The sequence below is a fragment of the Phodopus roborovskii genome, unplaced genomic scaffold (assembly GCF_943737965.1).
Source record: "Phodopus roborovskii unplaced genomic scaffold, PHOROB, whole genome shotgun sequence".
Lineage (NCBI taxonomy): Eukaryota > Metazoa > Chordata > Mammalia > Rodentia > Cricetidae > Phodopus > Phodopus roborovskii.
In genome coordinates this window covers 9,283,423-9,355,511 of record NW_026126511.1, presented here as the reverse complement: position 1 = coordinate 9,355,511, position 72,089 = coordinate 9,283,423, and positions in this window count along the sequence as shown.

The following is a 72,089-nucleotide window of genomic DNA, read 5'->3' as shown; positions in this document are numbered from 1 at the left end:
CCAGGTTGAACAGACATCTATGCCCATGCCTGTGAAACACATCAAATCTACTCGCCCAACCCAGCCAGTTCTTAAGTGTTAAATCACAGTACCAAAACACACATTTCACATTGAGCTCCTAGTGGCCACTCATGTATCCCACAATAATTTAGCAGGCAACATAAAGCCATCTGATTACATTAAGAATCAGAGAAATCAATAGAAAACAAAATCCAAAATACCCAACCAACAAAGACAAAACAAGATATCAGCACATAGAATTACATCCATGTTGTACATGCCAGATGCATAGACATCAGTAATGAAAACACAACCCTTAACATACAGGAAAACATTTCCACAAGAGCCCAGGATCCCTACCACAGCTGACACAAAGAATTGAAACATATTTGAAGCACATGACAGGCCTCAAAATAGTATTTGTGGATATCACAGAGACATATAAAAGGCAAGTGAATAGATACATTAAAGAAACGTGTGGAAAGACAGTGAAAACAATTGAATAAAACATCGAAAGATCTGAAAGTGGAAATAAAATCAATTAAGCATAGCCACTGGGGTAAATTTGAAATACAAAACTTAGGAAACTCGAACAAGAACCTCTTCTGAAAGCCCTGCCAAAAGAATTGAGATGAAAAAGCATAGGTGAGAAAAGATGTTGTGTAGAATTCGAACAGTGTTAGAAGGTGCTGTGCAGGGTATTACCTTTGCACCCTAGATCCAGCCTGATCCCCTGCAATGCCAACATTTTCCGCAAAAGTTGTAGGACAGATGTGGTACAGATATAAACATAGAATTCTCAACAGAGGACTCTCAAATTGCAGAGAAGCACTAAAAGAATTATTCAAAATCCTTAGCCATGGGGAAAATGCAAATAAAGGCAACTCTGAGATTTAAATAAAGAAAAAAAAACATGGGAAGGAAGAATCTCAGGCATTGAAGACATGATAGAAGAAATGGATATCTCTGTGAAAGAAAATGTTAAATCCAAAATATTGTAATAAAATATCTAGGAAAATAAGGACACAAATAAATAAGAAATCTGCAAATAATAGGAATACAAAAAAAGAGAAAACCAAGTCAAAGACAGAAAATATTTTCAACAAAATCGTAGAAGAGTACTTCCCAAGCTAAAGAAGGAATTACCTAACAAGGTACATGACACATACAGAACACTAAGTAGACTGGATCAGAAGAAAAAAACCACTCAGACCATAATAATCAAAACAATATATGTATAGAGCAAAGAAATAATGTTAAACGCTCAAATAGAAAATGACTAAGATACATATAAAGGCAAGACTATAACTTTAGACTTCTCAATGAAGATACTAAAATTCAAAAAGGCTCAGAGACTTGTTTGACAGACTCCCCTAGATAAAAAAAACTCATACTATTATATCAAGAAAATTTTTCAATGGCAATAAATGGAGAAAAAAGACATTTTGTGATAAAACAAACATATGCAGCACACACACACACACACACACCACCCTCTGATGGTGATAGAAGGAAAACTACACTCTAATATGTTAACTATATCAAAAAAAATTGGGGAGAGAATAATCTCATACAATTAAATAAAAAATGAAATGGGTAAACACACACATATACATACCCACACAATTACAATATAGCTCCAATATCAATGGTATCAGTATCACAATAGGAAGACACAGATTAACAGAATGGATGCAAAAACAGGATCCAATGTTTTGCCAAATCCATAAAACACACTATAAGAGCAAGGGTAGAAATTAATTCATGATGGAAGTTATTATATGATGGAAAAAGTTATTGCAGGCAAGTGTACCTAAGAAGCAAGCTATTGTAACCATTTTAATATCTGGCAAAATAAGCTTCAAACAAAAATTATAGAAGAATACACCACAGGACATTTCAATTCTTAACATTTATGTTTCAAACACCCAAGTTTGAAAAAAAAAAAGACTCCAGCTTTTATAATATATTGTGTCTTATACAATGAGAGTGTCAGGTGACAAAAACTAAAGAAATGTGGGTACTAACTTAAGTTATAAACCAAATGGAAAGAAAGAATATTTACAGGACATTTCAATCAAACTCAAAAGAAAATACCTTCTTTTCTGAACCTAGTGGAAATTTCACAATACTGAAACACAAATAAAGTCTTAATAGATATAACAAAATTGAACATACACACTACTTACTACATCTTACAACCATGGATCAAGGCTGTATATAAACAACAATGGAAACAACTGGAAACATTCAAACTTGTGAGAACTGAACATCTCAAAACTCAATGAAAAATAATGGATTAAGACAAGAATTGAAAACTTTCTAGAACTGAATTAAAATAAATACAAAACATATCCAAAGTTATGGAATGCAAAGAAGGTGGATCTAAGAGACAAGTTAATACCATTAAATGTCTGCACTAAAAATCAGAGAGATCTCATACTAGTAGTTTAATAGCACACCTGAAAATTCTTTAAATAAATGAAGAAATCAACCAAAAAAGAGTAGATCAAAAGAAATAATCAAACTCAGGGCTAAAATCAGTAAAATGAAAACAAATTAACAATAACAAGAAAAAAATCATTACAGAAGAATCAATGAACAAGGCTAAATGTAAACTGATAATCAAGATTAAATAAAAGAAATAGAGAAAACATGTAAGTTGCCAAAATTAGAAATCCAAAGAAAGATGACAAAACAACAGTTAATGTATTCCAGGAAATTAAAACATCTAAAATAAATGGATAATTTTCTCAGCACATACCGCTCACCAAAGTTAAAGTGAGATCAGATAAGCAGTATAAAAAGACCTATAACCCCTAGAGAAGTAGAAGCAGTAATTAAAATTCTCCCAACCAAAAATAAACATCCATGACCAGATGGTTTTAGTGCAGAATTGTACTAGATTTTAAAGAAGAGCTAATGACACTATTCCTCAAATTACTTCACATAATAGAAACAGAAGGAACACTGCTCCATTCCATTTAGAAAGGTCATAGTTACACCGATAAGCTGGAACACATGAATACCTAGAGAAGGATCAATATTACATACCAGTTTCCCTTTTGAACCAAGGGAAAATATTATCAATATAATACTTTTAAACTATATCCTAGAACACATATTTTTTTTTCTTTCATAGTTAAGTAGATTTTTATGTCAGAGATGTAGGGATGCCTTACCATATACCAACTGATAAATGTAAATCAGCACATAAACTAAAAGAATAAAAACATATAATCATTTATCTCATTAGATTCATAAAAGTCTTTTTGACAAAAATCTAATGCCTTCATGATAAAAGTCCTGAAGAGATTAAGGGTGCATGATATATACCTTACCATTACAAAGGCAGTTTACAGCAAACCTATAGGAAACATCAACTTAATTGGAGAAAAAAATCAATTCCAGTAAAATTAGCCACAAGACAAGATTGTTCAGTCTTTCCATACCTATTATAGTATTGGAAATCTTGGGTAGAGCAAAAAGTTAACTGAAGGAGACCAAGTGGATATGTATTAGAGGGGAAGAAGTCAAATTGTATCTATTTGCAGATGACACAGTAGTATGCATAAGTAACTCAAAAAATTCAACAAAGAAACTCTTACAGATGACCCACACTTTATTGAGGAAGATGTTTCCTCAATCTCTCTTCATTCCATGCTTATACTTCTCATACACTCCCCACTTCTACCTTGACATGAATAATAGTGTCATCCTTATCTCGTGTTAGGGAATGGATGTTGCTCTTTCTTCTCACTGAGGAAGCTTCTCTTTGCAGTTGGCAGAGGAGACAATAATAGAATAATACAACCACTCAAAACATAGAATAGACATCTAGGCTGAATCCAACTGATGCATATACAATATATTATTGCATGTAAGGACCAATGCTTACTGATAAGGGACAGATAAATTGAAAGATGCAGAGGATAAGAGAACTTGTTGTGGGATTGTGTTTCTTAAAATTCAGTAGTTTCTTTATTAAGATTACATGCATTTGAATTAGAGATTTCAATGAGAACAATTATGTCATATTTAAGAGATTATTACATTGTCAATATATCCACTTATTTCAGTGAAATTACATTATTTTTTAAAAATTGAACCCAGTTTGTTGTTACTTTGACAAAGTTACTTATGAATCATATATTATAAAAGGATGGTCTGCCATTTGCAGGAAAATATTCCACTACATATAAATTCATATTCAATTCTTTCTAACTGTAGTGTCTGAGTTACTTTTTTTTAAAAAGAAACATACCTGAATAATTAAATACTAAAATATATTTCAAATGCATGATGAATTGACTCAAAATGAAATGAGCGTGAAAGCCAAAATCTTAAAATTTAGCTCAATATAAAATAAGCCCCAAGATTAACAAATCCTTGAAGGTCACTGTCCAATTTCATCAAATCATGACTTTTTTGTCATAGTGTCTCAAGCATCTTGAGCACAGACACAAAATGGGACCCATGCACAGGAACATAACTGATAGGAGATCCTGAAAGACTGGGACCCCAGAGGGATTTTCTCCTTATAAATTTGAATTTACCTCCTTGAAATCTGTTGATATCCACTCCTGAGGCTATCACTGGTGTGCTATACATGTGACTCACAGAGACAGTATCAGTTCTTTACAATAACCATGTATGGATGGGTTATTTTAAATTTCTATGAGTGAGAACAAAATAGTTTTGGAAGAAAGTATTTCAAACCTAGGCTTCAAATACAAAAGGATGAAAATGTGTGAAGCAATAGCTATATGAATAGTCCACACAGAAGGAAATGTAGCTACTAATAAAAATAATCTCATTTTTGTAGTCATAAATATGCATCAACATAAATCATATGACATCCTTTAGTGGACACTTAAACTTGTAATAATAAAAAGAAATGGACATGTGCAGCTATTTTTAAAAATCATATTTTCTATCTCATCAAAGTTCAGAATAAAACACTTGTGAAAAATCACTAAATTCTTAGGTCTTATATTATGGAACAAAATCTTTACAGTTATGTCAATATTAACAATATCATAAATAATGACAGCAGGATAATTACTCATATCAACCATGAATCATGAAGAAAATAATAGTGAAATTTAGAAAATACTTAAAAATAAATCATTGTAAAAATATATACTGCAATTTTCAAAATTAACTACACAGTGATATTCACTGTTAGCTTTACAATCAGAGGAAGGAAGGACAGCTATCAGACATATATCTGAAATATTTTATTTAGAGGTAAGAAACTTAAGCCTCGGCTTTCTCTTTTTATTCTCAATTCATTATTGGTTAAACACATATTAGATAATAGTGACAGAATTATCTAATCAAGTTACAACTTTAGGTCAGAGAACCATAGAAAAATGTACCTTAATAAACCAGTTGTTCCAGATGGGACAAAGAAACAGCATTCACATGATGTTGTCAATAAAATGCCCCATGTCTCCTTATTGTACACATTCAATTACTATAAGATTATTTATTTTCAACACAATTGGTACAAACCATCTTCTCAATTACGAATATCATACCACATATAATCAATTAATAAGGAAATGTTACTGAGTCTCAGTTCCTAAATAAATGATAGTGATTCCAGAACTTATTCACTAAAGTTATTCTAAAACCACTGGCTAGAGAAACGAAGAGAAAGAAGGTATTTTAACAAATCACTTGGCCTGGAAGGGACAAAGAAGTGTCATTGACCTTGTTCTGGCAATAACTAGTTCATTTGCCTGGTCATACTCTATTACTACAAGATATATTATTTTCTCAACACAAATGAGGATAAAGCAATCTTCCCAGGTTTTGTAATTTTATTTGTGCATCTGATGTTGTAGAAATGATTTGAAGGTCTAAGTATAAATGGAGCCGCCATAGATATACAATACATATGTACAGAATAACATGAGGTGCTCACTCAGAGATTGCCCTAGGCTGATAATGGGCATGCATTCTCTTTCACATAGACACAAAACTACAGACTATGTGGGCATTAAGTGTCCATTGGGAAAGATTACCAAGTCTTTGATTCCTGGATTATTTATTGGTTATCTCATATCCAGTTTAGTCATTAAAAAGAAACGAATCAGAGTGTTTACACTACTGAATACTAAAGTTCAGAGTAGATTGTGATTTTTAATTTTAACCATATGATAATGGTTCTGAAAAAGAAAGACAGATTTAACAAAATAGAGCTTAAACATATCTAAGTGTCAGAAGACGCTGGGTTTTATAACAAAAACTGGCATCAAAGTAAGCGGTAAAATATCATCTTCAGTGGATGGTGTTACACACCGCATGTTTTAAAAGAAACAAGTAATAGTAAAACTTATCCTGACAGAAACACCATGGTAATATTAAAAAAATTAATTTTCTCAAGAATGAACCGAATACTAAAAGTACAATGTCAAATGTTATCATTTAATTTCGTTTTACTTTTTACCTTAATTATCTGTTTGTTGGGTGGGTAGTATGTGAATAATAGTGCAGCTACATATTATGTCCAGCAGATGGTAGCAGTGTCCCTGGAACTGGAGTTGAAGGTGCTTGTAAATCATGTGATTTGGATGCTGGGTATGTAACTCAGACCCTCTGAAATATGTGCTCTTGTTTGTTGAGCCATTTCTCCAGGCTCGAAGATGCTACATCATTCGGGAAGCCACTAAGATGACTGTTTTATGACTTCAGGGTAAGGAAAGATTTCTTTTGAATGATGTACAGGCATGACCATGAAAAAAAAAAAAATAAAGAAAGAAAGAAAGAAAGAAAGAAAGAAAACAAGATAAACTAGGGCGTTAGTTTAGTGGTACAACTCTTAAATAGAAAGGTTAAAAATAAATAAGAATAATGTTTTTATAAATAAATTTTAGATTTAAAATTATGAACACTTGTTAATGAAAAATAACTGAGATAGTAAATAACATACATATACACAGGAATGTTAAATATTTGTGACATATGAACAGTATTAAGAAAAAAAATAGTCTCTGGCAATTGGAAATGGAATTGTGTACATGAGCAGTGGTGATAGAACTTGTGTCTTATATAGATAACCCTATAGAAGAAAATGTAAGGGAAATAATCTATATTCAAATAATCTGAAATCAATGTATTCAGGCAGGCAGATGCCCTTTAAAACCGGACAAAACTCATTACCTGAAGGAACGTCTTGAATACCTTTGTATCAGGAGAAAGTAAAGGCTTTTAATTAGAATGGATTTGTGTGTGTGTGTGTGTGTGTCCATGTGTTAGCATCTCCTAATGTTCATTCATGTCTGCCCTTTCACATAAATGTATCTCAATAAAGATGACAGTGGTTGGATTTAGGGAATTAAAAGATGGTTATATGTGAGGCTTGGTAGAAACCCTTTTCTCGATTCTCCCAATACAGTCACAATTTAATCCTTTTGGAATGATCATGCTATGTCATGAAAATCTATGGTTTATGTACACTCCTGTGTCGTTGAGTGATAAAGACATAGCTATACTCGAAGTAGCACATGCTTAAAGGAGATTTGTCATTGTCCTAAAACAGTAGAATGCACTTACATAAATGAAGATATAAATTATGTTTCAGGGTGACTATTACAATCAAGTTAATACTCACTCAATTTAATGCCTGGGAGAATATTTCAGTCCCATTGACTAGCAAATGTTCAAGTACATAGCACACTATCAATAACCATATACTACATGTTATTTGTTTTATTTGCAAACTTTATCATTGCTGTCTGTATGAAATATTAAGAAAAATTCTACTTTACTAATAGTTTTTAATACTTTGAGAGGAGTGTCAGGAGAGGGGGAAGCGATTAAAATGCATTGCTTGCAGTTCTGAAAGTAGAAATGATAATTTTAAAAACTGCTGAAGATGTCATAAATCTCTTAAAACCATATCACAATGGTACAGTGATCAAAAGAGTATTAAGGTGCCATGGTAGGACAATGAGCTTCAGATATTACACATAAAAGCACTGACAACAATACTAAGGTGAAGCAAATAAGGTTTCTTGAAATGAAGTATCGGTGAATACTGCATTCTTTATTTTGACTTTTAAAAATCACAACAGGACTACACATGGTTCTGTAGATAAAAGGTAATAATGATCAAAGCCTGGGGAACTGAGTTCAATCTCAGAAACCATGATGGAAGGCAAGAAGTGCCTCTGCAGTGTGTGTATGTACAGCACAACAACTGTGTGCTTGCTGTTACATATACAACACCCGCATAACAATAATACACAAAAATATTTTAAAGTTAAAGAGACAAAAGATAAACAGAAAGGTATATAATCAATCAGGCTAATGAAAACAAACTTTAAATAATAAATAGTATTACGGCTTGCTTTCCACTGGATTTACTGATTAAAATTGTGTTACTAAGTGGGATAAAAAGAAAATTCATTATAATTAAAATTCTGTAAAAATGAGTTCATAGGATAAAATATATAAATTTATTTTTGAGTTAATTCAGAAAATCCTGGGTAGTAAAACTTTTATCTCATAGTTTAGTACTTTTGCTACAATTTGCTTCATTTTATGTGGATATTTTACCCATTGTATGACTTTGAAATAATTTACCAAGAAAGAGTTTTTGAAAACTACATCCTTTAAAATCTTATTTGGAGTGTGAGGTTCATTATGTTTAATTCAGTACATAGCTCTTTCTGTCTGACTCTCTCTCTCTGTCTCTCTGTGTGTGTGTGTGTGTGTGTGATATGTACATATATGTGTCCCTATGTGTGTGATATGCTGATGACCCTGTATAAACTAGCATGTGCATGGGGAACCCAAATGTCAAGGTCAGTTCATTTCTTGAGTGACACCACACTTATTTTTTGTGGTACAGTATTTTTCCCTGAGATAACTGGGAGCATTTGAGCAAACTGATTAACCAGGGAGCTGGAAGTATCTACATATTTCTGCAAGTCTAGATCTGGAGCTACAAATGTGTGCCATCAAAAAGGATTTTACAAAAATGCTGAACATGGAAGTCAGGATCTCATGCTAATGCAGCATCCCATTCATTGACAGAGCCATGTCCACATCCTGAAACAGTGGGTTCTTAAGCTTTCTTTTTAATCAATTAATAAGGCTTGAAAAAGCCTAATAGGTGATATATCTCAGTGTTAGAGTGCTACCTGGTTTGCACAAAGCCCAAGGCAAAATTTTAAACAGTATGAAAAAGGAACAAAAATAGAAAGAAAGGAAGACAATAAAGACGTTTTAAAAGGTGCATTTCTAGTAATGCAAGCAGGAATTTACTAAGCAAAAATAAATGTCTTAAATTAAATAACTTAGCAATTGATAACATTTAAGAAATTATTAAGACAAAAGTTGAAGACAAAATTCAGCACAGAGTATTAATCCTGAGGATGCAAACACATCCAAGTAAGCATGCATATTCATTACATATGCACACAAGAGAAAACGGTAAAGCATACTGTGCAGAGTAAACATTATTTATCCTTGGTGTAAAGCAAAACAGTTTTCCAAACTATTTCCACTTAAAAAAAAAATCAAATATCTGCATCTCCAAACCAACTGAGACAAAGCACATGCAGCGGTTGATTCAGGCAATTCCATTTGCTATAATATCCTCTAAACAGCATTATGTATCGTCTAATACCTAAGCTATCTACTTGAATAACAAAAACAGAGATAGACAATTTAAGAATGCTTAACAAGATCCAAAATCAATAGTCATAATGTTATTATGGAAAATGTGCGGGCAAGATTGTGAGGTACTTGTTTAAGATTATAAACAGAATACTGTTGTATAAAACATGTCTTGGCAGTAAGTGAAATGAGTGTTTGAACATTCCTTCCTTAGTGATTGCTCTATTGCTGTGTGGAGACGCTGTGGCCACTATATAACAGAAAGCATGTAGTAGGGGGCGTGCTTAAGAATTCAGAAGATCATGATCACAGTGCAAGCTTGACAACAGGACTGGAACAGACAGACAACATGGCCTGCAAGTTTCAGAAAGAGGGAGACTGCACCTGGCATGAGCTTTTAAACCCCGAAGTGCTCCCTAGTGACACATATCCCCAGAAAATATCCCCTAATCCTTTCTATACAGTTGCACTAAATAAGGACCGCACTTTCAAACATTGGAGCCTATGGGGACTGTTCTCATTCAAACCACTTTGCAACTCTGTAGAGGGATATTCACTTTGTCTCCTTCTGTGGCACTGACCACGCCCATTGGGGGGTGGAGCCATGAGCAGAAGTGACCTGTGGAAGGAGGTCTGAGGAGGAGCCAGGGAAAGCTCTCTTGCTGGCGAGTCTCGGAGAGGAGAGGTTCCAGTTGAAGTTGCTGGTGTTCATCTGTCTAAGTTGTAAGTTATTTCTCCATGAATAAACATCTATTCGGCCTATTTGTTTATCCTGATCCTTATTTAACTGTAATACTCCTCAAATAATGGTTACCTTAGATAAAGACTTTTAGCTCTACCTTCTTGGTATTAGCAACACAAATTGTCTTTGCATTTTTCATTTTTTGTTTGTCTAGGCAGGGTTTCTCTGTATTGCTTCGGAAGCTGTCCTGGAATTAGCTCTGTAGACCAGGCTGGCCTCGAAATCACAGAGATTCACCTGCCCCTGCCTCCCAAGTGCTGGGATAAAGACACGAGCCACCAACATCCTGCTCTGCATTTTTCATTCTTATATGCCACACTTAGGTTTGTACTCAAATATTTTTCTGGTTCAAATTTCTAATTCATATTAATCTGTGTTATAAGTAAGGAAATAGTGAACAGAACCATGGATCCACCATGATAAACCACATTTACTATGAAACTTTTTTGAAGGGGTGTAGTTTTTAGATTTCAATTGTTCTAGTGTCCTAGGAAGATTATTATTCCCCTGAGAAAAACATTCCCCTAGTCAGCATCCACACTGACTTCACTCCACACACATGTGTTCTTTAGAATATTTTCCTATCATTTATTTATGGGTATTTGTGTGTGTATGGAGATAGAGGTAGAGAGAGACAGGGACAGAGGAAGACGAAGAGAGGAAATATGTGCACACAAATTTCTAGGTGCCTGAAAAGGCCAGGACAGGATGTCCTTGAGCTGGCAAAAATAAATAAATAAATAAATAAATAAATAAATAAATAAGTGAACTCATGTGCCCACTTGATGCTTGAGCCTCATAAGTGGTACAAAAGCCTTTATTTATGAACTTCTCAGCAAAGAAAATTCCACGCTCACCAGGAGACACAGCCAGAAATAACTTTGTTCTGTGATGTAATAAATATTAGGATTGATTTCAGTGTATTTTTAAGAAGGGGAGAAATATTTTTTACATTGGTTCTGTACTGTCCTGAGAAATACTTGATTTGGAGATTATGTCAGCCTTTGTAATACACACACACACACACACACACACACACACACACACACACACACAACTTGAGTTTGACCAAAACTCAGAGAAGTTAGTGTGTTGAGGAGACAAACTAAACTCACCACATTGAGACTTGGGCCTGATTCAGCAAACCTGTTTCTTTTCTATTTTTAGTGGTGTGTCACAGTCCTATTTGGTCTTAATAATAATCCTAGCTGTGCATTTTATTATTAAGACAGTTAGAACTCCTGTTGCATAGGGAATATATAGTATTAGAAAAGAAAGTGTTTGGTTTTCAGCAGAAATAAGTATGTGAAGTTAAAATAAAATTAAAAAAAAAAAGATTCTGAAGGCTTAAGGGGTTAAGGGCCTATTGGAGTTCTGTAATTCATCAACAAACCCCAAATCAAGTCACCCAGACCTCCATAGAGACAGAATAAAAGAGACTGATACTGCCATGAGATTTTCTTTTAGTATCTACAAAGTCCTGCAAGTTGCACAGAATAGTTACACTTAGCCATCACAGTGTGTGGGCCTGTGGGCCTCTTATACCTGCCTAAGTAAGCTCACCCTTGTCTGTTAGATATGTTCTCTTCTCCATGCACACTGGAAATATGTGAGTGCTCCTCCTGCCCCCTTATATAATCCTCTCTTGTCAAAGCTGGTGTTAGTGTGGATAGCAGTTCTTTACACAGGTCTTTTCTCATGTGAAGCAGGCCCTTTGGTTGACACAGAGCAGAGCTCAGGTAACCCAAACATGGAGTTGATAATTGACAAAGGTTGACACAAGTTTCTGTTATATGTCTTTTGTTTTCTGAGATTATTTTATCATGTAAGTCCTGAGGCTGAAATATACGAATTCAGCAAAACAGAGGGTGTGTCCTAGTCCATGCTGAAGTTTCATGGTTGAAGTCAATTTTAATGTCCTAGAAGCAATGATTTCCATAATTTTAGTGGTTGGCAACTTACTACATAAAGTATTAATGCTACTCTTTCCTTTTTTTCATTTGTTCAATAATTGTCATAATGGGTGATTCTGTAGTATCTGAAATTGTTTAGAATGTGATATAATAGGGGTTGAACTAGAAGGTCAAGAACTGAAATTTAATATAAAATAGGATTTCTAGTGCAACTTCTAGAAAATTTTCAGGTATACAGCTGGGAGCGAAGAAAGTCTGTGAATGCTTCAGCCTAAGTCATAAATATCTAAAGAAAATATTTGTTTTAAAATTATTTGAAGCATCTCCATAAATTAGTTTCTACCAAACAACGACCAAAAGCAAAGGGTTTATTCATCTCTAAGTTTAAGGTAACAGTTCATCACTGAAGAAGACATTTCAGGAAATCAAGCAGCAAGGGAACCAGGAGGCAGGGATTGATCAGACAACATTGAGAAATGCCACTTACTGCTTTGTTCATCCCAGCTGGACCAGATTGCTTGTCAAGCAGAAACACCTGCTCAGGAGTGGTAGTTCCTCCAGTGGGCTGAGCCTTGCTTTATCAATTAACAATTTTAAAAATGTCCCACAGGCTTGTCTGTAATCAATCTCTTGGGGAAATTTTCTCACTTGATGTTCCTCCAAGGCAACTCAAACATAAAACAATACCCTCCCCCAATGACCCATGAAGGTAACAACTTAAAAGCTTATTAGCAAAGTTGTCTTCTTTGACTCTCAGATGGAGAAGGCATTTCTCACTCTAGAGTGGGGGGTTTCTTTCTCTTACTGTGGCATGTCTTAAAGACTTGCATCATACTCAGCCTCATACAGTACATTGTTAAAATGCTTTATGCTGCAGCATCAGCTCTAATAAACCCTCCTTTGTATGGTTTTATTTGGAGAATGTGTAACTTTTTGCTCCAAGTAGAACAGATTGAGCTAGTTTCTCTAAGAGATAGATCACTAAAGTACGATGACATGAAAAACAGCCACTATTGTATGTTGAGAATGCAGAAGGCAGGAAGTACCATGAGTGAACCATGAGTAATGGTGAAAAGCTGCTAGAGCTAATGGCTAACAGAGTTTCAGACAGCTGCCCATCACTGTTGGCTCCAGCTACAAAAAAACACTTACTCTCAAAGACTAGAGACTGTGATAGTGATACGAAGGGCTCTGCACATTACATTTTCTGATTCATATACCAATTGAGCAATAGAATTTCAGTTGTCGACAATATAGGGAAACACCTTAGTAGAATAAGCCATAAACTACAGAAAGTTAATATTTATAGTACCAGGGGCCAGTTTGTATAAGATCAAGGTTATGGGGTTAATTTTGGGGTTGGACTCAGTTTCTGTTGAAAAGGTGTCTTCAAAAGCCAAAGTAGCCCATTTATCAGGTCACTAGTCATCTTTATGAGAGTGTAGTACTCCAAGCCTAATCTCTCTCAGTTCTATTATGTTACAATTTGGTTTCAATGTGTGAAGTTTGAAATACTAATTTTTCATCAGTAGTCCACATGTTTAGCTCCTTTCCCTGCATTTGCTATGGTTTATGAACAAAGATAGTCAAATGAAAGCGCATGTGTTCCTCTGGGATGAATTTCATGCTCATTTTGTTAAGCATAACACACCCTGTCAACGTTCTTGTTCAGAGGACCCCATTTCCTTGGTTATTTCTTTCAGCCTCAGAGTTAGATTTGAAACTTAGTATCTTAGTCACTCATAAAGTGCCTCTGCTAAAGTGTTAAAATATGCATATCATTGAAAATTATAAATATAAATATTCTGAGTAGAATTTGGTATAGGTGGTATTAAAATCATCTTTTGTAAATCTATGTTTATTTTTCTTAATTTCATATGACATATCTTTCAGTAGGTAAATATATGACCTTTTTAAATTCAATTCCCAAAATCTCATAAATTTCCACTTTCACTTTTCCAAAAAATGCAATTTTATAAATGTTGTGCATACCTAGTGCCTAAGTCCATTCTCTTTGTGCCCTCCACATATTTTTTTAATATTAATTGGCTTTTGTTTTATCTTTATATTTTACAATCTATCTATCTTTGGTGCTTTGCAAAGTCTGTAATTATTAAAAACTCTGAGGCAATATTAAAGTTTTAATTCATAAATCATGGGTACATATGAATGCTGCCAGAAGAAAATAATATTCAATGCAATAGAAAATCAGTAGTAACTTTGCAACTCTGAATGAACTTACCTATGTTGTGTGAACAAAGGATACTTGATGATTGGAGAAAGATGTAGATTCAGAGGGAAGGGCATGGGAGAGGAAGAAAGGGAGACTCCCTTAGATTAATCTTTATAAAACAATACCCATACTTCCTCCATGAGGCCTCTGAAATTTGCCTACTTCTGATTCTTCATGTGGAGAAAGAAAGAGTTGCTTTCAATAGGTCATTTCATAGAAATTAGAGACTTCGTGGCTTGAGTTCTAGTGTCTAATTAGAAAGATTTTTAAAATAGAATTAACAGGATTATTGAGTTCTCTGGAAAATCAGAATTAAGAGAAGATACTACCAGTTCAAGAGAGCATGCAATGAAAAATCCCATTTAAATAAGGAATGGGTTAAACTAGGGCATGACTCATAAAAGTGCTATCAAGTTCTATTTAAGAAGAGTAACTGCATCAAATGAGATGATCACCTTCAGCTTGTTTATATAGTGGACTATGTTTATGAATTTGCATATGTCAAAGAATCTCTACATCTCTGAAATGAAGCCAATTTAGCTATAGTGTATGATCTTTTGAAATATATTATTGGATGTTGTTTGGAAATACTTTATAGAGAAGTTTATATCTCTGTTCATGAAAGAAATTGCTGTGTAATTTTCTTTCTTTACTGAACCTTTGTGTGGCTCAGATATCAGGGTAATTGTGGCACTAAAAAATAGACAGTGTCACATATGACACATAAAAGAATTCATGAGGTCTGCACAAGTGTAAAGCAGAGAGATCCATGTGCTGATATCTTCCTTGCAAAATCAAAGCCTGTCTGATCTGAGAGATCATAGAGTGGAGCTTGCCACTAGCTAACCACAGAAGTCTAGAGCTCTATACAAACAGACAGAAAGTGATGTAGCTGGGCAGAAAAACACATAAGTAGGGACAAACAAGAAATCACTCTCTTCTCTGCTGAGATGCTTAGGAGGTAAGGTGAGCTGTGGTGTGCTCCTTATCTCTGATCTCTCGGTGTTTCCCTCTGTATCGGATTCTGGCGTTTCACTATCTAGACCAATTAAGAACTCCTTTTACAGATCCCATTGCTGAAAGTCCCTGGATTCTTACTGGACATGAACCCCATCTCTAACCCAGAATGTATTTCCAGGAGACAAGCACTGCTGGGAAAAAAAATTAATTTTCTCCAAAGGAGTGTCACTGGCTATTCAAACTACACCTAAGGTAAATTCCACCCACATCAGAAAACAAACTCAATGGCATTTTTAGAGATATTGACACAATATCAATTTGTGTCAGAATGCTTTGTTTGAACATTTTTTTGTACATTAAATGTATTTTGTTTGTCTATTGTGGTTTCCTAATATTGTGGTTTTGTGGACTTTTTTGCATGTGTTTATGTGTGAATGCATCTATGTGCATTGTATTTTTTTGTGCTTTATTTTATTTTCGTTTAAAATTTTCTATGTTTGTTTGCTATGTTTTCTTCTTGCTTGTTTGTTTTTTTCGTTTGCATTTTTGTTTCTAAGGGGACAGAGAAAGAAGGTGTATAGTTGAATGTGTAGGTAGTGTGAAGGATCTGGGAGGAGATGAGAAAGGGAAAACTTTGTAAGGAGTAGAGTTTTTCCTCCTGCTGCCTGGTCTTGTCCCACCACCGCGCCAGCCTCAAATAACACACAGAGACTCTGTATTTGATATTATTCTGTTGATTACTTGTTTCTTATTGGCTATCTCTGTCTTAAGTATTAACCCATTTTTATGTATTTCCACGGAGTCTTACCAAGAGCAGAGGAATGGTGGTTCTGTTCTCTCCAGACTCTCCATCTTGAACTCTCCTTATTACTTCCTCTTTCCTCCTTGTCTCCTAGTCCCTCCTATCTTCCTTTTATATTATCCAGCAATGCTTTATTTATTAACCAGTATGAGAAACATATATACATAATGGCATCTCCCATCAAAACATGATCAGAATATACTGTATGAAAAAATACTTTTAAAAAATACTATAAAAGTGCAAATCAAACACACCAGAATTCCAAGGATTTGAGCGGTGGTCTAATGGAAACCATAGCTTTGGAAAAGAAGAAGATATGATAACCTATGGTATTTGCATCATGAACTTAAAACTGGGAGACTAGTTATGTCCATAGAGCACAGACTCAGCCAATTCAGGGAACAGCAGTATCACACAGCAGTGATTTCACTCCTTCAAACACTGAAAGTTTCTCTTAATTATTTGTCTGATGAGTGTACATTCCAAAGAAACAATCAATAGGTAATAAATAAAAGGGACCCAGAGACAAATATGGCAATGATGGCTATTGTCTTACCTTTTTCTGTAGATGAAGCTTACATTGGTGACAGGTTAGATCAGACGAAATGGGTATTTATCAAGTTTAAAGTTTTGATAGTAATTTAGTAGATATATTTAGAGTGCGATTCTCTTTGAGCCTTAAAATGCAGGTAGAACTTTGAATGATCAGAAGAGTCTATTGACATACCCTCCGCTATGACCAAGTGGGAATATGAAAGTGTCATTATTGAATCAAAGGAGTAAAGATGAAGCGATTCACTTTTCCTTCAGTGACTGAACAAAATGAGCACAGATTATTTAGAAATGTCATTACTTTTCATTTATAAATTGTCCTACCTTGCGCTTATGGTGGTATGTAATTCTACTTTTGAAAAAGAGACCTTCTTAGTTTCATTTGCAATGCTTGTTCTAAAGAAAAATATATAAAACTTCCCCACTCAGTTTTCTTTCCCTTCCCCATTTTACTTTCAGTTTTGTGAACTCTGACAGTAATAATTTTTAAATTATTTTTATTTAACTACATATACACTAAAATCCTCATATCTAGCCAACATGAAAATTCTTCGCAGATTACCTTGAACTTACCTGTCATTCCTCTCAATCTTGCTTGTGCACACACAGTATCCCTGCACATATACTCAGTCTGCAAGAATAAATGGTAGAATCCTTCCCCAGGAAACTATTTACTGAAATGTTCAGGTTCTCTTTAATACACTTAGTTTCTTAATAAATGTTTAAAATTTACTTTTTTGACAATATTCTTAGACAGATTCTTTTCGTTGCTCTATTCCTACGATGATTTCTCTTTGTCATTTCTGAATCACTTCTTACATTGGTATAAGAGAGATACCTGACTTAAGCATAATTCATACATATTTTTACCCAAATAATCTGCTTTGAAAATGCATTTCCAGTTTCATTTTAAGCTCCTGAATCTTTGTATCATTTATTTCTGCTCCAGCTTCTTATGATAGCATTAAGGTTTCACATATCACTCTTCTGATTCCAAGTGGTAGTGGCTTCTATAGAATATTGAAGGGAATGTGTCAATATTCAAGAGGATTTGGAGAACACTTTTTGTGCTAAGATTACTATGTTTTATGGATTGTGTTACAGATCACAGAAAAAGAGATTCCAGAATTATCTATCAACCTTGATCTCCAGTGTTGCAAGTATGTTTTAGAGAAAAGTAACCTGTAGCACACAGGATAGTTAAGTTTAAGATATATATAATCAAGGGGAATATTTTGAAAGTTTATTTCTTTTTAAATTTATAAGTAAAAAAGGCATGCCTATAATGAATAAAGAATTATTCCCTTTGATGACATATATTTATTAAATAGCTTATACATAGTGTTGGGAGATGTCATTCTGTAAATATGTTTTCCTTATTGGTTAATGAACAAAGCACTGTTGGCCAATAGGAAAGCAAGATAGGCGGGACTAGGAGACAAGGATGAGAGAGTAGGGGTAAGGAAGGATCAGTATGTTGAGACTGGAGAGAACAGAGGTCCAGTTCCTCTCTCCGGTAAGATGAGACCACATGGAAATATTTAGATTAACAGAAATGGGTTAATAATTAAGACAAATCTAGCCGATAAGAAACAAGAAACTGGCCAACAGATTTATATCTGTCAGTGTAATATTTGGGGCTGGTGAAGTGGTGGGACACACTGACAGGGAGAACCTACTCATAACATACATAGTCGTATAAAATGTGCTTAATGATCCTGTTGTCTACTTGTGAAAATTAATACAAATGAGTAGAAAATTGTGGTCTCCAAAGTGTAATTTACTTTAAAATGAGTTTTAAATTTCAGTTAATGATATTGAGGTTTTAGAAATGTATAAATATTCTATTATCAAAATTAGGATATTTTTCTTCTAGTATAATGCAATTATAAAATAAAGCAAGACATCATGGCTCCTGTAAGAGATTAAAACACTGGGAAGACTGGGAAGTAAGAGTCAGATGTAGTTAACTCTTTCTAGTAGCTGAGATCACCAAGTCCACAAAATCTAGGCAGACACTCATTTACTGAGACACACCACTCCTTAATTGATTGATTTTTTTTTTTAACAGCCATTGTATAAGTATACCCAGTTAGATATTTAGAGAAGCAGTACTCATACTTTTGGAGGGTACCTACTCTGCCAAACAGAAACTCACCATATTTATTATGTATAATACAGGGAAGAGGTATTGCCTGCTCCTGGTGGGGCTTCTTGTAGGGCTTTATCCTCATGTTATTTGTATCCAACATGAGTAAACTGCATTTGAATCATTTCTGTATGTGTTATCAACATTAATATTGACCTCTTTATAATGGACTACAATCAACAAGGCAAAATATTAAAGAGATCACATGAATAAACATTGATATTTAAGCTAATGCATCTTAAATATGTTCATTTATAGTTGTATAAATATATTCATTTATAATGGTAAGTATTAGGTACATTGGCAAATGTGTGTTGTTTCTAGCACTGACTGCATGAATGCAGTTAAGATACATATGGAGTTGCCATAGTTTGGATCTAGAATGAACCAGGCTTTAGACAATAAAGATTTAGTACACCAAGTGGCACTATTTATCATATGTTAGCAACTCTCAGAGATGGTCATTAATTATTGGTTGTGATGACATGACTTTGAACATGAATATGGGATATATTCATTCTTTTTTATACCCAGCCTTCCAGGAAAGATTAAAAAATAGTTAGGTAGTTTAATTATACCAAATGGAACTACTTTGATGTGTGCCAAAGTCATCATAACCTGTTAAAAAAAGATTATCTTGTGTGTTTTACAGCAGAATGTAAAATTTTAGTCACATAGGAATTCATTACACTATTTGATAAAACAATAGGGTGAGTAATATATTCTGTGTGTACACTAATGCTAAACAGTAGAATGCTCATGACATTCTGCTATCTAGTTTGTGAACACAATTTTGCTCCAGGCCTCATCATTTGAATTTGTTCTCCCAATTTTCTCAACCCATATCTTCCAATAAAACCCTTTGGACTACTAACCAATGACCTCGGTGATTGTCCTACAAAGACAATTATTGGAGGGGGGGACATTGGACATTCTTCAGATTACATCTTTAGAGGCTGTTTATTCCGTAGACTATTCGTGTGCATGAGGATTTTTAAGATTCAGTCGGTTTTTTTCTTCCTGTTTTCCCTGTAGGATGCAACTCATTATCCCAGACTCCACCTGAGAAAGTCAATGTGACAACAATTTCCTTCATATGCTTTTTCATCTCACTGGTAAGTCAGTTCATTTTGGTTACATTGTTTTCTTGTTTCAGTTTCCTGACAGGTTTGCAAAACCTGCAGTTTTGTGTCTTCCTTATTTCCAAGTAGAGTAAGAGTGATGAGTCATGATAATTTCCTTGCTCCTTGCTTGGTTACCGGTCTTCACTCATTTCTTTATTGTATTTTTTTGTGATTGTAACACAAACACAGCATTTCACCTTCCCTTTTCTCCCTCTAAGCTTTCCCAGATACCCTTCTTCCTGGACACTGTGTAATTTGAGGGACATTTTGTTTGTTTGTTTCTTTAATGGGTATATGTTCCTAAATATATAAATACAAACTGTAAAAATACATACACCAAACATGAATTTGCTTTTTGTGATAACACTTACATCTCTCTGTACATTGTATGCTGTCACATTAATACAGAGAGTAAAAGTTCTGTCACCGTGCCCGAGGACCTGAGTTTATTCCCCAGGAGTCATGTGGTAGAAAAAGAAAACTAATTCTCATAGGTTTTTATTGACCTCTGTAGGTTTGAAAAAGACTAAACATCTGAAGTGTAAACCAGCCCCAAAATATTTTTTTATCCTTTTTAAGTGATGCAGTAGTCCTGTGTCTCTTCACAGTAATAGAACACTAACTATGGCATGTTCCATAAATGCACTTTGAGAAACATCTCTTAGCATAAATAGGTATTTATACAAAGTATGATGGATTTGTAGTTTCCTAATACCATTATACTTACAATGGATTAAAAATATGCACCATCGCAAATAACAGAATGATTAATTTTGAATTACATAAGAAATGAAATAATCTGCTTAAGAACCATATTGCTTTATCTCATATATTGTGTATTATATGTGGTTTTATTTTGTTTGTTTGTTGAACAACAAGTTCAATGAGGATTTTGTTTTGTTTTGTTTTTTTAATTATTGGGTTAAACTATTCCCTGTGTGACTTTTTTCGGGGGCAGGTGGTAACTGCTTTGTCTTTGACTAGAATTAATTGTGAATTTTTTGTTTCAGATTTTCAAGAAGTATTATTTAGGCACACTGGTATTTAATTATTTTATGAAAATGTTATTTTCAGTTAAGCTATACCAAAAACTATTTTTAAAACCCTCATGAACAGAAGTGTCATTTGTACTTTTTTGCCCATAACCAAATTTGGGTGTCAGTGGGACACTCTAAGGCTGCTTCAATGGTTCTAGAACTTAAGGGCCATACAATAATGCATCCCTGTGCAAAACAGCACTCAGGACAGTGGCTGCCAAATGTGGTGTAACCTCCACAGGTCTTTCAGAAAGCGTCCCCTTCACTGTATTTAAAAATATCAAGTTTCTTCTAAACACTATTATAATTTTGATGAAGCTATAAACACAGTTTATTTTTGAGTTTGTGATTTGTAGGTTTAATAATATTAGTTATAAGGGAAAACAGCTTTCATTTAAGCTGACTATATCTTAAATAATGTAAATTTGAATTTATATGAATCAACAGTTTACAAATGTTATTGTGTATATCTTTTAATTGACCATACTCCTGGAAATAATTAATAACTCTACTAATATAGAAAATAAATAATATGGTAATTATGACTAATATCTGTTGTACTTAATATGCCGTCAAATATTTATCAGAAATAACCGTGAAACAGAGTTAATGCTTAGTATTTAGCTTTTTAACTTTACATCATGCATTTACCTACATAATTACATACTTAATTCCATAGTTATATTCAAAATTCTCTTTGTTTAAATTAGAAAAAATACTTTATATATCAATCTAGTTCTTTCCCTTACCCATCCTCCCATAAGCCCCACCTACCACCCCCATTCCCATCCTCCATCCACTCCCCAGCAAGAGTGAGGCCTTCCATGCAAGGTCGGTAAAATCATCTGGCACAGGGCCTGAGCCCACCCACCTCCATCTCCCCCACTGTCCACCCTATCCTGTGTATTTAGGCTAAGACTGTATCCTTCGATGGGAAATGGACTCCCAGAATGCATTCATAAATTAGGAATAAATACTGGTTCCACCGCCAGAGGCCCCATAGAACTGTCAGTCCTATGCTAGTTCCCCAGCAGTCTGGCTGGGTCCTAAGATGTATGACAAGAATTTACTATACATTCTATTATAGTCAACAGTCAGGAAGTGCTGCATCACAGAGTTAATAATTGGAGATCTGTGAAACCTGATGGCATACATGATGCTCATATTATTAGAGATATCAATCCTCCATCTGCAAAAGAAAGGTGCTTAATACGATTACATATTTGAGAATGCTCATCAAACAAATGATATGAGTACACTTATTTTCATGCAGCCTCAATGGTTAGAATCCAAAAGCCAGTCAGTATCAAAGTGCCATGTTGTCAAGAGCAGTAATTACATCCATTCAAATTTCAGTTCATGTAGATTCAGACAATGTAGACCATTGTAAGGAGATGTTTGCTCTATACATTTACTGACATGGTAAATGAACAACTGGTTCTGCAGGCAAAGTAGAACTTGAAAGTTTCAGTTTTATCCATTCATCTTGGAATTAGTAAAATAAGCGGATATATAAGTAAAACCTTTTAAATATTAAAGTCTGTGTCTATAATAAAAATGAAACTGTTTTATAAGAGAGAACATCAGCTACCAACTGGGCCTCAGTAAAAAGGAGATCCATTAAGCAGGTCATCCTCAGGTTATTATAATTGGTTCTGTTAGCTTAATTATTAATTTTTTGAAAAATTTGGAAGATGCATTAGGAAAAGAAAGTGGACTCAGAAATTGATTGGCATTTCCTCAAAACATGCAAACTTACAGTAGTAGTTGAAATGCTTTTCATGAAAACTGAATCTCCCTCTCCCAGCATCTATGAGCTCTTAGCGGGATCTCTGCTAGGCATGGATCTTCATGCCTGCATTCTCTCCCATACTGAGATTTGTTCTGCTTTGATATTCCCGGGGTATTTCTACATGGTGTTTCAACTGCTATGACAGTTGGGTGAGGGGTTTAACTTGTTGTATAGAATCCTCAAACAATTAAAAAATAAAACAGTGTGGCCTTATTGCAGTCAGAGTCTGTGTTGACATCTGTGACCTGTGTTACTACCAAGGGCCATAAAGATGCCTGTGGTCACCAGAGGGTAGGTTGATGTCTGAGGACCATAGTAATCTGAGTGACCTGTGCTCCAATCTGATGTCATTGTTTCAGCAGCAGCTGAGGAAGGGCCATGTCTCTATCCATTGCCCTACTGCAGCTTCGGTCTGTGATGATGTCCATTGCCTGTGCTAACTCTGAATCCTGTGAAGATGCTTGGTGTCTGGGCTGTCTGACCTGAGGTCACATTGGTGTACCATAGCTATGCTGTAACTGGGTTCATTTATAACTGAGCAGCCTGTGCTGCCACCCAGGGCCATTTTGATGACCAGCCTGTGCTGTGGCCAAGGGCCACCTCTAGTTCTGTGGACCTACTGCAGCTGGGGCCTGTATTGATGTCTGTGACCCAATTTACCACCAGAGGCCATAGGAGAACTGTCCCTGTTGCCTGATGAACACCAGAGAGCTTCTCCCAACCCTTGCGGTCAGCCTCAGATGTAGAGCTGTTTCCCCCCTCCCAAGAGAATTTGTTCAGTGTCAGTGGGTGTGAGAACTGGAATGGATTTAGGAGAGCCAGGCAAGACCCTCAAAAAACCTGAGAGTACGATCGCCCTCCCCACGAGCTGCCAGAACAGGAGATGGCCATGCACACAGAAGAGCTGGACTCACCCCTTACCATGTACCTTGACCCTTGCCCAGGACTAACTCAGGTGCACAGGTAAGGCTTCAGGTTGGCCCACCCCAACACCCACACAACCTGTGCCTGATGTAGCATGTGTAACTTTAGGGCCTGGGAAACCATAGTTATACGATTTCTATGACTCAGAGAGACAGCAGGGCATCTCAACGGAGTCCTGGTGAAGGTCCAGTATGAGGTTTGAACCGAACTAACCGCTATTGCAATGAACATTTGCAAGAAAAGGTATTTGGGCAAACAGGCATATTGCATAATGTGTCACAGCTCCCAAGGATGCTATGGTAAATGAATATGTGGTGGAGACCTAAAAGACGGGGGAGAAAGGCAGTGGTTTTGTTGTTGTTGCTGCTGTTGTTTTGGTTTATTATTTTTTTTATTTTTTCTTGTTTTGTTTTATTTTTATTCTTTTTTTAAAAAAAAGATTATTTTTAATTTCTTTTCTCGGGTAGGCTACAAGGGAGGAGGGCGTCATGGAAGTGCTGGGAATTAAGTAGAATTGGGGTACATGATGTGAAATTCCCAAAAAAATTCAATAAAAGTTATGCTAGTGAAATTAAAATAAAGCAAGACATGTGGCAACAAAATGTACAAGTTCGGAGAGATGAAGAATCAAAAGCCTAGATGTTCAGGAACACGGAGCTGATCTGAAAGACACAGTGAAAACACAATGGTATTTTGAGCTGGCATTTTAGTTAACAAGAGCCTAACCCAAGACACTGGTGGCTAAGTTTTCAACAAAATAGTTTCCGTAATCTATGGCATGGCCCATGATGTGGCACAGATACACCTAATGGACACAATAATGGCTGGGGAATCTGTTTCCATATTATCCCAAATTACTACTCTCTGGGTTGCTTGCTTTTTAAAGAAAGTCATATAGGACAAGCCTCATACTTTACTATATCTCATAATGATTTTAATAGCTATTATGAAGAACTCTCACTGGACAGAGGTCTATGTAAATACAGTAGAGAATAAGCAAATATCAGAGAACTTAGAGAAGGGTTATAAGTATTTGCTGTTTCATGAACCTGGATTTGGATAATAGCACAACTGCCTATAACTTTTGCTGAAGGGGATCGAGAGAACTCCTGACTTTTTCAGGAGCCAAGTATGTTGTTCATTCCCATATATACAGGTATATACGTATATGTACACAAATAAATAAGTAAATAAATAAACAGAATAAAGATTTTAAATGAAATAAACAATAAATTTTAGGCAATTGAAAATAAAAATCAACAAAACTGAAACTGAAGCAGGACAGCTTAGTACATATATGACATTAGTGGAGTGTTCCTAGGATTAACTGAAACAACTGTTGGGTGCTTTAATACATATTTGTATGCAGAAGAGTTAATCTTAATGCAATTACCATGAGAAAAACACAATGCAACTGTTTTCAAAATCTGTTAGATTTTTTACTTGCCATCTAAAAACAGAACAAAATAAAGTAAAACAAAGCAAAGGAAAAACAGGTAAGAATAAATGATAGTATTTTGAATGCATTGGCTGCAGTTTACTTGGATGGAAGTAAATGGAGTGAAAGTTACCTCCAGGTGCTCCTGGGTAAACCGAAGATTGTAGATTTCTAATTAAGTAAAGTGTTGTAAGTGCAGTAAAACAGAGTTCTGTTTAAATACATCACTTTTAAACTTATAACTTCTTGGGCTTAATTAGTATTTTGAGATTCAGAGCTTTTATGATTAGGTTATATATGTAAATAGTTATTAGGCTTAAGATTTATTTGGAGGGAACTTAAGTTTATCTACTTTATTACACGAAGTCACCAAACTCCTTAAGATCTTGTAAATAAATCATGAATCTGAAGGAGTCTTGAAGTATTATGTTGTGTATAATAAATATGTTATTAGAAATACTCATCTATCATTAGGAGATTTCTAAGATAAAGATTTCAAATACTTAGATTTTAAAATGTCAACATTTATAGTCTATGCATGCCCTCACTATTTTGTAAATATTTGTTGAGAAACATTCATAAGAAAGCAAATGCTTGCTTGGTAAAACATTAAGTGGTAATTATATGCATAAAATATATTCATTAAAATAAGGACATATATGATGAATAGTTTGGTATCAAAATAACAGAGAAAACATACAACATTAAAAAATTTATAATCCTTAGCAGATTCACTGTTGAAATAGAAACAATATTGTAAAGGGACAAATAAATATCAATATAACCATGAAAGTGAGATATAAAATCTATAGCTAATTCAATCAAAGTATAAGTATATTTGTTAAGTAAACAAACAATTGTATAAAGGAAAGTTTAAAGACAAATGAAAATCCAAACACAAGCATGGCTATCAGGTGTCATTAAAATGATAAAATGGAGAAATTAGTAAAAAAGCATTTTCAGGCAAAGTCTTCCTATGTAGTGCTTGGAAACCCAGAATTACTTCTATAGAATACACAGGCCTGGAGTTAACAGAGATTCTTCTGTCCCTGCTTCTCTACTGCTGAAGTTAAAGTAGTGCACTGTCGTATCTAGTAAAAAAATATGTATTCTGATGTTTACTTCAAATGAAAGATCAGTTGGAACATCTATAATAATTTTAGATGCATATAGACATAAATATTCTTAATTCATAGTTGCAATTATAATTCTACTTGTGATTTCTTTTCAATATTGAACAATGAAAGATTATTACCACTTCATGCCAAAAATAGTTTTACAATATTCATTAAAGTTTATAATTGCATGTCGACAATTAACAATAAAGATAATTCTGATGAATTAACTAATATCTATTATGTTATATTTTCAGAAGCTTGTTCAGTTGCAACTCAATGTCCCATATATAAAAATATCATCTGGGAACACAATGTAGATGACCCTTGGGCTATCTAATGATTTCCTGATGATTTTGTTTCTCTGATTGTCATGTAATTTTCAGTATAGAAAGGATTTCTTTTTGAAACATTTGTATTTGTTTGTCATGCAGGAACTTATATTCTGCTCTCTGAGAATTCATTACATTGCATTATAGCCTTTGAAATATTCATTACACTTTTCATTTATATTCTGTTCATTAAAAAGTTTCAGTGTGCTATTGTTTACAGTAATCCTTTGAATTTAAATAAATAAGTACACATTTGGTCTGAATTGTTTTTTCCACTAAAATTAATATATTGATTGAAAGTATAATTTATTGTAAAAGTATTACATTTCCTATATGCAATTAGTTGGTGAATACATTTTATAATAACAATGAGGATGTATATAGAAACTGTAATTCCTATATACTAATCTACAAAGCCTTCATAACCCATCCAAATTTTTAATTGTAAATAATAAATATATAATTTAATACTTCCTGAGAATATTTGGCACTTGTTATCAGACAGGTATAAATATAGATCCACTAGTGCACCATGAAGTTTTCAATTTCTTTTGGTTGAAATCACAGTGGTTAAGCTGTTTGAAATGATCACGGTTTTTACCAATTTTCTGCACATTAAACAACAAATAGTAGGTCACAGAATGACTAAATTAAGGAAAATTGCAAGATTATTCTCTCTTCTGGAAAGATGTTTTACTGAGGCAAATTGAAGTGGGAGGTAGAAAAATCATGTCAAGTGTGATCAATATGGATAATAAATTGTTGTAATGATGTTACCTCACCTAACATTTGCTGTATGACTGGTATTTTCCATTTTGCACTGGATTATCTAAACAACTATTTAGAGACTTATATTTAGTTTATATCCTTTAAAAATCTGCAAGTATATCTTCAATGTAATTATGTACCATAGATCAATTATTTTTGAAATAACTCCTGCCTGAATAGAAATTGTAATTAAGCAAAGGATAAAAATACAAATATTGAACTTTCTATTTGTTTCATGAACATGTGCTTAAGAAAATAACCCTGATGATTTCAATTGATTTTTTCTATTAATCTAAAATATTCCTTTAAATTCCTATTAAGTGGGAGAATCATTTTAGAGTGCCATGGAAATTAATTTGCAAACTGAAGCACTCAATTTTCATTCATTTTTTGACACTGATCACATTGCCTATTATTCTCTTTTGTGCCCTGTCTTATCTCATTAGACATTTCTTCCTTCCTAGTCTCCAGTGTACATTCATTACTGTGTTTATGCATGTGTTTGTGTTTTTGGACTTCACATGTGTCTGTGTGTGTGTGCCACAATGCTAGATTAGAATTGCCAGCAAAGCAGGCAACCATTTAATCTACTGTCCTTTTTAAGAGATAGAAAGAAAATGAGGTAAATAACACTTTGACTCATCCAAACTCCTTCTCCCTGAAAGAATTGCAGAAAACTGGGGATGAGAAATTGTACTTAGCATGAACTGGAAGGTAAAAATTTATTATGGTGTTTTTGGGAACCATTTTTGTTTCTAGATGACTTTGTTTTTCTTTGTGGGTTTGTGTTGGGGAAAGGGTAGCATTTCACTGCACAGCATCTTTACTAATATGGAATCAGTATTTCTTCCATAAACAAGGCATGTTCACAGGTTTCATTATTCAGGAACAGATCAAAGAGTAAAAACTAAAAGAAGCAGAGAATACTGCTCATTATGTAAGAACTTAGATCTTACATATTTTCTTTCATGTATTAATATTTTAATGACATAACAAAAAAGTATAACACTTATATATGAAACATAGTAATTCAAGTCCCATTATGTATATCTGTCTTGTACAGCAGCATATATATTTATTTCAAAAGATACATAAAATTGGTGGTATTACACAATGGAATTAATTAATATACTATAAGGAAAAACAATTAAGATTGACAAGACAAGCATAGTTTACTTAACTTTTTATTCATAGACAATTGTTTTTTATTTATTTATTTGATATAACCAAGTCAAGTTAAATGAAAACATAGACAATATTTGGGAATTTGGGCATCGTTGTTTCCAAACTACTTTGTGCTGGTATGGGACACTGTCATGGGGATTCTAAGAAGATGCAGAAATCATCGCTATAGTCTGTAAGGCTGCTTTGTTCAGCTGTTTTGAATGTTGGATCACCAGGAACTCTGTTTCAGGTAGTCTGGATTGCTCAAACCACATTAGTATGGAAGGAATCCACAGCTTTTCATTATCTGTGGAAACAAAAATAGAAATCCTCTTCCCCAGTAACTTGTCCTTGAACTTAAATTTTGGAGTCAAAGCATTTTTTTAATTTAATTTATTATTTTACATGTCGATCCCAGTTCCCTCTCCCTCCCAACCTTCCTCACTTCCTCCCTCCCTCCCTCCATTTCTCCCTCTCTCCCTCTCTTTTACCCTCTCTGCCCTCTCACATGACCCTAACCACCCTCCCCTTCCATCTCCCCCACCCCAATTCCATATGTAGGGGAATGCCATCCAGTTTGGGTATTAAAGGATTACTATAATTTACAAAGCTTAGAGATAACATAGATGTAATTAGCAAAGGAAATGAAGATTCATAAAGGAAATGAAAATTTCATGATATGAGAAAATACTTCTAAATAATTTAGCATGAGCTGCTTGAAAATTGGTGTAACCTATAAATCCTTTGGAATGTTATGTGGTGCAAATATGCATCCATTTGTACAGATGAAGAATAATTTTATTGTTAGGAACTGTAATTGGGAATTTAGTGATGTTGAGTATAAGTTTGGTATTATGATAATCTTCCCTTTAATGATACCAGTAGATAGATACAAAGTTTCTACTAATAAGAATAAATAATATCTCCACAGAAGAAGAGATTGAAATAACATAACCCATTATGTGAAAACTGATTAACTTATTCTGAATTTTGATGATACTCTGATGAATAATATGATTGAATGCAAGGAAATAATGAGTATTCAAAGGTGAGAGGCAGAGAGGTAAAGATTCAATGTGCCCACTAGATAAATAGCTATACGTGATATTTCTTTTATAGGTATATTTATACCATGTAAGTAAAAGACTTGATTTTGTTCCTATCTTTGTTTGAAGTTAAACATCATTTTAAAACACTCATGTATGAGTGTGCAAAATCTACAAATGGTTCACCAAACTGAACTGTGTTTCATAACTTTGGTTACTGTGAGTTAGCTCTCTTAGAATCATCTCCTTTGTATACCTTTGATTTGTATTAGAAGTTTATGTGTTTTAAACAGACAAAGCCTGTAAGTCCACTATTTTCTATCATAACATCAAGGATACAGCTTACTCTTTTGGGCTTTTTGTCAAATTCTTACATTCTCACAATTTCTTAAAGTTACAAAATTTGATTTCATGATTTCTATCTAATTTTTTTCTAAGAGAGTTACTATAGACAGAGCACACATAAAGGAAATATTTACAAAAGGAATACTATTATTCAATCAAACAAATCAAATTACAGCAAAAATCCATTTCACTATACTGAAATAGAAATCCATGTTATATTTCCAAACTATTCAGTCATTTGTAAAATGAAAATTAATAGAGTACAAATGTAACAACAAAATAATTATTTTATAATCATATGTGATAATTTTTTTAAATTTGTGGCCCTAATAATGGTAAAATATAAATAAGCTAATCTTATATATGTGTTATATCAAGAGGAAGGATTTACATATAAGACAAAAGCTGTAGTATAAAATATTAATACTGTAAGAAACTTATATTCTGTTATATATTGCTCAAAATATTTTGAAGATACAGTATCTCTTAAGGATTAAACTTTTAATATAAAATTATAACTCTTTCAATAATGCACCTGAAAATTGCATGGCAATAATATTGAATCAAAGAAACAAACAAAAAGCAAATCTGTATAAAATACAATTATTATACAATCCTAAACTATGTAATATTAAATCTATGCAGAATACTAAATTACATTGTCAATGGTGTATTTTAATGTTTTCATGTGACTCACTTAATCTTTGACATGCATAACTTACTTATGAGTAGTCATATTGTCTCTATTATGCAATAGCATGGAATGTTTACATGTGGGGAAAAAAAAATCTCAAAGCAATTTAAGTAAACTTTCATTACCTGAGACCTCTTCAGTAACCTAATGACTCTGTGTTTATCCTTATTTCAAATAAGAATGTGCTTATTTCATTTGTTATACAGACGATCGTGTGAAGTAAGCATTAGTCAAACATAAAAACTAGTCAAATACTTTTTGATTAAATATACTCCTGATATATTGAAATGAAATAAGCACACTATTTTAAGCTCCCATTGTTTATTACTTACTCAGTAGTAGTTATTTAAGTTGTTTATTTATTTAACTTCTTTCACTTTTATCCTTATATTGCTTTCTCATTGTCTTTTCATACAAAGCACTTGGTTTTATGTCTACCTTTGAAATAGGTCAATGCAACTTCATTACTTACCTAACATTTTCTCTATAAATGTAAAGCCATCTTGTCATTTCCAGGCAACGAATGTGTCAGATTACTTCAAGAAGATGAGCATCTCTTACTTTTTTTCTTTTGAAATGAGTGAAAATGTTACTTGGGAATAAAAACATGGTCTCAGCAAAAATATTAATGCAAACAATTTAACTTCAATATCCTGGAAGAGAAATAATTTCCAAGACTCTTTTAAGATGACACAAGCTGTACCAATATGAACTTATAAGTCGTGACTCATTTCCACTGGACTTGTCCTATGAAATCAGATCTATAACCTCCAGTGTTAAACATAAAAGCTCACCATGTTTAATTCTCAGTTATTGATGTGGTGGGAACTACACGAGAGTATATTCCAGCAACAGAGCCCAAAATTTCCGTTTGAAAACCAATTCCTTACCTGAGCGTGCCTGTGCATGTGCCTACAATTTTAATAGTCCGGAACCTAAAGTAAGAGTATGATGCAATTTCAAGGCTAATGTGGGCTTCATATTGAGTTCTAGGACAGCATTGGTTAAACAACCAGACCCTATTGCCCCCACAGGGGAAAAAATCAAAGAAAAGAAATAGCCATTCAACAAAATTCATTTTTCTCCTGTGCTGACACTGTATAAAAGAATTTAAAATGAAATAACTTCACATGGCTTAAAGCTTGTCTGTATTTTATAGGTAAATCTAATATGTTTATATTGGTAGACATGGGTCAAAATACTGCATATTTCAATAGCTACATTAATAAGATGAATTTTATTCCATGCATATATGTCTGCTGACTAGTAAATAACTTCTGTTGTATTTATTGAAATATATGGCACATTAATTATATGATATCTTCTTAATTCAACATACAACGTGCCACTGCCTACGTGATCGCTGAGGAGTTCACTATTAATGCTACCAGGATCCCCAGCTTAGCAGGGGTGTCTTTGCAGTTCCCAGTGTTCCTACTGTGTACAATGTCTCATGCTGGTCTATAGCACGGTGTTCATATTTCCTTCGGGCTTTATTTGTAGAATGAGTCAAACGGGGGCAATAGTGCTTTGCAATGATTAATGGCTCTCTCTCCTATAGAACAGACTGTATTTCTAAAACTTATTCTGTGCTCACAGTTTAGTGAACAATCACCATTTCTTTGCTTAGAGCAACTAGCTGCATTCTCTTTTAAGAAACCATTTCTATCAAGCATAGAACTCCCTTGCCCACTGTTTAAATAAAAATGAAATGTGAAATTCATGCGATTTTCAAGAAATCAAATTGTATAAAAATATTCAAAAAGCCATAAGAAAATTATACTTAATTACTCATCTGTAACTCTTCTTTTGACTCACATATAAAATTGTCAAAACATTATCAAATCATTATTAAGTTTAAAATCCTTACCCTAAAATTAGTATGGTTAAAAAATAATGCGGGAAGTTACCTTAAGTTAGTTCACTCTGAATCAGCAATTGAAAAGTGGCAATATGATCCTGTGCATTCACATAAAAAGTATAAATGTAGCAGTTAACCCATCATGCATAGCAGATACAGGACAGACACCTATTACTAACTCCCTTATATAAATACATTCGAAAGTACAAATGAAGTTGGGCATTCATTTAATCATTTGCTAAAAATTAGAATCAAATCAGAAGTCTAGAAATCCACTAGAGACACCAGGACACTTTTTCAAACTAATGAATTATAGCAATGAGCCACAAGAGCGATTTGTATGCATGTTCTATGTAACAAAAGGCATGCAATAGATTAGTTACATATGAACTACTTCATTGCAAAATTGCGAATACTATCGCTAAAACATGATTTCTTTTGTTTTTCTTTTTATTCAGTCTTCACTCACACAATATTTCTGACCTGAGCCTCCCCTCCTTCTACTCCCCACACCATCTCCCCTCACCGTCAGACACCCTGCTCATCCATTTTCCTTCAGTAAAGAGCAGGACTCTCTGATATATTTTTAGCATATCAGCATAACACAGTCACATTGAAAAATATTTAAAAATTAACCAAAATTAGGTGACAGTTTCTAATAGCTTCATTATGCAACTTTCACACAAGAATTTGAATTTCAGAGAACCTTAAATGCCAATTTTCCAGACTTCAGAGGTAAGTTCAGATCAGCAAAATGTGCAAGAAAAATTTATCATTCTGTAAATGTCATCATCGACTTCCTTTTACTCATTTGGAGGAAATAGAATTATGGCAAATGTGGAGGAATGAGTTAAGAACAAAGCTGTTTTAGAGGTGAGTATGAAATGAATGTACATATAAAGTCAATAGGATATTTTGTGTTAGGTGAGCTTGTATGTGATATTTCTTTCATCTAGGTTTATTCTTCTGATAGATACACTTCTTGACAAGATAAACAAAATTAAAGCAGAAATGAAAGTATGACAAACACTCTTAGTGTATAAAATAATAACAAAATGGTTTCTTTTCTCTCAAATTAGAAACTCCTCTATTTTTGATGAATACTCTTAATGAATTTAAAATACATTGTTAAAAGGTTGCACATGTACATATATATTAAGATACATGTAACAGTATATGGATAATTTATCCATTCTTATCTGTAAGCAATTGGTTTGTTATATGCATGTTGTACCTTCATTAATTCCATTGCTTCCCTTTAAAATGCATACAGGTTAAATATTTTCATAAACTCTCCAAGTGGGGGAATTTAGTTTCTTTAGCTTTTTATACTTGGATAAGGAAAACCAATAAATATTTTATTTTCATGAGTTGCCCCTCTGCCTAATAAGAGATGTAATATCATATATTTTCCTTTCATTTTGTATGTTTAATGATAGGTAATGTCATACACCATAACGATGGAAGTCATAAAATCAATTTTATGATTTCTCAGAAGCATTAGTTACAATAATGGTACAACAGAATAGGGAGGTTCATAGGAAAAATAATCTTTGAAAATGACTTCTCTTTTGTCAAAAATCAGGTGTTCATAGGTGGGTGGGTTAATATCAGGATTTTCAATTCGATTCCATTGGTCTACCTGCCTATTTTTATGCTAATACCAGGCTGTTTTCAGAACTATAGCTCTGTAGTAGAGCTTAAAGTCAGGAATGGTGATGCCTCCTGAAGTTCTTTTATTGTATAGGGTTGTTTTGGCTATCCTGGGTCTTTTGTTTTTCCATAGAAACTTGATTATTATCCTTTCAAGGTCGATGAAGAATTGTTGTGGGATTTTAATGGGGATTGCATTGAATCTGTAGATTGATTTTGGCAAGATTGCCATTTTTACTATGTTTATCCTACCTATCCAAGAGCATGGGAGATCTTTCTATTTTCTGGTATCTTCTTTAATTTCTTTCCTTAGAGCCACAAAGTTCTTATTATATAGGTCTGTTACTTGTTTGGTAAGCGTTACACCAAGATACTTTATGTTGCTTGTGGCTATTGTAAAGGGTGATGTTTCTCTGATTTCTTTCTCTGTCTCTTTGTCATCTGAAAAAAGTAGGGCTACTGATTTTTTTGAGTTTATCTTGTATCCTGCTAGTTTGCTGAAGGTGTTTATCAGCTGTAGGAGTTCCCTGGTAGAGTTTATTGGATCGCTTATGTAAACTATCATATCATCTGCAAAAAGAGACAGTTTGACTTCTTCCTTTCCAATTTGGATCCCCTTGATCTCCTTTTGTTGTCTTATAGCATTAGCTAGAACTTCTAGTACAATATTGAAGAGATATGGAGAGAGAGGGCAGCCTTGTCTTGTTCCTGATTTTAGAGGAATTGGCTTAAGTTTCTCTCCATTCAGTTTGATGTTGACAGTTGGTTTGCTGTATATTGCTCTTATTATGTTTTGGTATGTTCCTGTTATCCCTGACCTCTCCAAGACCTTTATCATGAAAGGGTGTTGAATTTTGTCAAAGGCTTTTTCCGCATCTAGGGAGATAATCAATGATAATCTTTTTCTGTTTGTTTATATGGTGGATCATGTTGATAGATTTTCGTATTAAACCATCCCTGCATTCCAGGTATGAAGCCTACTTGGTCATGGTGGATGATTTCTCTGATGTATTCTTGAATTCGGTTTGCCAGTATTTTATTGAGTATTTTTGCATCAATGTTCATCAGGGATATTGGTCTGTAGTTTTCTTTCTTAGTTGTGTCTTTGTGAGGTTTGGGTACCAAAGTTATTGTGGCCTCATAAAAAGAGTTTGGCAATGAACCTTCTGTTTCTATCTTGTTGAACAGTTTGAGGATTAGTGGTATTAGTTCTTCCTTGAATGTCTGGTAGAATTCTGCGCTGAATCCATCTGGCCCTGAACTATTTTAGTTCTAGTTAACAGGTTCCTCTCCAAATACCATGTTCTCTTCCCACCCTCTTTCTTTCCATCCTCCCTCACTCTCTTCCTCCTTTCTTAATAAATACCAGAGTATACTTAGTATATCCCTGTATTAGCAAGTGTAGAAGCATATACAATAAAATGGACAACGTACCAGTTATTGTAACCCCAACTGATAGTGATTAATTTTCCCCAATGCTGTGAATTGCTAATATGTCATAATCTATCATTAAGGCTGCTGTGGACCATCTGCTCCAAATGTTGCAACTTTGACTTGATTTACCCTGTGAATATATTTCACATATGTGTGTGTAATGACCCTACCAGGCCCAGAAGAGAGCAATACTTAGATTTTCTCTACATCCTTTTATGCATATTTTTATTCTCTCTTCTCCCCTGAAATGTTCTTTGAGGTCTATGATAAAGATGTCTTATTTAGGACTGAGTATTTTCAATCAATTACCCATTCTCCAGGTAAATTCTTAGAATTTTCTTTGATCAAGTTTGTGAAGGGCAGAGTCCAGGGGACTTTGCTGAATTGGCTTGGGACCAAGACAAAGCTAGAGAAAGCCACAGAGACAGCTGACCTGAGCAAGGGAGAGCTCATGGATTCTGCAGACTGATACCTGGGAAACCAGCATTGTACAAACTCAGACCCCCTGTACATGGGTAACATTTAGAAGGCCTGGGCAGTCTAAGAGAACTCTGACAGTGGAACCAGGAGGTATCCCCTGGTACACAAAAGGACTTAGGGAGGATATTGCCCACAGAGGGATACACCCTTAGTCTAGAGGCAGGAAGAAGGGTCTAGTCCCTCCTCCAAATGACTTGACAGATTTTGATGATTCCTCCTGGAAGGCCTCATCCTCCCTGTTAAGTGGGTGGGGAATGTATATATATATATATATATATATATATATATATATATATATATATATATATAATATTTATGTAAAAGTAAATATTCAAAGGGTAAAGAAACATAAAATATACCAAGGCCTCAGGGAAAGCATGACTAAAACTAAAAATTTTATGATTACAAATTGCGGTAGTCAAATGATTATCATCTAGAGTAAGGATAAGAATTTGGAACTATGAAGGGAAAAACTAATTCCTATGTGTTGTTGGTTAGACAGCAAGTTAGTTATGTACTTTTAGAAATGTCTTAATCTTTCACTTAAATTATAATAAAATTATCCTAAAACCCAACTATACTGCTCCTGGGAATGAATCAAAGGAATTCTATATCATACTATGGATGTTAATGAACATTAATGACCATTGTTGATCTATTCAAAATAGATGCAAAATTGAAGCAGCCTAGATTAAGTACCAGATAATCTATGGATAATGAAAATATGGTTCAAATATGTATTTCAATTCTATCTAGTTATATAAAATTGACTATAAAGATCAGGTGAAATGTTAATTAGGAAAAATATTATTTTGAATAAGTTCACATAGGCAAACACTGTTCTCATACATATAGATCTTCTGTAAATTGGTAGATTGAAAATATATTTCCCTTTATATATAGTTTATTATCTATTAATTGTTTGTAATTAATTACATTTAGTTACATGTATGGTTGCTTTCCCTCCATGCATGTGTGTATATTATATGTGTGTATGCTACACATGGAGGTAAGAAGAATATCTTAGAACCATTATAGTTGGAGTTATCTATGGTTGTGACCTCAGATGTGGATGGTTGGAATTGAACCTGGATCATCTATGAGAAGAGCAAGTGCCGTTCACCACTCTCCACATTATTATAGTTAATAACCATGATAATTAAATGTTTTAAACCATCATGTAAACCAGTTACATAAGTATGCTAAAAGATACTTGGACAACCATGGTTAGTGTTGCACCATTAGGTATTGTTTGGAAACAAGTCTATATTGATGCTCACCAGCAAATAGTTACATATATTTAATAAGATTTTATACAGCCATTGAGAAATTATGGAATTTCAACTAAAATTAATGAAACTGAAAATCATTGGTTTTAGGCAAATAAGCCAAACTTGTATAGAAAATATTTCATATCTTCTGTTATGTGTGAAATGATGTTATAAATTCATATATTATTTAGATTATATAAAAATACACATTAATGTATAGCTGGAAAACATGTGTTCATGTGGGTCATGATGGTAAACTTCAGAAGATACCTTAAGGGAAGAGTGAAATGTAAAAGGCAATTGCATGAGTGACAAGTAAACAGAGCAAAAGAATATTTGTGCGCACAAGTGTCTGTGGCTGTGGGGAGTCTATGAAGAGCTAATATTAGAACAGAACAAATGATAAAAATAAGTAAAAATGTCACTATGAAAAACCTATTATTGTGTATACTGACTTAAAAATCAATTAAAAGTCAATATAACTATTTTGAAAGTTTTCTCCCCCGAGTCTTGTTAAAGACTTGTTAAATATAAAATTGTTCCTTTTTAAGAATTATTTGTTAAAAAATTAGTTCCTTTGGTAATCTAAGTTTCCGTTGTTAAGCTCTAATTGTTGCATATTCATTACCTGGGACACCAAGTAAGAGCTGACTAGAATGAATAGAATTAATTTGAGTAACCCAAGAATAGTTTAGGGAATATTCCTGGTTCCTCTGTGCTGCCATCCTCCATAGCAGTCTAATATCAGTTAAATGTGAACTCTAATGGAACTGCACCAAGAGGATTGGAGGAAGAAACGCTTACAAAATGTTTAAACCACATCAGACAGGAGTCTTTGTGGAGAGAAATAAGAGTTATGAAGAAAGATTCCAGAATTAAAAGTGTTTAGGAAATGGTTTGAAATAGAAAGAATCAGTCTAGAAAATTCATGAAATTAAATTTTATAATATTGTGGCAATTGTTAATTTTAAGAAACGTGTAAAACTGAAGTGCAAAAGAGTTAAAAATATGCTCATTGTCATAGCTTCTTCGTAATTAGTAATAATCAGTTAAAAAGGAATATTCAATATTATTTAATTTCATTTGCAATGTTCCTGCAATGGTAATAGAATTCACTAATGTAATATATATTGTATTAAATTTTACTGTATAATTTGAAAAAGCTTATTGGACTGAAATGTAAGAATTGTTTAATAAATATGGCAGCTTGGGTAGTTCAACTGGTAAAATGGCTTTGAAAACTTGATAACATAAGTTTGATGCAACCGAATTGATGCAACAGATTACCTTCTGTTGGAACCCCATGTGAGAAAAAAATTAGATGTGGAAGCCTACTTCATAATTCCAGCACTTTTACAATGAGGTGATAGATAAAATCCGGGGAACTGGCTTGAGGTTAATATACTAGGGATGTACAGTACTTTGGAATTAAAACATCAGACCCTAGAACAATGAGGTTGAAGGAAAAACAGATTCTTGAAAGCTACCCTCTGACTCACGTGGTGCTGTATGATATGTGCAATTACACACATGTTATGCACACACTCAAAGACACAGGAATATAATAAATATTTGAACATATTATTCAAGTTTCTTCAAGGGTCTTCTCTCATTAACCTTCTTTTAATCAAAGTTCTTCCAGGAAAAGGCACAAATTTAAGGTTAATGTTGGGATTAATTTTTGAGGACTTATCATTATATGAATTCTTAATGTCATCATTATTTGAATTCTTGACATGTTAAGACATTGGAAACTGTGTAGGACAAAGGTTATGATTAGAATAAATGGTTACTCCATTAACAGCATGTAATGCATTGAAAGATCTCCCTTTTGAGATATCCTATTCTTTTTAATGGTATTAAACTTATACAAGATATGAAATGATTCTGTCTGTAGAAATTCCTACCCTTAATTCTGAGCCCTAGATCAAAATTCATTGTTTCCCTTGCAATTCTGTTCTGTCTACCACAGAACATGAAACATGTGTAGCCTTTAATTTTTGAATCAAAACAAATTTTCATACTATCTTCATTTAGTACTTCCATCCACTGTAGCCTGAAAGGCCATATATGCATAAAGAAGCATGTTTATAAATATGTATCAACTCAATAAAAATTTCCCCAACCCTGCTGTCCTTTCATCATGACTTCATTAGCATAACACCTGATTAATGAGAATTTTCTCTGCATTCCTAGGTTGTTTTATATTGCTTTGACATTTACTTTTTTATTACACAGGACATGACACTCTATGCATTACTCAAATATATTTAAAGATAAATTTTTCTAAACATTGTTGTTATGTATTGGAAGTATTTTTAGTAGCTACTTTTCTCATTATAAATATTGATATTTTCCTTTAGAATTTTTCCAATTCTATTTCTGTGAATATTTTCTTAAATAAAATATTGTGTTTTCTCTCATTAATATCCTGTTTAAAATATATAAACACACATACACAGATAAAAATTCATATAACCCAATTATGTGAAAAATATAATAGTATTAAGCCCTAAGTTTCTTGCTCATTTCCCTTGATTATGTAAGTGTGGGATATACTTTTTACTTACAAAGTAATCTTTGCCCAAAAATCACAGCTAAAGATATTGAAACCTGTTATTTTACAATAACCTTTTAAAACTCAATCTAGAATAGAAGGCTTTATACCTGATTCATTTGTCTTTTAAACGGACAGAACAAAGTGATTCTCAACTGAATATCACTTTATAAATAGTAAGTGTAGCATCCTGTCTGTCTACTTAACATCTACCTACCTCTAAACAATTTCTCAACTATCATATATGTAAAAATAAGTTGTCTTGTCCCAGAAGGTCCCATTGCCCTTGAGTCCATTATATACACATGGACACTCTATTAGTTATAAAACTGTTGGTTGATGGCTTGGGTTTTTTATTGGCTATCTCTGTCTTAATTATTAACCCATTTCTATTAGTCTATGTATTTCTGTGTACTCTTGGCTTACCAGAGAACACCTGGTATGTCCTCTCTTCCCAGGCTCTACATGATGATGCCATCTACCTGTATTTCCCAGAATTCTCCTCATTTCCTAGCCCTGCCTATATTCCCTTCCTGGTCAATCAGCAAATCAGTGTTTAATTCATCAACCAAAAATTCTCAGAGTCTACCTGTGCGTGTCTGCTTCTGTTTCCATCAGCTACCAGAGGAGGAGGAGGGCTCTATGATGACATATAGTTAGTTATCAATCTCTTTATCAGAAAAAGAAATTTAATGTAGCTTTCCACTGTTGCTCAGATTGTTAGTTGGGGTCATCTTTTAGGTCTCTGGACATTTCCCTAGAGTCAGTTTTCTTTTCAAACCTACAATGGCTCCCTCTATTATGGTATCTTATTTTTTTTCTCTCTTTTCTATCTGTCCCTTGACTCAATCTTACTGGTCCCACATGATCTCTCTTCCACTTCTCTTTTTCCTAACTCCCTCTCCACTCTCTGCCCCCTCCACTCGCAATATGCTCAGGGGATCTTTTTCCTTTCTCCTTATGTGAGGGACCTTGTATGAAATTCTTATGTTCTTCCTTGTATCCTAATTTCTCTGTTGGTGTAAATTATAGGCTTGTGTGATCATTTTCTCTATGTCTAAAATCCATATGTAAATGAGTACATACCATTTTTTTTTTTTTTTTTTTTTTTTGTGACTGGGTTAACTTACTCAGGTTTCTTCCATCCATTTGCTTGCGAATTTCAAATTTTGGATAATTTTAAATGTAAATAGATCCAGATGATCTGCATGGGACTGACTCAGAACCCCTAAACATGGGTCTCAGCTAGAAGGACTGAGCAGTCTAAGGGACCTCAGAAAGTTGAACCAGGATGTATTCCTGGTACACAAAAGGACCTTGTGGACACATCCCCCATGGAGGGATACTCCCTAAACCTAGAGACAGGAGAGAAGTCCTAGTCCCTATTTCAAATGACTTGACAGATTTTCATGATCCCACCTAGATGGCATTGCCCTATATGTGGAATGGGGGTGGGGGATGGGACGGGAGGGTGGTCAGGGTGCATGTGACGGGGAGAAAGTGTAAGAGGGAGGGAGGGATGGAGAGGGAACTGGGATCGACATGTAAAATAAAAAATAATAATAGTAATAAAAGGAAAATATTAAAAAAGTTTAAATAGTATTGCCATTTTTCTTTTCATTTGAGTCAGAAAATATAGTCAAAATGCAAAGATGTTTTTTTATTAGAGATCTTAATAAATGGAGACTAGTGGAGAAGTACTTTAGAGTGAATAATGGACAACTACTTCAAAAATAGTGTAATTATCATATTTAATGGAATGACAGTGTATTATTTTAAAAATCAAGGGCACTAGAAGTTGAGAACTAAGCTCTGTTTATTCTTTATTGAATGGGAATTCTAGATAATGTATTAGACAGTAAAAGGATGAAAGGGAAAAATGAATGTATCCTTTTCTGGTGACAATGTAATTGTACTATGACATGGGGCAATTAATTTTTGTCTTAATTAATAAATGAATACGTTTTTATTTTCATTACAGTGAGTACTTTATATTGGTAATTTTCAAAAAGGCCTCATCTCTCAGGCTAACTGTATGCTTTACTTTGTATCTTGCTTTATTTTTAAACTACAACTGATAAGCAAATGTTATACCTCATTAACTAAGCTCTTGTATTTAATTTACTTTTATGTTGATAATTTGAGTATTAATGTTATGTGAATTTTGCAAAATACATGAAGACTTCCCTTTTTAATATAAGAATAAGAGCACAAGTATACTATTCTAAAAACCACTAGTTTATCACCTATTAATTCCCTTTCCAACATCTACCTACTCTGTGACAATGACTGATCACTTTTTTTATTACCCCTTAGTTTTTGTTATTTGCAGAAAGTTTTGTAATAAGAACCAAATATGATGTTCTCTGATGAGATTTTTTGGCATGCAACATTTATTTGTTTTTTTTTTATGGCTTCAAAATTTATTCTAAAGTTTAATAACATGCAATTTTTTGCATTGATATGACTGCCTCATATCTTGACCTTTTCAAGTATGTTTTTGTTGCTTTTTGTAGTTACACTATTATAAGTAATACTTACACACTTTTGAATGCATGAATTTATGTTTTGAAATACATTTACAACTCATTTGAGAAAAGAATAGTGACATGAATGGTAGTTTATATAGCACAATATATTTCTGAAAGACAGGACCATTTTGCATTCCTTCATCTAATGAATGGCATCCTGCTACTCCTCAGTGTTATTTAGTGTTATTGTGTTCAGAATATTCATTAAGAGAATATGTCATTTAATAATTTGGGTATGAATAACTGCTTTTACTCTAATAAAACTTTGGAGAAAATCTTACATAAGTGTGATGGGTGATGGTATTAGTTTTGTCTATTATAGTCTAGTCTGTTCACAAACGAGGAAAAAAAAAAAAAAAAAAACAAGGGAAAAGATTGGCAGGTACAATGGCTGAGTTAAACCTAAATAACTGAAGCTGTTAATTTTACAAACGAGCATAATCTTTTTCTCAAAACTCTGAACCAATGTTTTATATGTGAATATCCCAGTAGTTCTACAATCTTAATGTATGGAAGAGTAGAAAATAAACAATGAATTTTCAACAAAGTAGACATTAAAGTGAAAAGATGCTATCCACATTATCGATGCCCTCATATTTGCAGTGTAAGTGTACAAATGAACATGGAGGAAAAGAAAGATCACGCCAACTGGAACCAACTCTTGAAATGAAGAGATTTATCTAAAAGTTTGTGGCTGTGTAAGAATAACATCTTCAAAAAAATGACGGAGTCAATACTAAAATGATCATGGAAATTCATTGAGAAAACATACTACAGAATGCAATCAAAGGAAGGATTTTTAGTGGATGCAGTTTTCTGTAGCCAGAGATCTCAGAAATTTTAACAATCAATGTTAACTTAGATAGAAAGAAAAGTTGGGACATTGAAACTGCACTTGCCTGATCTTTGGACTATTGCCAGCCCTCTGTTGGAGGTGAATCTGGGAACAGTTCAGGCTGAATACCCCCCACATCTTTCCCTGTGTACTCCTTGGGTTAGGTCAGCATCTTGTTCCCCTCTATATAACCTTACCCTGGATAGTACAGACCAGGTACTCTGCTCCATACAGACCCTGCCTTCCCCTCACCCTTTGTCCAGCTGGGCTCACTGCTTGAGGTGAGGGTCCAACAAACTTTCACCTCTGTGGAACTTCCTGAGTCGGTTATGAGCACACTGAACCCATCTGTCCATTAGGACCAAGTGGAGGCCACAATCACCTGATCTTTGGACCCTATCACCTGCCCTTTGCCAGAGGACAGACCTCCAAGAGAGGTAGATCATCCACCATCACAGACATCAAACTTCTGACCCAACTACACCCACTGGAAGAGCACAGTAGAAAGAGAAAGACTCTAACTGAACCCACTGGAGGAAGAATGGGAAGACAGAAATATAAGAAAACAAAGACCTGTATAATACCACCAGAATCTAGGGACTCTACACCAGTTAGATCTAAACATACCAAAGCAGATGAAGCAGAAGAGAATGACTTAAAAAAAAAAAAAAGAAAAAAAGAAAAAAAAAAACTTCAAAAAATAACCAGAGGCCATCACAGATAATATGAGAAAATCTCTTAAAGAAATGGAAGAAAAAACAAACAAAAAGTGGGAAGAAAGAGAAGAAAAGCCCAAGCAAAAATGAAAGAAATGAACAAATCTTTTAAAGAAAGTAAGAAAAGCCAAGAAAAAAATCAATCATACAGATTAAGAAAACAATTCCAACAGTTCAAGACCAGAAAACTGAAATAGAGACAATAAAGAAAACACAAACTATGGGAATGATGGAAACAGAAAAACTGGATAAAACAACAGGAACTACAGATGCAAGCATAACCAACAGAATACAATTATCTAAGAGATAATCTCAGGCACTGAAGATAAACTAGAGGAAATGATTCATCTATCAAAGAAAATCTTAAATCTAACAAATCCTTAACATAAAAGAAGAAGGAAATGTGGGACACAGTGAAAAGGCCAAACCTAAATAGGCATAGAAGAAGGCAAAGAAGCCCAGCTCAAAGGTACAGAAAACATAATCAACAACAAAATCATTGAAGAAAACTTTCCCAATCTGAAGAAGGACATGCCAATGATAGATACCAAACACCAAATAGACTGGACCAATAAAAGAAAAAAGTACCCTTGCCACATAATAATCAAAACACCTAACATACACAATAAAGAAAGAATATTAAGGGCAGTGAAGGAAAAAGGCCACATAACATATAAAGGCAAACCTATAAAATTACACCTGAATTCTCCATGGAAACTCTGAAGGCCAGAAGGTCCTGGATAAATGTTCTACAAATATCAAAAGTCTATGGATGCCAGCCCAGGCTACTATACCTAGCAACTCTCAATTACTATAGATGGAGAAAACAAGCTATTTAATGACATAGTCATTTTTTCATAATACGTATCCACCAATCCAGCCATACAGAAATTTCTGGAAGGTAAACTCCAACCCAAGGAAGTTAACTATACTCACAAAGACATAGGCAATAGATAATCCCACTTTACCAGAACCCAAAAGAAAAAGTGGGGCAAATATTCTCACAATAACACAGACAACAACAAATCTAAAACAAACAAGAATTAACAATGAGTGGTCCTTATTTTCCCTCAACATTTATGGAATTAATTTACCTATATAAAGACACAGGCTAACAGAATGCATAGAAAGACAAAATCCATCTTTCTACTGCATACAAGAAACACATGTAAACTTAAAAGACAGATATGACCTCAGGATAAGGGTTGGGAAAAGATCTTCCAATCAAATGGACCCAAGAAGCAAGCAAGTGTAGCTATCTTAATATCTAACAAGTTAGACTACCAACAAAAATCATTCAAATTTTGCATTAATCACAGGAAAAATCCACCAGTACATCAAATCTGAACATCTATGCCCCAAATACAAAGGCACCCACACTCATAAAAGAAATGCTACTAAAACTCAAAGCTCATAGTGGGAGACTTCAACATCCCACTCTCACTGATACCTAGGACCAATAATCAGAAATTCAACAAAGAAACAAAAGAACTAATAGAAGTTATATCCCAATTGGTTTTAACAGGCATCAATAGATCATTCTATCCCAACACAAAAGTATATGCCTTCTTTTCATTGCCACATGGAACATTCTCTATAATCAACCAAATACTAGGCAACATAAAAAACTTCAACAGATATAAAAAAAAAATTGGAATAGTACCCTGTATCTTATCAGACCACCATGCTTTAAAGTTGGAATTCAAAAACAAAACAAATTGCAGAAACCCTACAAACTCTTGGAAACTGAAAAATGTACAGTTGCACCACTCCTGGGTCAAGGAAGAAATACAGAAAGAAAATAAAGATTTCCTAAAATTGAATGAGAATGATATCAGAACATACCAGAACTTATGGGATACTTTGAAAGCAGTGGTACAAGGAAAGTTCATTGCACTAAGTGCCCAAAGGGAGAAAATGGAGGATAGACACATTAGAGAATTAACAGCACAGCAGAAAGCCCTAGAACAAAAAGAAGCATACTCACCCTAGAGGAGTAGACCCCAGGAAATAATCAGTTTGAAGGCTGAAATCAATAAAGTAGAAACAAGGAAAGCAATACAAAAAAAAAATCACTATAACAAAGAGTTGGTTTTTTGAGAAAATCAACAAGATAGACAAACCTTTATCCAAACTAACGAAAAATCACAGAGCATGCAAATCAACAAAATCAGAAATGAAAAGGGGACATAACAACAGACATTGAGGAAATCCAGACAATTTTCAAGTCATACTTTGAAAACCTGTATTCCACAAAATTAAAAAATTCAAGAACAGATAAGGAAACTAAATCGACTTATAAACTCTAATTAAATAGAAGAAGTCATCAAAATTTTCCCAACTAAAAAAAAAAAAAAAAATACCAGGACCAGATGTATTCAGTGCAAAATTCTAAAATTCTACCAAAAATTCAAAGAAGAGCTAATACCAATAATCCTCTGATGGGAGATGTCATTCTGTATATGTTTCTCATACTGGTTAATAATAAAGCACTGTTGGCCAATAGGAAAGGAAGATAGGAGGGACTAGGAGACAAGGAGGAAATAGGAAGTAGTAAGGAGAGTCAAGATGGAGAGTCTGAAGAAAGCAGTATGCCGCCGGCTCCCCGGTAAGAGAAATACATAGATCAGCAGAAATGGGTTAATAATTAAGATAAAGCTAGCCGATAAGAAACTAGTAACTGGCCAACAGGATAATATCAAATACAGAGTCTCTGTGTGTTATTTGGGGCTGGCGGCGCAGCGGCAGGACAAAACCAAGCGGCAGGCAGAAAAACCGTACACGTTACAAATGGCGCCCACGTGGCTAGTAAGAACTTCCACTTAAAATTTAACAAAAGGTTAAAAAAGGGTTGTAGAAACAAAAGAACAGAAATAAGCAAGGTTTCTTGGTAACAGCATTTTTCTCGGTTGGACTCTGACTTGCTAGAGACAAGCAGATATTCGCGCGGCTCCTTTAAGGGAAGGTTCCTGACTCAGCATAAACGGCAAAAAACCGCACAGCTTTTAAATAACTCTGCTAACAGTTTATTGATGTGTATGAGAGATGGCAATGGCAGTGACCACATCTCCAAGCAGGCAGCATGCTTTCTGGGTGGCAGCGCAGACCAAGGCGGTGAGCACAGCTTTCCGTGCTGGCGGTAAAATACCCGCCACCATCTTTGGTAAACCGCGGCTGACACAGCTATGACTTTCATTTTAGCAATGTTGTTGTTTATCAGATAAAAGACTTGTGGCCAGACGAAGATAAAGATTTACAGTAAAGACAGATTCATATTAAGAAAAACCTCTAAAGGTTTACAGTGTGTTTTAAAATATATGTAGACATGAAAAAAAAAATGGTTTTAAAGAGACAAAGAGGAACTGGGTGTTGTAGCACACACCTTTAATCCCAGCACTTGAGAGACAGAGGCAAGCAGATCTCTGTGATTTGCAAAGTAAACCTGGTATGCAAAGTGAATTCCAGGGCAGATAAGAGTTACAAGGAAAAGCTCTGTCTCAAAAAATAAAAAGTAAAAGAAACAGAGTAATAAAGGCACGTAAAGATGAAAAGCTCAGAGAGAATCTGTTTATTGTATGCTATTGTGTTGTCTCTATATTGTTTGACTGCTGAGAAAATAACAACAACTGATAAAGGAAATGCTGCTGGATTAATTCAATTTATATATTTTAAAAATGCTTTGACTCAAAAATGTAAGTTCAAGGACAAGTTACTGGGGAAAAGGATTTCTATTTTTGTTTCCACAGAAAATGAAAAGCTGTGGATTCCTTGCAGACTAATGTGGTTTGAGCAAGCCAGACCCCCTGAAACAGAGTTCCTGATGATCCAACATTCAAAACAGCTTGAACAAGGCAGACTTGCAGACTACAGCCAGGATTTCTGCATCTTCTTAGGATCCCCATGACAACGCCCCCTATCAGCAGGAAGTAGTTTGGAAAGAACGACGCCCAAATTCCCAAATATTGTTTATAAATGTTTGGTTTCATTTAAATGGACCTGGTTATAAATGGGTAATGATCGCAGCCAATTATTTTTAAAGGTAAAAAGGGAATTATGGTATTGATATGATTACTTTGTTTTGGAATGGATTTTCATTTATTGATACAATTTAAGGTCAATTTTGTCATATGTATATTTCTCCTCTTGTTTGTATAGCTCATTTAGAAATGTAATGTATAATGTAGTACAGATTATAGATAATTACCTATGATAGTCAAAGCTTAGAGTTTAGTTAGGGTTTTCAAGACACACAGAGATGTATTTAAGATAGATAGGAATTCTTCAAACCTTTCAAAGACCTACAGAATATGGCATTTAAAATTATTTAGGGTTTTACTTGACAATGAGAAATAAATGCTCCTGGTAACACCACCTGCGTCAAAAAGAAAGATGGACATTAAAGAAACACGTTTTGGAGTTTACTTCCAATATGTCAAGACTAGCCATTTGGACAAGATACTCCTCTGGTCTGGACTGTTTGACTTTGTGATGTATAAACTGGACATGCAGGACCCACAGTAAAGTGACTTCTGATTCAAAATAGACATTGCTACAGAGATCCTGCTTCATGGAAGAGTCTGCAAGACATCATGCAGGACACAGACAAAAGTGACTGACAAACTGCCAATACAAGAATACAGTTTAAAGTTTCTTGCGTTACTGAAGAGTCTGCCAGACACACTATGGCCTATGGGCTGAAGATGGAAGATTACAGAAGAACTTCGGGTGACCAGGCAATGAGTTGTCTCTGTCATTTCTAGAGCTTATATATTATCCTTCTGTGGTCTTTGAAGGAGTTAAAGACAGATAGTTATGGTTATAGTTTTCATTAGTTAGGATTAAAGATAAGTTACTTAGACTTTAGACACACAAAGATAGAATAGATGATGAAATATTTTCTTCAAATCTTGTAAATGTTAATGGACTAAATATTGTTAACTGTGATTCTTATTTGATAACTGTTATGTAATATATTTTGCTATGCTAAGGTTAAAACCCTTCTTTTTATTTAGACAGAAAAGAGGAGATGATGGGAGATGTCATTCTGTATATGTTTCTCATACTGGTTAATAATAAAGCACTGTTGGCCAATAGGAAAGGAAGATAGGAGGGACTAGGAGACAAGGAGGAAATAGGAAGTAGTAAGGAGAGTCAAGATGGAGAGTCTGAAGAAAGCAGTATGCCGCCGGCTCCCCGGTAAGAGAAATACATAGATCAGCAGAAATGGGTTAATAATTAAGATAAAGCTAGCCGATAAGAAACTAGTAACTGGCCAACAGGATAATATCAAATACAGAGTCTCTGTGTGTTATTTGGGGCTGGCGGCGCAGCGGCAGGACAAAACCAAGCGGCAGGCAGAAAAACCGTACACGTTACAATCCTCCAATTATTCCACATGATAGAAGCAGAAGAAGGTTCATTACCAAACTCTTTTTATGAGGCTACAATTATCTTGGTACCCAAGCCACTCAAGGAAGGAAGAGAATTACAGGCCAATATCACTCATGGGAATTGACACAAAAATATTCAATAAAAAGCTAGCTAATAAAATCCAAGAAAACATCAGAGAAATCATCCACCATAACCAAGTAGTCTTCATCCCAGGGATGCAGGGATGGTTCAACATAAAAAAAAAAAAAAAAAAAAAAAAACCTATCAATATGATCCATCATGTAAACAAACTGAAAAAGAAAAACCACATAATCATCTCACAAATGCTGAAAAAGCCTTTGACAAAAATCTAACAACCTGTAATGATAAAAATCTTGGAGAGATAAGGGATAACAGGAATATACCTAAACATAATATCAGCAATATACAGTAAACCGACAGCGAACATCAAACTGAATGGAGAGAAGCTTAAGGCGATTCCTCTGAAATCAAGAACAAGACAAGGCTGCCCACTCACTCCTTATCTCTTCAATATTGTACTTGAAGTTCTAGCTAAAGCAATAAGAAAACAAAAGGAGTTCAAGGAAATACAAATTGGAAAGGAAAAAGACAAACTTTCACTCTTTGCAGATGATATGATGGTTTAAAGAAGTGACCCAAAAAATCTACCAGGGAACTCCTAGAGCTGATAAACACATTCAGCAAATTAGCAGGATACAAGATTAACTAAAAAAAAAAAAAAAAAAAAAACAGTAGCCCTATTTTATACAGACAACAAAGGGACTGAGAAAGAAATCAGAGAAACAGAGAAACATCACTGGTAAAATAATAACCACAAACAACATAAAGTGTCTTGGGGAAATGTTTACCAAACAAGTGAGAATTCTCACTAGAGGATTCCAAAAAGGCTGACTTAACAAAGTGCTCAACATCCTTAGCCATCAAAGAAATGCAAATCAAAACAACTCTGAGATTCCATCTTACTCCTTTAGTAATAGCTAAATTTAGAAACAACAATGACAGCTTATGCTGGAGAGAATGTGAAGAAATGGATTACTCCTCAACTGCTGGGGAGTTCAAACTGGTACAGCCATTTTGGAGAACAGTATGGTGGTTCCTCAGAAAAATGGGAATCAGTCTATCACAGTTCCCAGCAATTCCACTCTTAGGCATACACCCAAATGCTCCAATTCATAAAACAATGATATTTGTTCAACTGTGTTCATAGTACAATTATTTGTAATAGCAAGTAACCTGGGAACAAATTAGATGCCCCTCACCTGAAGAATGGATAAAGAAAAATGTGGTACATTTACACAATGGAATACTACACAGAGTGTGTGTGTGTGTGTGGGGGGGTCAATGGAAACTTGAAATTTGCAGGTAAATGGATGGAACGTGAAGAGCCATCCTGAGAAATGTAACCCTATCACAAAAACAGGAACATGGTATGTACTCACTCATATAGGTTTTAGACATAGAGCAAACTATCATCAGCCTATAATTCATACCACCGAGAAACTAGAATACAAGAAGGAACTTAAGGGTTTCTTATAAGGTCCGTCACAGAAGAGGAAAGGAACAAGATCTCCTGAGCCTATTGGGAGTGTGTGTGTGCGGGGGTCAGTGAGTAGAGAGGAAGCAAGGAGAAAGAGAAGAAGAGGAAAGGAGAGCAGGTAGGACTAGGAAGATTGAGTCAGGGGAGGAATTGATGAGAGACAGAGAGAGAGAGAGAGAGAGAGAGAGAGAGAGAGAGAGAGAGAGAGAGAGAGAGAGAGAGAAAATTATAGGTTTGAAGAGAAAACTGACCCTAGAGTAAAGTCCCTGAGATCTACAAGGATGGCCCCAACTAACAATCTGAGCAACAGTGGAAAGGCTACCATAAATGCCCTTCCCTGATAATTAGACTGATGACTAACTGATCTGCCATCATAGAGCCATCATCTAGTAGCTGATGGAAACAGAAATAGCTACCCACAGCTAAAAACTGAGCTGAACTACTGGAATCAGTTTCAGACAGGAAGGAGTGATTAAAAAAAAAAAAAAAAAAAAAAGGAAGGAGTCAAGACCAGGCTTCAGAAACACACAGAGACATCTGACCTGAACAAGGGGGAGCTACTGGACCCACAGACTGATAGCTGGAAAACCAGCACTGAACCGACTCAGACACCCCTGAATATGAGTCTCAATTAGAAGGCCTGAGCAGTCTAGGGACCTCTTGACAGTGGAACCAGGATGTATCCCTGGTGCATGAAAGGAATTTGGTAGCAGATTCCCCATGGATGGATACTCCTTTAGCCTAGAGACATGAGGGATGACCTAGACCCTATTCCAAATGACTTGACAGATTTTGATGATTCCTCCTGGAGGTGTCAACCTCCCTGTGCAGTGGAGGGGTGGATGTGATGGGAGGAGGTTCAGGAGCATGAGAAGAAGGGAGAGGGAACTGGGATCAATATTTAAAAAAATAATAATAAATACAAAAAAAGAGATGTTGGGAAATTGGGATAGATACAATCATATTCCTTAATATTAAGTGTGTGATTAATGTTTCATATTTCATTAAATTTATGTCATTGCATTTTTTGCAATAAGATGTGTCTAGTGGAAATAAAATCATTGCAATGTATTTTATTAAAATGCTAAATTTGTAAAGATGCATAGTTGTTTTATTTGAGTATTTGAGACAGTTTCCTGATAATTACATGTGAAATTCAGTTTTTTTCTAAAATTTAATATATATAAAATTTGCATATTATTTGAAACTAGAAAATATGTCCTTGTTAATGTACATTTTAAACTAGTCATAAACGTTAGAAAGATTATCTCTGTTACCCTGTTAATTAGAATATATGGGAATTAATGCAGGAAGAGTTCTTTCTAAATTATTTCTTTGAAGCTTTTAGACCTTGAAGAAGGGCTTCAGAAGATTTTTATGAGTGCTAGACCTAGACATGAACAATTCTGAGATGGCATCCTTCTTACATGGAAACTACTAAATATTAGTTGATTTACCTCTTAACAAGTGTCAAAACCTGGTGAGTTCATCAATAGGGAGTCAATGTTGAGTTAGGAAATAGGACTATGGATATTCCACCCCAGCTTATTCAGGATCAACTGGTGATTAAAGCCCCTGGAGAGTAGACAACTGTTTTCTTTAGCTCTTTAACACTAGTAAGCAGTTCATTATACTATAAATAACTTCATCACACATGTCATTTAACAATCCGTATGATACACACTGAGAAACACACACATGACATTTCACACACAAAAACATGAAAGCAAACATAAAAGTAGTTGTCAAGAGGATGTAATCAATATCACTAACAGAGACAAGAAAGATTATCAGTATAGATATGACAAAATATATACAAATATGAAAATAACATAATAAAATCCATTGTTTATAATTATTACAGAGAAATAGGAATTGATATGACAGTTTTTTTTTTTAAAGAAAACTTTACCCATCAACCATAAGCATTGAATCACCCTGGCCTGGACAAAATTCCTTTGCACTAAAAGATAATGTCAGTGAAGTAATACATACATGAGAATGGAGAAGCATGTCTTCAAAAATGTCACATAGACCCTGATATTAAGCTGATGGAAAACAGGTTTACATGCAAAACATTTCATATTTCACTACGTTTTCTTCCTAGACAATTTTTAGTAATCAATTCATAGACTGACAGTATTTTTTTATGCATATAGAGTATTTTTTATTTAATTTTATATAACAAAGTCCAATTAAATGAAAACAAACATTTATACACAATATTTGGGAATTTGGGCGTCGTTCTTTCCAAACTACTTCCTGCTGGTAAGGGGCGCTGTCTTGGGGGGATTCGAAGAAGATTCAGATATCCTAGCTGTAGTCTGTAGGGCTGTTTTGTCCAGCTGTTTGGAATGTAGGATCAGCTTGTACTCTGTTTCAGGCGGTCTGGTGTGATCAAACCACATTAGTCTGGAAGGAATCCACATCTTTTCATTTTCTGTGGAAACAAAAATAGAAATACTTTTCCCCAGTAACTTGTTCTTCAACTTAAATTTTGGAGTCAAAGCGTTTTTTTTTTTTTTTTTTTTTTTATTATTATTTTATTTTACATGTCGATCCCAGTTCCCTCTCCCTCCCTCCCTCCCTCCCCCCCAAGCCCTCCCTCCCTCCTTCTCTCCCTTTTGCCCTCTCTACCCTCTCCCATGCACTCTAAACACCCTCCCCTCCCAACCCCCCACCACAATACAATATGTAGGGGAATGCCATCCAGTTGGGGTCATGTAGATCTGACAGGTCCTGTGAAGTAGGGACTAGGGCTTCTCTCCTATCTCTAGAATAAGGCAGTTATCCCTCCATGGGGGATATGTTTGCAAAGTCCTTTTGTGCACCAGGGATACATCCTGGCTCCACTGTCTGAGGTCTCTTAGGCTGCTCAGACCTTCTGGCTGAGACCCATATTCAGGGGGGTCCGAGTCAGACCCCTGTTGGCTGCCCAGCTATCAGTCTAGTGGCCCTTAGCTCCTCCTTGTTCAGGTAAGCTGTCTCTATGTACTTCTACCGCATGTTCTTGTCCTCTCCATCTGCTTCTGGGTTCTAGTTTGACTCAGTGTTTATGTATGGGTGTTTGCTCCTGTTTTCAACAGGCATTAGTTGAGGACTCCATGGAGAAGTTAGTTGTTGATCTCACTCTCGGGGAAGGGCATTTATGATAGCCTTTCCACGGAAGCTGAGATTGTTAGTTGGGAGCAGTCTTGTAGTTCCCTCGACCTTTCTTTGTGTTCAACTTTATCTTCAAACCAATATTGGCTCCCTCTTTTATGTTCTCTCTCTGTGTCTCTGTCTCTCTCTCTCTTTCCTATTTTCCATTCCTAACCAGGCTCAATCCTCCTGGTCGCACATGCCTTCCTCTCCTCCCTCTCATTTTCTCCTACTTCTCTCTCCATTAGCTGTCCTCCCCCACTATACCTGAGGTCTGGGGGACTTGTCCCTTCCCAGTTCTGTGAGGGACTTTATATGAATCTCTTAGAATACAACTTGTATCCTAGTTCCTCTGGTGATGTGAATTATAGGCTGGTGATCATTTGATCTAGGTCTAAAATCCATATATGAGTGAGTACATACTGTGTTCCTCTTTTTGTGACTGGGTTACCTCATTCAGGATGGTTTCTTCAAGTGCCATCCACTTGCCTGCGAATTTCAAGATACCATTATTTTTTTCTGCAGAGTAGTATTCCATTGTGTAGATGTGCCACATCTTCATTAACCATTCTTCAATTGAAGGGCATCTAGGTTGCTTCCAGGTTCTTGCTATTACAAATAGTGCTGCTATGAACTTAGTTGAACAGATGTCTTTGTTGCATTGATGTGAATCCTTTGGGTATATGCCTAAGAGGGGGATTGCCGGGTCCTGTGGTAAACTAATTCCCATTTTCCTGAGGAACCGCCATACTGATCTCCAAAGTGGCTGTATGAGTTTGCACTCCCCCCAGCAGTGGAGGAGTGTTCCACTTTCTCCACATCCTCTCCAACATAAGTCATCACTGGTGTTTCTAATTTTAGCCATTCTGGCAGGGGTAAGATGGTATCTCAAAGTTGTTTTGATTTGCATTTCCCTGATAGCTAAGGATGTGGAGCATTTTCTTAAGTGTCTTTCAGCCTTTTTGATTTCCTCCATTGAGAATTCTTTCTTCAGTTCTGTACCCCATTTTTTAATAGGGTTATTTGGTGTTTTGTTGACTAGTTTCTTGAGTTCTTTGTATATTTTGGAGATCAGCCCTTTGTCGGATATAGGATTAGTGAAAATCTTTTCCCAGTCAGTGGGCTGCCATTTGGTCTTGTCAACTGTGTCCTTTGCCTTACAGAAGCTTCTAAGTTTGAAGAGGTCCCATTTATTAATTGTTTCTTTCAGTGTCTGTGCCCCTGGAGTTATGTTCAAGAAGCGGTCTCCTATACCAATTTGTTCAAGGGTACCTCCTACTTTCTCTTCTAAGAGGTTCAATGTGGCTGGATTGATGTTGAGGTCTTTGATCCATTTGGACTTGAGTTTTGTGCATGGCGACAGACATGGGTCTATCTGCAGTCTTCTACACACCCTCATCCAATTGTGCCAGCACCATTTGTTGAAGATGCTGTCTTTGCCCCATTGTATAATTTTAGCTGTTTTGTCGAAAATCAGGTGTTCATAGGTGCGTGGATTAATATCAGGATTTTCAATTCGATTCCATTGGTCTACCTGTCTATTTTTATGCCAATACCAGGCTGTTTTCAGAACTATAGCTCTGTAGTAGAGCTTAAAGTCAGGAATGGTGATGCCTCCTGATGTTCTTTTATTGTATAGGGTTGTTTTGGCTATCCTGGGACAGTATTAATAGATAATATCCTTATGGTTTCCATTTAAGAAGGATTCCAGAGGGAAAAATCAATGCCTTTGTAAAATTTGATTCCAAATTTATTCCATGAAAAGTTCCTTTTATAAATGTGAACTCTTCAGTGGGAGCTCATTAGTTTAATTATTCAGCATAGATAATGTGCAATTTGAAAACATGAGGCCTTTGATCCCTAACCTTTCCAAACTCTGTTGGAACTGGTACAGCATTTTAGATTCTATTAATGTCTTTTCTCTTGGATTCTTTCCTACTTTTACTTCAGATGACATGTAAAATAGAAAATATAAGCACAAGCATTCATGCAGAAATGTTTTATAATGATGTAAAAGTTTAGTGAGGGAAGCATATTTTCTATTCCATATAGCTAGTTCAAGCTTAGAATTATTATGACTATCCTTATAGATCATATAAGATCTTTGAAGTTACTGATATGCATTTAAGTGTTTTGAAAGACTATACAATTATCTCATAAGATGCAGAGAAAGGTAGTATGCACACAAAGCAGTATATGTGTGCTGACAGAGACAATCATAATATCTTCTGAGAGTTTCTGAGAGTTATCACCTGCCATTTAGTTTCCTCCCCCCATGTAATTATTATGGTGACAGAGTTAACACTTTCTTCTATGTTGTGTAATATTTTGGAGTATAACATTAAAAGAATGTTTATACTATTTTTCTTAGAAATATAATTATTTCAAAATAAACTTTCAGTTATTTTACAAACCAAAGAAACAGTCAGATAGAGGCCACCCTCTAATTCAGAATCTGGGTTACTGAAGCAATAGCATTTCATTATACATTCTGGATAATCATGGCCTGCCTACACTAATAAAATGACAAAGTTGACAGAAATACCTATGTAGCACTCACAAAGAGATCCAGGAGACTGAAGAATACTTAGAAAAGGGGGAAGATAGAAAATAGTCTTTGCCATGGAGCAATACATTACATGGATGTCCAACAACAATCGTCAGTGGTGAAAATTCATATACAAGTAATATTATATTGACATGACCTGGAATCATAGGAGAGTAAGGAACTTCGTTTGAGAAATTGCCTTCATAATATCAGGCTGAGACAACTATGTAAGGCATTTTCTCAATTAGTGATTGATGTAATGCAAATGCCATTGTGGTTAATACCATCCCCAGGCTGATTGTTATGAGATCTACAGGAAAGCAGGCTAAGCAAGACAGGGTGAACAAGCAAGTAAGCAGCACTCCTATGTGGCCTCTGTGTCAGCTCCTATCTCCATTTCTGGCCCTACTTGAGTTCCTGTCCTGACTTCCTTTGATAATGAACTCTGATGTGAGACCCCAAATCAAGTAGATCTTTTTGTCACCAACTTGCTTTTCAGCTTGTGTTTCATTGAAACAATAATAAACCTAAGAGTGGCTAAATATATGTATGTAACATAATATATATAGATATACATATATATATATATATATATATATATATATAAGATTGTAAGAGACAATTAATGAAAGCAGGTTACAAATTTTATAAAAATCAAAGAGATTTTGATTTGAAGAGTTTGGAGGAAGAAAAATGAAGGAGGAATGGTATAGTTATATGACAATTTCAAAAGAAATTGCAATAAAAGAAATAATAAATTGAACAGCAATGCCATAAAATGATTATATTTTAAACTGATAAATAATGGATCTATCATGTATCATGTATCTATCATAATAGTCTGACACAATCATAAAATATATATTCAAATCATATTACTAAACATTTCTGTATCCTCAAATATTTACCATGGGAGAAATCATTCTAGATGATGTAGTATTATATGCCATTTCTTTAAAGCATATCATACTGTGGTGTATATCTATCAAAAGCTTAAACAGTTACACTTAGATATAGCAAGTACACATTAATATTGCCATCTAATGAAATGAATACATTTTTCTCATCTGCTGTAAAGTGCTTTACATATGATAAATGACCCACCATTGTGGTGAAATAATTTCTTTTTGCTTAATTCACCCTTAATATGAAAATTAAAAAAAAAAGTTAAACAAAACAGAACTATCCTATCCTTTTCATTACATTCTGAAAAAAGATATTGTTTACATTTATTAGGAAAGAATAGTCATAAAGCAATAAACTTTAAATAACCTGCTGCAAAGTAGTGAATGTGGGCACTGTTGGGATGTATTATATGAGATAAGAGTAGTCATTTTCAAGAAAACAAATGGCAAGAAATGTTTGTGTGGATGACTAAAAAGGGTAGCATTGCATATGCGGTAGAGTGGAAAGCAGCGCAGGCAAGCTGACTGTATCACCGCTCACTATAGGCCCCTCAGTGTGACCTAAGACAGAGACACATGCACAGGTATGGACATTTCTGCCTATTCACGATAGCTAGGCAGTAAAATCACCTAGATGTTTATCAACAGATGGAAGGCTAAGCAAAATGTGTTTATTTTATTTTTTAATCAATTGTTTTTAATTTTTATTTATTCTTCTTTCCTACAATACATCCCAAACACAGTTCCCCCTCCCTTCACAATTCAAAGTATTCCTCCCACCTCCCTCCTTTCTCCCCCTGGATCAACGCCCATCTCTCCCCAGAAAATATTATGAGCAGTTTTCCCGACAGCCTGGTCCCACTGCTGCATAACACACAGTGATACTGTATTAGATATAAAGCTCTTGGCCAGTTACTAGTGTTTCTTATTGGCTATCTCTGTCTTAAAATTAACCTGTTTCTATCAATCTACGTGTTTCTACATGGTCTTATCTTACCAGCGAAAGGGGCTGAACCATCTTCTCTCAAGTCTCTACATCTTGACTCTCCTCTCTTATATCTCCCAGAATCCTCCCTGTCTCTTAGTCCCATCTATCTTGCCTCCCTATTGACCAACAGTACTTCATTCATTAACCAATAAGAGAAACATATTTACAGAATGACATCTCCGCTCAAGAAAATATCAGTTATCCTGGGAATATCAACCAAACATGACACTAGAAGGAAGATACAATAACACCAAACACCAACCCTCACATCAAGGTTGGGCATGGCAAAACAGTGGGATGAAAGGGTCTCAAGAGCAGCTACCAGAGTCATGGACAAGACCCACTTCCAATGTTAGGAGTTCCACAGGAACACCAAGCTGTACCACCATAACATATAGATAGAACATCCAGTGAAGACCCATATAGGCTCTGTGATTACTGCTTTATTCCTTGTGAGGCTCTAACATCCTTGCTTAGTTGACTCTGTGGACTGTGTTCTCCTAGTGTCTTTGACCTTTCTGGCTCCCTCAATTCTTCCTCCTCTTCCCTGGGATTCCCTGGGCTTCAAGATAAGAATACAAATGGAATCCTCTATCACAGGCTCTCTCTTTCTTTCTAATTTTTACCTGTGAGTCTTTGCATCCCCTCACATTAGCTGCTGCAAACAGCCTCTCCAATGACAACTGGACTAAGGATGAAGGTATCAATATAGCAAACATTATTAGGAATCATTTCCCTAATTTATTTTTGTTGTTTTTGCTAGTCATGATTGGTTTTACCTGAGGTCTCTGCCCTATCTGGTCTCCAGTTCCTGGTTACCCAGGAAATGTCCAGCATGGTCTTTCTCTTATGCTCTCAACCTTAAATAAAACCTATTATTGACCACTCCCACAAGTTTTGTGCCACCATTGCTGCATCTTGCAAGTAGGACAGGTTTTAATAGAAGGTATTTTTTTTTTTTGGCTCAGTTGGTGTTCCAGTCCCTCCCACCTGATGTCCTGTTTGGCTCAGGCTCCCCATCTTACATTGTTAACAGTCCTCGCCAGGGTCACCCTCTTAGACTGCAGTGAGTCTGACCCTGTACTTACTCCCTCTTTCCCTTTCATACTGCAATACTTCACTAAAAAAAGTGAAGTAAGCAAAATTAGAAAATAAGTGGATGTGAATGGAAAAAATAAACATACTGAATAAGAAAGCTAAGACTCAGCTGGGCATTGGTGACAGGCACCTTTAATCCCAGCACGTAGCAGGGAGAGGTGGGTGAATCACTGTTAGTTCACGTCTAGCCTGGCCTACAGAGCTAGTTCCAGGACAGGCTCCAAAGCCAGAGAGAGAGAGAGAGAGAGAGAAAGAGAGAAATGTAAGACACACTGTTAGTTCTGTCTTCTCTCTCTTATATGGGGATATAACCATCAAGAACCTTCAAATTTTCACTTTGGTTTAAAGTAGGAGCACAGGTGGTAGCTGGGAAACTAGGAAGGGGACTTTGTCTTAGGGTTTCTATTGCTGTGCAGAGCCACCATGACTACAGCATTAGTCCATTATTTTCACAGTGGGAAATGGTGGCATGAACACAGTCATGGTGCTGAAGAAGGAGCTAAGAGTTTTTCATATTGTTCTACAGGTATCAGAAGGAACTGTGACACTGGGCATACCTTGAGTGTAGCATACCTCAAAGCCAACCTCCGCAGAGACACACTTCTTCTAACAAGGCCACACCCACTGCAAGACCTCCTCATAGCATTACTTCCTATAGGGGTTATTTTCTTTCAAACCATAAGTGGGGAACACATTAAAGGGGCAGATATAGTAAATTACAGGTAAAATTAAAGTGGATAACTGAAATATTAGAGGCAGAATAATGAAACAGGGGTGGGTAGGTGGGTATGGGAATGTGGGTTGACTGAGTGATGAAGAGTAAATTCAAATACATGAGTTATGAATAGCCATGTGAAAGCATACTGAATTACAGTTCATTTCTAGTGAAATTTAAAAAAAAGACTAGAAACTGTAAGAACTTAAAAACGGGGGAACATGCCTGGTGTTTGAGGAGTAAGGGATCATAGAAGCAGGGGATGGGTTGGTTGGTGGATTAATCAAAAATAAGGTCCTATTCAAAGTCTTATGGGAACCTACTAGTTGTATGTCAATTTCCAAATATAAGTTTTTTTTTTATTTGAATGCAATTTTCATGCATTAGTGGACAATGACTTTTCCAGAAGAAATAGCATCAGATATTGTCCTGCAAGGTATCAGTCAAAGAGCCTACTGATGTATACAAAATGACATTGATAATGCCATTGTTCTTTAACCAATATAGCTTGTGTTAGGACTCAATTGCTGACAATATGTAGTGAGGTAGTCCTTCTGTAGCATCGCTCCACCCCCCCAATGGGTGTCAATGGGCGTGGTCAGTGCTACAGAAGGACTACCTCACTACAACAATATATTTTTTCTGCTGCATAGAGAAAATCTGACTTTAAAGTGCCAGGAAATGCATTTCTCATGGTCTAGTTTAGTAGTGCCAGAAGGTGCTGTGGAGGCAACTGCTTTCGAGAGAGCATCTGTGATCTTGCCTATTATTGGACTATGAATGCTTCATTACCAAAATGTCAGGCTACATGTATGTTTTGGAACAATAGTGACAATTGTTTTGAGGGTAACAAATGTGTTTTGATTGCATGTGAGGCTTGCCCTACAGGTGAGGTTTTCATGCCCAATTCGGCAATTATGGTCAAAGGCTCTTAGCTAGGGAATTCCGAGGCCTTAAAGTAAAAACTGCTATTACTGTGATTATGCTTATGAATTGCTTTCTGATCATTTATGCTACTGCCAGTCTTTGTCAGAGAATTGTCTTTTTGAAGAGGGAGGCAGTAAATTGAAAGATGTGTTACTGTGATAAGATTAAGAGACAAGTTCTCTACTTACTCAGAAGTGTCCTCCATTTGGAAAGCTTTGTACAAATCAAACTCTGAACATCTGTCATCAATCCACTTAACTGAAATTCCATGTTAAACATTTGGGACATTTACAATGTTATCCAGGTGTACTCTTAAAAATTACATACAATTATATTTTTCTGTAGTGTGAACAATAAAAACCCAGAGTCAGATATTTGGGTTCAGGCTGAAGATCAGAAAAGCAAAGCAGGCAACCTCTAGAGAAAACATACCTCTACCAACACTGGTGTGATCCTGTCCTCAGTATGACTTCAGAGTGAATACCCAGCACTCCTGTCTCCACTTGCCTTAAAGTCCTCTCTCATGGGCAGGTGCTGGGATTAAAGGCATGCAAGACCACTGACCAGCTTCTATCCCTCACTAGTGCAGGTGCTGGGATTAAAGGCGTGTGCCGCTATTGTCAAGACTGCATGACTGGGCAGTGTGGCTAGCTTTGCATTCTGATGTTCAGGCAAGATTTATTTGTTTGACCATAAACAAAATATTAACACATTTTTTTTCTATTTAAAAAAATATTGTATTTGTGCCAGAAGGTGGTGGCACACGCCTTTAATCCCAGCACTGGAAAAGCAGAGACAGGCAGATCCCTGTGAGTTTGAGGTCTACAAAGCAACATAGAAAAATCCTGTCTTGAAAACCAAAATAAATACATAATAAAATAAAGTATTTGTATATTGAATTGACCTAAAACATAATAAGTAGACAGAGTCCTCAGCCCTTAAAGAAATACATATATTAACTCTATGATTAAAGTCCTGGTAAACCACCTTTGAAGAGAAAGAGGAAAGACTGTAATGCCAGACCATAAGGATAACTGTGGTGAAATTCTGTCTTCTAGACAAGTCATGGTTATTGAAATCAGGAATTCACAACAGCTATTATTATCATTCAACCCTGTACAGTATCAAGTTATCCAAAATCCAAGCTAAGATGCATACATGATCTCTAAACCCAATCATTACTGTGGTTATAGTAGCAATAAATAAATAGTACCATTAGAGGGAAAATCAATATTGTTTTATATGATGGAGCTACTGGTAGCTTTCTTGTAGTTTAATGGATAGTCCCAGAGCCATACACATGTAGGCAAAAATGACTAAAACTGTGTATCAAATTTTATTTACTAATTAATACTTCATGCACAATTTGGTTATTTCTACTTTTCATTAATAATAATAATAGTAGTATGAGATTTCATATAAAATTTATGTGAAGATTATTTTATTGCGTATATCTCTGGGGAAAATTAATGAATCATGTATAATTGCAAACTTAATCTGCAGAAATACCCAATATTTTCCCAAATTGACTATGCCAGACTAAAACAGACTGTAATGTATAGTTTCAACATGTCTATAAATTCTCACTGCAGGTAGTTATCAATACACATTTTGAAAATATTTCCTCCTCATTTGTCATTTTTCATTGGTGCTTTAAAATGATAATACTGTTAAAGACTTTCATGACATCAATCTACAAAAGCTGCTCTTTGTAGACCTTAATTCTTCTGAATGTGAGCTACTTGGAGGGGATTTGATGCTGGCTTCCCCCAGGTACTCACACTTGCCTCATCCGTGAAATACTTGTTTCTGCTTCTTTCCACCCACCGGTTTGATTCTCTCTAAAACAAGGACCTTCTGTTCCACTCTCTTTTGATGTTTCTCCTTTTCATCCTGACCTCCTAATTATGGCTTTATGGAGACTCAATGCCTCTTCTCCTTCTCATCTAACCATATACATTGATTGGTGAAACTACAGTTATTACCATTTGCATTAATGTTTTCTGATATTCATAGGGTTCATATCTAACTAAAATTACTCATTAAAATCTACTCCAGAGGTTCTCAGTCATCCAGTACTGTGAGATTTTTTTTATATATGTACTTCATGTTGTGGTACCCACAGTCATAAAATTACTTTCATTGTTACTTCATAACTGTAATTAGCATAGTATATGGATATATTACATATATCAAAGTATAAAACAAATAAATGGTAACAACTCTGTCTGACATAACTACATCATAATATCAATCAATGGCTATTGTTTGTCATTTGTTGAAGTAAAAACAAAATACCAACCAACAAACAAAATAATAGCTTTGAGGCTATTTTCATGCTATGTTGAGTCACCTGATATATATTCTCATACAACTGCCTTTATTTTTTCCAGTAGGAAACATCAATTATTTCATTCTTCCACCTCATATCTTGTTTTCTGTGACAGACACCAAAAAACTATAAGTTATTTCCTGGAAAACTGACTCCCTGTTCTTCTATAATATTATTTTTCACTATTACCAATAGGTAGCAAGACTTTATATGTAAATGTACATGTATACATACACATATATGTATTCATACACATATATGCACACACTTGATTTTCAAAGTAGCCAAAGTATGCTAGTCTTTCCAAAGTTATATGACATTACATATTTCTTTCAGTGAGAAAGTCAATTACCCTTCTAACCAATCCCTTTTGTGATAGCTTTGTAGGATAGATTCATAGGATTAAAATTTTCTGTGAATACATGTATTCATGCATGTGTGTGCTTGCATGCATATGTGTGTGTGTGCATGTGTGTGTGTGTGTGTGTGTGTGTGTGTGTGTGTGTGTGATTCCTCAGGTTGACTTCAATATCACTAGGATAAGTCCTGTTAATTCAGAACTCGCCAGCATCTAGAATCAAATGAAAGAAGACCCTCTTGGTCAGCTTTCAGAGGGATTGTCATAATTGAACTGGAAAGACATAGTGGAACAACTTCCTGCCAAAGATTCCAGGACTTCATAAGACAGAGAGAGCAGGGTGAGCACTAACTATACTGCCTGATCCATTACTCTTTTTTGTCATAATGTAATCAGCTGCCTCATGGTCCTTTATCACTGACTTGACAGTCAAGAGCCTTCTCCTTAAATGTTTTTTTTAATATAGTGTATTATTACAGTAACAGGTAAAGATATTAAGATATCCCCCCACATGCTAAGCAAGCATCATTCTATTGAGCTACTCTCCTGTCTGATTATTTTGCTTGTTCTTGAAAGAAAATAATTATGTTCTGCCAACACAAATTTGAACTTGCTTGATAGAGAATGTCCCTCTATATGCTGTGAATGTTTTGCTCTTATAGGTTGCTGCATAAAGGTGTTTCAGCCAATGGCCAGACAAGATAGAGCTAGGCAAGAAACTCCAAACAAGGATGGAAGGGAAAGGAAGGGGGAGTAAGAGAGACACTATAACCTGCTAAAGGTGTACCATGCTGCAGCATTACTGGTTTTCCACAACCTGTGGCAATTAATAGAAATGGGTTAATATATAAGAGACAGATAGCCAGCAATTTTTCTGAGCCATTAGCCAAACAATTATAATTGATATTAAGCCTCAGAGTGTTATTTCACAAGCAGCTGTGAAAACAGAATGGAGGGACAGAAAACATCCAACTACACTGGCTATTTCTCTTCTTTCATTAATTTTTTTCTTAAATGGCAAATTTTTACTTTCATGAAAAATTGGGTTAGTATTTTTTGAAACATAACACTGCCTATTTACATGCTAGCTTCAATTCAAAATTCATTATTCCAAAGATATACTTGTTTTATTCTAAAGAGTATAATAATCTGAGATATAAAAATATTTTTTATTTGTCCTCATTATTATATATTGTATGTCTCTGTTCCACTAAAAGGAAAATGTTGCTAAACTGAGTTAATTTGTCTGTATTATCTGCTAATGTGGTAATAGGAATCACTCAGAGTCTGATATCACAAGTTCAAACTAATTTCCTCATATGTAACATACAGGCCTTATAACCTGGTTATATCTGCCCTTGTGAGCACTAAATCATACCTTGCTTGCCAGATTAGATAGGGATAGAGTATTTGAAAAGAAATCAAAGAAAATAGAATTGATTAAATGCTTTTGTAAAAAGAGCCAAGCCGCAAAATTAAACTGACCAGAATTGTTTATCATGGGTGTGAAATTGTGACTTAAAATCAATACTGGAGTCAAAGAAAGAAACGAGAAGAGGACAAAATGGTATTTTATATCTAAAGACATGTTTCAGTTCTATTCAGTGGAGCTGAAGGCAGTGTTTTTAGATTATTTAAGTTGAAACCAAGTGTAAAGAAACATAATTAAACTTCAACTAAAACAAAACCTTTACTTGCTAAATACAAATGAGCAGCACCTCTTTCCTGCTTGGTACAAGCTCCTTAACCTTCCCTTTGTGGAAAACTTGCCACCACAAAGACATGAAACAGTACAATTCATGCAAGACTGAGCCATTTGGGCCAGGTACTACTATCAATGCAAAAGATTCTAGGAAGCTGCGTATATGTTGTATGACTTTCATAAAATTCACACAATTTGGATAGATTGTAGCTAATACAAAAAGCAACTCATTCTACTTTTAAAGTAGAAAGGACTCACTTTTATTAAGATCTTTCTCCCAACTGCATAACTGTGCCTTAGTCTCTCATACTAGAAAAGAAAAATAGAGACTGGTCCTTCCATTATTCTATTCCTTTACTCTGCCATGTGCTTTCCTCTCCATGGTTTCTGAAACTTCCCTAGGCTATGAACCTTCAATCATGTTCCTCATGCTGTGAAGAGCCTACCCATAAAATTATTTTCATTCATTATAATTATGTAACTGTAATTTTGCTACCTTTATGAATCATAATGTAAAATCAGTGTTTTATAGTGATCTTAGGCAAGCTCTGTGAAAGGTCATTTAACTCCCAAAAGGGTTGACACCAATAGATTGAAAAACAGTGCCCCTAAGAAACCATATAAGTGATAACAAATAATATATTTTAAGCAGCTGTTGAAGTCAATTCTGTAATTTTACTGAGACTTTTAGCTATTTTCTTTTTTCAACTAGATGGATGTATATTGTGTTCTGACTACTATGCCCTCACATTCTAAAATGTACTGTTCATGATGAAACTTAGGTCATCAAGCTTCATGGTAAGGAATATTCCCATCTCAAAAAACAAAACTATATATATATATATATATATATATATATATATATATATATATATTTCCTTATAGTCATCTGGACTTAATATTTCATAGATTTCACCACCACACCACCATCCTCACGTGTATATTTAGCAATACCAGTGAAATTCTTCACTTAATATGTGGCTGGTTTGTTTTAATTAGGTGAATTTATGGATCTGGCTTGTCTGTTTGATTTAACATATTTTTGTTTCATTGCTGATCTGTATTTTTACTTTAACTTTACTTCATTGTTATCTGGCATAATGTTAATTGCTTTTTCTACTGATTTTGGGTTTGCTTGTTCTTTTGTCTAAGATATTAAGGTACTATATCTGTATATATATATATATATATATATATATATACAGATATATAATATATGATATTTAATATCCCATGCACTTAATTTTTGTCCTTTAGAATGAATTTTGTACTTTCCATAAGATTTCTGAGCAACATGATTTCATATTTATTTTATCAAGTAGTTTAAGTGTGTGTTTGTGTGTGTGTGTGTATTTATGTTGATTGTATGTTTCTGCACCATGTCCATGTCTGGTGTCTACAGAGACTAATAGAGGGCATCCAGTTTCCTGGAACTAGAGCTGGAAATACTTGTGTGCTATGATGTGGTGCTGGGAATTGAACCCAGATCCTCTGGAAGAGCAACTACTACTTTTAACCACTGAGAAATCTTACCAACAGATCTCTGATTTTATCAATGTCAAATTACATCAATGTGTGTCAATATATATTGTTTTTATTTTTTAAATTTTAATTAAATTTAAATCACTTCCCTCTTTTCCATATCTTCCCCTAACCTTGTTTCTTTTCCTCTTTCAGTCCCTACAATACCACTCCCAACTCTCAAAGTTGTGGCTTTTCAAAAATCCCTATTATAATATATATACACACCACACGCTTTATAAGTATATACTACCTATGATTTCGTTTTAACCAATATTAGTAACATCTTGGGAAGAGATTAATTCTCCCTTACAAGTTATTTGTCAAGGGGTTGGACCTAATGAGATTTTCCTCTAAAGTTAGAGTATCTTTTTTATGTGTCATTGTTCAAGTCTTATTTAGGAAGCCATATATATTGATATATCATGTATGTTGCTTCCCTGTCAATTCTAGGAGACCAAGTATTACCATCAATTCTCTCATCCCCTGGCTCTTATAACTTACTTTTCCATAATGTACCCTAAATCTCAGGAGCAAGAGTTGTGCTGTATGTATATCCACTGGGACCAGATACCCCATGGTCATTTGATCTCTGCTATACGACTAATTGTAGTTTTCTCTAATAATTTTAATTTTCTGCAATAAAAACTTATTTGAGGAATATTAAAAGCTATACTTATCTGTGGTTGTAAGAGTAAGTTTTAGAATGCAATTAGAAATTATGCTGGCTTCATGAATTTGACAATATCTGATTCTTCTCTAAGATTCATGATTTCACTAGCCTCAGTTGGTTTGTTAGGTTTTCATTACCCCAAATGATTTCTTTTCTGTTAAGTGTGCCTTAACTTATACCACTTACACCACATTTGGTTACCACTAAGTTTGAGTGCCACTAATGCCGCTTTGGGAATTTTTTGTTGTGCTGATTACTGTTGGTGATCATTGGCATCAAAGTCATTTAGGGCTATTGATTGCTCCCTTCTTGAAACAATGACAGTTAAATGGTTAAGAAGGAGACATTTAAGTACATTCCAGCTGGAGTCTTATAATTCCTGTGTCCAAATTTCCATCAAAATAGAAACTTTTCAACTTCTGAGAGGCTTCAAAGGACAAGAACAAAAGCCTATTACATTTTGGGAGGCACAACTCAAAGGCAGAGTTACTATATGCATTCCTGTTTTTGGTTTTTACAGTCTATGGGCTCTTCTGAGGGACATTGATAGCTTGGGTGGTGTGAGTTCACTATGTGCTGAAGCTTTATATATAATCTTGGGTAATTAAATAATATGATGATGTATGAAACAGCCTTAACCTTATCTGTTTGTCCTCCCTCTTGATTTTCACTGGCATTCTCTTTTCCCAAAAGACTAAATGAGATACATAATTCAAAGCATCTCCATTCCTAATGTGGTGGATAAAATAGGAATGGCTCCGATAGCTCATCTCTTTGAACTCATGTTCATTAGAAATTAGTAGTGTTACCACTTAACAGGTACTAGGAATTATGGCTTTTTTGGAAGTAGTGTATCTCCGAGGGTGGAGTTTGGGGTTTCAAATAAATGAACTAAGCCTAGTGTCTCTTCCTTTTCCTATTTCCTGATGCTCCAGATGTGGAATTATAAGATACCTCTCCAGTACTTTGTGTGCCTGCAGGCTGCCACGCTTCTCACCATGAGGACAATGGGCTAAGCTTCTGAAACTGTAAGCAAACTCCAATTAAATGCTTTCCTTTATAAGAGTTGCCATGGTCATGACATCTTTTCTCAGCAATAGAATGCTGACTAAGTTACTTGCCAAAGGCAGCAAAGTTCTATTTAATAACCTCAACTTTCAAATCTCTAAATTGAGCCTTAACTTACCATGTGGAAGTATGAAATACAAGCACAACTTATTCAGAAATCAAAGAACGAAATATTGAAAGACTTCACATCATACCCTTGACAGATTCATTCTGAAGAGAAATGATGAATGTAAGGTTGAGTAGAACAGGTCCATCAGCTTTTTCGTAGTACTTCTGGGCTGTCATTTGAGGTTCCTAATCAGGGAATAGATATAATATCTAAATATATCTTGACTCTATTCTTGGAAGGGATACTTACTCTGCTTGCATTTATTTCCTCTGAATTTGTCTTTGATATCGTTTTAGATCCTCTAAACTCCTTGGGAGCTCACAGACAAGGCCCTGGAAAATGTTTCAGAATCTCTCAACCTGATTTACATTGAATTTTCAAATCCCTGATTTTATTTTAGAATTAAGGAAGGCACAACACAATTCAACAGATTTTATGCACTGTGATTTATTAGTATTTCCTGAAAACATTTGTGAACTTTATTACTCCCTGATTTTAATGTCAGGTATATCACAAATCCATACTCATAAGTGCTTTCATTCTATGCTTCCCTCTCTGACAAATTGTGTGCTATTTTGAGGCCAGTGTCTGTGTTCCATGATCTAAAGCTTCCTAGGAGATCTACTGAGAGAGCCAGGAGTGTTTAGGAGGCACTGGCTCAATTCTTTTAAGGTCTTGACAGAGCTCCACAACTCTCTGTTTTTATGACCCGCACTCTGGAGTTATATATCATTAGGTATTATTATACTGGCTCAGGGTAAGAAACAGTTCTGCTTTCTGACCCAGCAGGTCCTGACTCCTCTTGAAAATTGTTTATTTTTTCCTTTAGTATCATGTGGCATTCAATTGAAAGAATGCAACTGCTACTTCCAATGTTTAGGCAAAATGGCTATTTTTCCAAACTCATAGCCTGTTTTATTTTACAGTTTAGCTTAGTTAAAATCAAATATGTATTAAGTATTCCTATATACCTGGAGCATATTATTAGTTTACCTTGAACAAAACAGTAAGCGTAATCATGAAAATATCTGCTAGCCAATATTATTATTATCATTGCATTATGATTGCATAGATTCCTACATTAGATTATTATTTTGATTATTGAAATATATTGTAATATTTGAATCTCCGAATTCTATAAATGAAATGTTTATTTTTTCTTCAATGAGCATATCATTGTGCTTGCTATGCTGGTCCTAATATAGTTTGGCATACTGATCTCACCTCAGCAGCCAGTTTAGCATAAATCTGGGTGACAGAAGGATTTTAACTTCTGCCTTCCATAGTACAGCTGTACGGATTCACATTATCTCCCAGAGCCATATTTTTACCGCAGAAGTAAATCATCCACTTGTAGGAACTTGGCTTTTACATCGTCTGAACAAGGCAAATGCCTGAATTTGGATTGTTCAGATTTAAAGATAGGTAAGAAACTACCTCTCTCAAGTTATACAAGTCAAATGTACAAGGACATGGCTAAAGATAAAACATAATGAGAATCTAATTCAAGGAAACCTCGCATGTTCCTACTAACAAGGTGAAATATTTCAAAGCCTTTATAGATTATCTACCACTGTAGTGCTTTAGACGATCATTAGTCACTGTAAATCTGAATTTAGAATTTAGGTTCATACATTTTTAAATTATTCACCAAGAACTAGGCATTTAATACTTCTTGACTACTGATAAACTTTATTTTCAGAATTGTTGAAGTCTGCATGTGAGGTTATAATGTACAGTATGGTAAATACCCACACATAACAAGCTTGCTATTTTATGAAATATTCTTACATGTAAAGTATAGAGAGAAAAGAGTAAGTATGGTGAAAGGGAATCTTTCATGATTATAATTACAGAAGATCACCCATGGTCAAGTAGTAAGTGCAAAATGATTTGTCATTTGCATTACGAACAATGAGTGTATCATTATAAGTTAAGATATCCTTAAACAAATTAGTAAGTAATTTATGTTGCCTAGATACTTATCCTTTTGTGTAAAATTTTAATTGTTATCAAAATTATGTAATAAATATTACAACAGGGATTCCATGAATGGAGAAATGTAGATTTAGCATTTATCTCTGAGTAAATCATCAACTGAGCAAAGAAATAATAATAAAAATAACAACGTATAAGATTCCCAATTGCAATGAAAGTTGCATAGAAATCAAGACCTTGCGGAAACCAAATTAATGAACCAATTTCAATGATAGATTCCTGAAGCATGAATAGTACTCTTAGGGTATCAGAATCATTTCTTAAAGAAGCATGAAGACATATATAGAGTGAAGCATATGTTGAAAATAGGGAATCACAGCTGTGGTTATCTTTTGTAGTACAGAAGCTCTTTTTCAACTTGCTTCATGCATGGCCACTTTCATGTGATATTTTTAAATATTAAATTCCTTCTTTCTTTTATATTCATAAACACAAACACGCAGCGCGCGCGCACACACACACACGTTCTATTTTGCCCTCTCTTCCCTCTCCATTACACTTTTGAAATGTTTATATGTTTTAATTTTGCTTTGAGACTTTGGAAACATGAGCTTTAATTCTCCACTGCTGCATAACAGTTAACGCCAATTCCCCATTGTTTGTGAGAGATATTTAAGCCTCTCTTCCATTCTTATTTCACTGCTGATAGACTCATTATTGTGTAGGTTCAGTATAGCCAACTTTACATTTTGATTTATTATAATAATTGTGAAAACTTGTAACCTCTGGCTATACCATCACTTCTTAAATATGTTTCTTTGATGAGTTGTGCAGTTTTACTCTACTGAAAGTCCTCTTTATACAACTATACAATAAATCACAGAGCATCCTTGGGCCCACCCATGTCTCTGTAGAAAAACAAAAAAAGAGGGATCAAAGGGGAGAAAGAACAGGAGCAAAGTCAAGAAAGATTTGACCTATGCTCTCTGAAGAGAAGGTTCTGTCTTTCCTACTCA